We start from the raw sequence: 70,221 nt of genomic DNA, 5'->3' as shown, positions 1-70,221 counted from the left end.
CACCACTTCTGATGCTATCTGTCTGGTATTTCCCATTCCAGCCTCTCTACCTCCTGGTGAGAGCTGTGAGATGAATTCAAACATACACAGACTGCTGGGGAGATGGAATTGGGGTAAGAAGCAGGAGATGTACAGCATGGATCTTAGTAACGAGGTGTCAGACTGTGTTTTACTGTAAGCTGGCTCCTGAAGCCATTCTGCTGTGATAAATGCAAGGGCAGCTATTTGTGGCGGTGAGTAAACAGCGTGATGATACAGCTGGCTACCGACACTGGGTCATCTCCAGAGCTGAATCTAAAATAACAAGGGCTGAAGGCTCTCTGCAAAGTCCTCAGACCTTGAGCAAAACATCTTGTGCCATTCCAGTTTGTGAAAGAAACACTCACCTACCATGGGTTGTGCAAAACTTCTTAGGACATCAACTGTAAAATGCTGGTTTGGCTCCACTTGGCAACTTCCTCATGTCTTCATCCAGGGAAATCCCTGCAAGGTGGCCGTTGGCCCGGTTTCCTGCCCTTCTCAAGGCTGTGGTTCCAATGGTGGCAGGCTCATTTGCACAAACATCTGCTTTGAAGAGAGGCCAGGTGCTCTGAAACTAATGGCAGAACTGGGGCTTCAAGTCAGTTGTTTGCATGTAGCACTTGGGTTGGTTGTTCCCATCAGAAGCCAACCATTACTGCTCCTACCTTTGCTGAGCATTCATGAGCGCTACCCTTCACAGAGGCCATGTGAAAGCTGAGGTCAGTTCCCACTGTTGTTCAGAATGCAGGTATTCCCTTCACCCACAACAATGTGCCGTAAGAGCAGCTATCTCAGTCTGGCCATGTTTGCTATTAAATTCCCTCTGCTTGTGGGAAAGGGTGGTCACATCCAGACTGATGTGTCAGAAAGGTTATTCTGGCACGGTACTCGTTGGCCTGGGCTCCATCCCTGGCAATAGCTGGGCAGGACTTCCAGGGGTGGATTCACTGACAGTGCTCAAGGCCAGGCTGGATGGGGCTTGGAGCAACCTGGTCTAGTGGGAGTTGTCCCTGCCCATGGCAGGGGTTGGAACTGGATGAGCTTTAGGGTCCCTTCCAACCCAAACCACTCTGTGATTCTATGACTCAGGAGACAGTGTGAACCCATGGAACAGGCTGAGGTTGCCCTGCTTTGGAGGCCGGGTTTGACTGTACATGCATGAGCTCTGCCCTTATAGATAGTCTCAGGGCATAAACCTATTTGCTGGCCACAGCCATGAAGGCTGATTTGTCTGCAGAAGGATGCTCCTGACCATGCGAGAGCAGCTCCAGAGACAGGAGCTCACTGAGCAACTGTCCCCTTCTGAGTTTTCTATTGGGGTTCAGGAGAGGACAGGAGAAACCTCTTGCAAGAGGAGGGATTGAAGTAGCAGGAATGTTGGCCTTTCATACATGTCTAATTGCCTCAAGCCATGTCTTAGGTCTAACTGTGATCTCCTCATTTGCTACTGCAACAGAAATACATTTTGCAGATTTATTCCAAATTTATGACAGGCAGAAAAACCAAAGGTAAAACCAGGCTTCAAATTTGAAAATGGGGTCACCTGCTTCCTTTTGTCCTGCTCAGTGTGTCCTTCTTAGCTCCTATAATGAGACAGGATGCTGTTTCCAGGTCTGAAAGCAGGAGGTGGGAACCCAGTTTTCAGAGCAGAAGTGCTATGAAGCACCACACTGGAGAAGACTTACATGTTCCATATAGAAATGGTCACTGACCGCAGCTTTGGTCATGGTAGGGGACTCCAAGCTCCACCTGATTTCAGAATTCTTGTTCAAATTCCCAAAGGAAAATAACACTTCTACAGAAATGAATGACACCAACGCACACGGCAGCCACAGCCTCCCCAGTTCTTGCTTTATTGAAAGAACAATGATGAACAATGACCAGTACAATGGTTCCCTGAATCCAATGATGTAAAAAGCGATCATCCCCGAATCACTGGAGATCCTCTGCAAGTAGTCACACTACAACCTACACAAAGGAAAGAATATTTCAGGGATTTCAGGGTTACGTCAATGGAGAAAATCATGCGACATTAATATGAATTAACTGAAAATTTGGAAAGTCATCTTTGCTCCAGTTAAATCCTAAACTCACCATTTACAGCAAGAATGCCCCAAGCGACATACTCCCAGGTAAACGTTGCCCCGAGGGCATATCCCAGGGTAGCAGAAAGTCCCACGATATCCACATCGCATAAAAGGTCCTGTAGGTTTTGCAAAGCCTGTAAAAAGCAGGACACAGCCATTTCTGTTGAGGTTTCGCATTTTGCCAATTCCCATGAGCTGACACCATGACAAAACGGTGCCCAAAGTCATGGCAGTCCTAATGCAACCCTCGGAGGAGAAGGGTTGAAAACCAGGTAAATGCTATAATTCCTTCTTGAGATATAAGAACTGTGTCTCCAAGCCTAGGAATCCCTTAGGAGCTCAGATTTCAGTGACAGACACCAGACATCTGACAGAAAACAGTAAATGGACACTTAACGAGCTCTTAAAGTCTTACAGGTCACGGTTAAGGAGAGATGCATCAGGTCAGCTGAGAGGCTGCCACTTCTGTGGCAGAAAGATGAGGATTTCTATGTATCTGGATTTCCATAGATTTCTCCTATTTCCCTCCTTTTATATTTCACCCATATCTCAAAAACAGGTCCTGGTGTCTGGCAGTCTATATACATGACACCAGTACATGGATAAGTTCAACAATGCATGTAGAACAGAACAACCACTTCCATGACACTAAAGACAACATGACAGGCATTGCCCTCTTGGTCTGAGGCTGAGCAGCATGGCATTGCTCTGATCTACATGGCTAGATTTTCACCCTCTTTTAATTCCCCCATTAAAATATGATATACACATTCAAACTGCCTTTTGGGAATGGCCACGAGCCTGTGCTATTCCCAGAACATGCAAGTGCTAGTTGTCAGCAGTGAAAATTACCCAAGCGAGCAGCCTACTAATTAGGCAGCATGTTGCCTGTTTGGTTGATTCATAAAGATGCAGCCTGGCGTGCTGATGTGTTCTGGATGCACCTGATTGACTGCACATGAACAAATTCATTCCAGTTTCAGAGCTCATCTGTTCAACTCCAGTAAGTCCAGCACATCCAGTAAGTGGAGAGCTTGTTCCAGCAAAGAGACCCTGAATATTATACATGTACATGGGCATCCCTGGTGTGTTAGATTCACAGCATGTGAGTGGCGTGGTGCATATACACACAGCAGTACCCAGGAAATTCCAGGCAGGAATAAAGGAGTGCTGGGAAGGTTGAATAAAACTCTTTTGGTCCCAAACTCTCTGTGGGGCATTGAAGAGCACTCTCAGCACTCAGAAACACTTTCTAACAGATACATTTCTTGCTGTAGTATACTCAGAAGGTAGGTCCTTCTGAAACAGCCCAAATGTTCCCTGTGTGTGTCTGTAGGTGAAATAAGGACATAAAACAGGCCGATTTTAAAACTTTGCCCAGTGTCCTGCCTATGAGAACTGCCATAAGCAGAAGCCCGGGTAACAATAAGACCAGGCATTCACATATGACACTTCTCCCGTGTTCTGGTCTCTGATTCACCACAGTATCTTCCCATCCTTAATACCCCAGAGGGCACTTTCCATCCTCTTCCCACAGACATCAACCCCAAACCTCCACTTGGCTGTGCATGCAATGCCCTGCACTGTAATTGTCCCATTTTAGGGATGGTGTTTAAACACGGGCCCTTTTTCTGGACAATAAGGAGGGGTTTGGGTTCCAGACTCCTTAGCATCTCCCCAACATGCACAGCCTTACACCACCAGTTACTGTTGCACAGGTTTCTCTGCCAAGAGGAAGCCACAAGTAGCTTTTCAAACTTAACTCATGATCTTCTGCTTGCTCACCCCAAGTACAAGGGTCTGAAGCAAAGGCTGTTTGGAGAGCATGGGACCTACTCTTTTTATGTGTGGCTTAAGAATAGCTGACTATAAGTGTTTGTTGTAAGGTGACCCAGAGACCAAGTGTAAGAGTCTGCAAGCTTTAATGGGGAAAACACTGGTGCTGAATGGTAATTTTAGGGGTGTCCCAAGCGCTTTCAACTCAGACTGGATTTTCAGAGATGTAGCAAAGGCACTGAATTGAAGTCGGGTGAAACACTGGTTGAAGTGTTTGCCTGCTAATTTCATTCATCATCTGTAATCTGCCAACAAGTTTTGATGATAATGTGTGAAGATTCTCTGCAGAAGGCAGCTTGGCCACTTCCAGAGCTTCATAAGACACCAGTGTCTCCTTCTATATAGCCCCTCATCTTCATTTAAATCTTACCTGCAGCTCCGTAAAATACCACCAAGAGGAGAGCGAAGAGAAAGGAAAGGATTTTCATGGCACAGGGTGGACTGGGAACTTCTGTAACTACAGACAAAGGAGGCCAAGACATTAGTAAGAGGGTTGTCCCTGCAAAATCAGAGGGTTGAGAAGTGGCATACAGAAATGTTCTTCAAGATCAAACGTTGTCTAGAAGTGGTATTACATACTTTCTTTATAATAATGTCTATTGTTCCAAGGGTTCCCTGGAGCATACATAGGAATGGCACAGGAAAAAACTTCCTTATAGGAAAATACAATTTTAAATGCCCTTTTAATTAATGTATTAATTAACCAGGTATTTATCCCTGATTGCTTGACACTTGGCAATGCATTGCAACAAGTTTTATTTGCCTTATAGAAGTTAAAGCTGTTAACTGAGAAAGAAAAATTAAGACAATTTTTGCTATATTTATACAAAACAACGTGATGTGTGTCCTGAAGCTTTTCTACTAAAAAAGCAGGGAAAGTTCCTTCACAATTAAGTGCCATTCTTGCTCAGAGGCTGTTGGTTTTCCTTCACCTCAAGAATTACATGATTTCCAGGATAAATTTCCGAGTTTGTGCATTTCCTCTCAGCTCTTCTCCTGCAGCCACAGAAACCCTTCTCCATTACTGATCTTTGAATTCTCTAGAACTGACTCTTGATAGACCAGAGTCACTGCACAGTTAAGGCTATAACAGTGAAGCATAACTATACCTGAAAGATATAAAGTCTCCAGCCAGTTTAAGAAGGAGAGAACTTTTAAGAAAGGCTCAATAATGAGAAGATTTTGGTTGTTACCAGGTCAGAAGAAGCTCTAGGTAGAACAGTCCTTGGATCAGTGTTAGTCACACAGGTGCATTAAGATGAAGGAGCAGAACTTGGCTTTATGCTGTTTCTGGAGGATGGTGAAGAATGCTTGATCTTCAGAGCCTTCTGGTGGCCAATCAGACAATCCCCGCAGCTTTGGGAAGCATCGGGGAGGTCCAATGAAACCTTTCTGTTACTGTCCTGCTGTGAGGAACCGAGGTATCGCTTTCAAAACATTGCAGCATCGCCTCGGGATATGTGTGGTGCTGCACACAAACCGCCTTGGGCCACCTCCGTCTGTGCAATGTGCTTGGCCACAGCAGCTCCCTCAAGGTTTCTGTGCCATATAGAGCATATTGAGATGAGCTCTTAGGCAGAAGTTCTTCCTTGTGAGGCTGGTGGGGCCCTGGCACAGGTTGCTCTGAGAAGCTGTGGCTGCCCCATCCCTGGCAGTGTTCAAGGCCAGGTTGGACAGGGCTTGGAGCAACCTGGTCTGGTGGAAGGTGTCCCTGCCTGTGGCAGGGGGTTGGAACTGGATGAGCTTTAAGGTCCCTTCTAACCTAAACCATGCTGTGGTTCTATGAGATTATATTTAAAACCTTTCTAAAAAGGAAAAAAGGAAAAGGTGGGTTTTTTTTGTTTTGGGTTTTGGATTCATTTTTTTTTCTCTTTTTAACTTTTGCAACAACGCACTTTCAGTACTAATTCCCTGCACCATATATAAGAAATTTTAAGAAACATCTATTTATGGAAATGATTACTCAAACCACCCCAGTGACATGGCCTTTTAAATCTTCGCATTGGGCTTGTACGGCAGAGTCTCGGACACGGGCAGGAGTTTGCATTTATTCTTCTGTATCTTCTGCTGCTGTTCATCTACCTTCTGAAGGGGACACTGGAGCAAAAGGTGCTATCTATCTTCCCTATTTCAAGAACTAGGCAATAAGGGGTGTCATGTGCTTGGATGTTCCCAATTCCATATGCCCAGAAACGACCGCAAGCTTGCCTCAGTTAGTTTGAGGGGTCACACAATGCTGCTTCAGCAAATTGGTGTCACCAGGCTGAGGCACACAGGGACAAAAGATAGAAAAGGCAGGTTTTAGGTGCCTCATGGGACCCTGAAGTGTGTCTGACACAGTGCTGCAAATGCACCTCTTCCATGTTCTGCAATGCCCGTCGGCAGAGCTTGACCACCAGTTCAGAGGCAGATACAGACGTTGTGCAATCCTTCATTACAGGAGATGATAGATCCGTCCCTGCTGTCTTACAGCACAGCCTTCTGGACCTTTGTGATATTGCCAGAGTCAAGGAGAAAGCAGTCTGTGCTGTAACGGATCTGTGGCACATTTTCTAGTGTGCATCTCAGGTAGAAAAGAGAAGAAAGCCTCCTTCTGTCTGACGTGTCTGGTGCCCAGCAGGATTAGACCCTGGGACCTTTTGGAAATGAAGAGGGAGGCTGGAAGATCAGCTCTGTTTCCTCTTGTTGAGTCTCTCCACGCTCAGCCATGGATGGATTCTGATCTTCACGATGTCAGAAGTTGGTGCAATGATTTCAGCAGAGTTTCTTCTGATTTACACCTCTCAGCACAGTGAGGAGCAGAACACGGTCTTAAATTGCAGAAGACATTGCCCCGGTAACATTTGCCATTTTAGCTTGAATACATTTGCTCATGATTTCTCTCCAAATGCAGAGGTTTTTATAGACCTCTAGGCTGTGATTCTAACCTAGTTGTGGTTAAAGCTTTCTTCACTGTCTGCCCTGTGCTGCTGTAATTCCTACACCTCCAAGAGCATGAAGCAGCTTAGGTCTTGTGAGTAGGGAGTCTGTCAACACTCAGGTGTCGCAGCTGGCAAAACAGGGGCTTATTGGGGTAATAATTCTGCAAAGCAGAGTTAGCATGTTGCTGCTGGCCTGGCTCCAGACACTGAGAACCCTCCGTTGCCTGTCTCTGGATGCTGTTTTTCCTTCTTTGCAATCCCTTTCCATGCCTTCCTCTGCTTCTGTTTGCCTTCTCTTTCCATGCTTTCCTTGCTGTTCAGGGAGAGCTTGTGAGCCTGGGTACTATCTATGGGCCAGGTGTCCCATTTGCCCCAGCATCCATAATTGCAAAATCAGGGATGTTGCAGAGGAGGTCCTTGCCTGTCCCTTCAATTCCCATATAACAACCTGCTGTCCGTAACTTTGTCTAACCCTTTTTGGACCTGCTAGTGCCTACCTCTGCAGCCTCCTGTGCCAGCAACATCCAGAAATCTGAGCCCATGCTCAGCAACTGTATCTTTATTATAGCCTTCACTATTATGCCTTGGACAGAAGAGTGTACATCGTACCACCCCTAGGAGTCCTATTCCTTTCTTACCAAGGACTCCCCCCATGGCTTCCTGCTTTCCATGTTTTTACAGACATTCCTACTATCGGTTCAGCTGCCTGTTGCAAAGGGATCTTTCCTTTTTAGCCCTCTTTCCTACTTGAATCCAACCTGCCGCATTTTATGGGAGCTGGTTCTATGGGAGTTGCCGTTCCCCTCTTCCAGCTGCTTGTTCATCACTGGGCTCTTCCCTGCGAGAGCCTCCCTTGACTTGCTCTCCGTGCCTTGCAGGGATTTTTCTTAGGACTCTTTGTTTTCTTTTCCAGTCAAAGCAAATATTTCACCGAGATTCCCAGCGCAGCCTTTTTAACAGCTCTCAGACTGCCTCAGGCTTTTCGCTCCTCTGCGCTGCTGCTTTTTGGTTCACATGTTGAATGTATTTGGTCCCACAGCATGGTTAAGCCTAATAATACGGTGGTCACTTTTACAGGGCAGCTTTCACAGACAACTTCTGAATTAGGTCCTTTGCATCACTCAGGACCAAGGCCAGGAAGGCAGCTCTTCTTGTGGGTGCCAGGAATAGTAGTTCTAAGAATCACCCTTTTACTGCAACAAAAGATTTGATCTCTGCCATCTCCTAATGCCATTCACAACCACCCCTCAGCATTGCTCTGCTCCACAACCACCCCTCAGCATTGCTCTGCTCCACAACCACCCCTCAGCATTGCTCTGCTCCACAACCACCCCTCAGCATTGCTCTGCTACACAACCTCGAGCAGAGCTGCGAAAGATGTGACGCACTATCTGCTATTTGGGTCCATCAGGGTGGGACTATTGTTTAAATCGTCCTCTAAGTTGTGATACATTCGCAGCTATGGTGTGTATTAGAACACAGGTTGAAACAAGTGCACACAGGTTGAAACAAGTCAACACACAAGGGCCAGCAGGGTCTGTGTGATATCATCAGTAGGCAAGCCAAGACCCACTTTGCCTTTACTACCTCCTTGCCTATCCACAGGGGTAGTGCTAATCAGAGTGCATAGCTGTGCAGGTTGCTTTGAGGCTTCTCATGGTTCTATCCACTGGATGAGTGAAGCATGGGCTATCCAGCTCCCCGATCTTGCTGGGCATCACTAAGCCTCAGATTGTGAACCCCCATCAAATGAGGAAGGCATTTCCAGTATATATATACTGTCAGTATATAGAGTCAGTATAGCCCTGACTCTTACATTGTTCATCTTTCCTATGGACTGAATGTTCCTGGGTTCTGTGAAGGAAAGATTTTTCAATGCCTGCCCCATGATAGCCATGACATAGCTATTCACATTTCTGGAATGTGGTGGTCAGCAATCATGCTCTACATTAAAGGATCAACTGTCCTCCCAGCTGCTGGTCACAATTAAGAATGATTTTGCATGCTATTTTGCTAATGATGCCCGCATTTGTTATCAAAGGGGCTAAACAATCCAGGATGTCAGAGCACAACTCCCAAGACCTTTCTCTTTCTCCTGGCTGTGGGTAACCAGGAAGCAATGACCTTGCTGACACTGCCCCATTTGGCACCCCAGTTTCTTCTTGGGTGCAAAGTGATTTCCTAATTGCAATGATTATACAACCACCGAGGAGTCTCCCCTATTAATCCTGAAAGCCAGCCCTGTGACAGAGTCACTACAACTTCTTGGCACACCATCAAACAGCTTTTTGCTGTTATTATTCCTTATCCCTGAACTGAAAGTGTTAAAATTAGTCTTAGATGGAAGAACGTGGCTTAATTATAACAGCAGGTACCTTCTGTCTGCTTGGCTACCTTGGAGGGTGGTGCAAGCCTCAGTTCACAAGCACAAAGGACTTTCAAATCACTAGTTGGAAGGAGTGATTAATTTTCAAATACACCTTTGGGCTTGGGGAGCTTGATGATTATTAATGATATATTTCTTTGGCAATGGCAATGTGCCATGCAATGTCAGCTGCAGTGCATTTGCAGGGCTAGCTGTGCCTGCGGAAGCTGCTACACTAAGAGCAGCACAGATGCCTGATGAGATTCTTAATCCATCTTCCTGGGCCGAACAAATCTGAGCTCCCTGACTGCAGGGGAGAGAGAAGGATGTTGTGAGGGACTGCGTCAAAGGCTTTACAGAAGTCCAGGTAGACAATATCTGTAGCAATGTACTGGGAACCTATAGAGAAACTGAGCTTTCATATTTCAAACTATCTCTGCTCCAGGACTCAGCTGAATGGGTGAGAAATGTTGCTTCTGTCAAGCAGCAGAATCCAGGCTTTGCTCCAAGGTTTGCAAAGAACTTGCTAAACTTTCCACAAACCAACAGTAAATGTGTGGGAGCCGCCAAGCACACGTACATCCCTACAGCCTGGCTGATGGACAAAGCTTTGGGAGCGTCCTGCATGATTTTGTAAAAGCAATGACAAAACCTTACATGATATTTGGACCTAATTCAATGTTCAAGGCCAGGCTGGATGGGGCTTGGAGCAACCTGCTTTAGTGGAAGGTGTCCCTGCCTGTGGCAGGGGATTGGAACTGGATGAGCTTTAAGGTCCCTTCCAACCCAAACCATTTTGCTATTCCATGGTTCTAATTAAGAACCCCTTCACTACCTCCTGGAGCGACTTGCTGTGGGTTTGCTTTCTAAAAGACATGGACTCTGCAGTGCCAGAGATGTGGAAAGAAAAGCAGACAGGAGACGTCTCTGCACATGCAAGGCCAACTGCAACCACTCACGGTCGGGATCACATGTCACAAAGGTTTCATCTCTTGGCTGGAGGGGAAAATAACCAGTGGAATGAATTCACGGCTCTCTGCACATCCTGTCCGGTAGCGCCTGCTGCTCAGCCCTGCTGCAAGCGCCCATCACTCGGGCACGGAGGCACCGCGGGGTGCTTGTGCAAGCGCACCGCAAGGCACAAGAACCGCGGGGCCCGGGGGCTGGCCGCAAGCCGCCATCCATCGCCCGGCGGAAGGTGCAGCGCGGCCGGGCCGGGCGGGAGGGGAGGGACCGGTCCCGGCGGCTCCTTCCTCCTCCTCCAGCTCCTCCTCCTCCTCCCGCCGCGGAAGGGGCGCGCAGGATGCGCGGGGTCTTGCCGGGGCTCTGCTTGGCGCTGCTGGCGGCGGAGCGCGGCGCGCGTGAGTGAGCGCGCAGGATGCGCGGGGGGCGGGGGGGACTGCGCGGGGCTGCGCACACGCGGAGGGGTGTGCGCGGTTCTCCCGTGGGAACTCTCGGGCGGCATCACTATGGGCGCAGGGCGTCTGCATCCGTGCAGACCCTAGCCATTGTATGCTTTTAATTGGAAACAATTAGTGGTTTTATTCTTATTTTAATTAATTAATTAGTCTCATGAGCCCGTCTCCAAGCGCTTTTTATCAGAGCCCTCCCTTGGGATGGGCCCCTCGGCGAGTGATGCCTGTGCCGTAGCTGAGAAGCCACCCGGAGCCAGCCGCCGCAGATAAGCAGGGACAAGGGCTGCGAACCCCCTCGTCGGCTGGGAGATGAGTTTGGGTTGGGTTATGGGTAGCACTGTGCACTTGCGGGGCATGCGTGGCTGTGGCATCCCTCAGTGGTGCCGGTTGGATGTTACCCAGGGCTCTGTGCCATCATCCACTGCCTTGTCCGCAGGCAGCTGGGCTGGTTCCGTCTGACGGTCGCCTGCGTGGTGCCCAGCTACGCAGCTCAGCTCCTCAGCATCCTCTGGTTCAGGGCGGATGGCCACCCACCTGGCTGCTGCCTCCTGGTGCTCCACCTCCTGCAGCTGGGCCTCTGGAAGCGGTGAGCGATGCACCCCATCAAACCTCCCCCAACCCTGGTGCAGTCCCAAACTGTCCAAACCAGGGCATCTCATCACGGGGACTCTTGCAGGTACTGGGATGTTCTGTGGATGGTGGCAAAGACAGGCAGCAGTGCTGGTGCTGGGGAGGTGCTGACGCAGCATGGGGACGTGTGTGTGCTGCAGCTCCTGGAAGCCCTGCTGCAGACCCTGTCTCACCTCCTGCTGCAGGCATACGGTGTTGTGACAGTCGACCCAGCGGGCTTCATCCCTGGTGAGTGAGGAGTTCCCGGGAGGATGCTGTGAGTTGCAGATGGGAGTTGCATTTGGGTAAGGGATGTGTGCGTCCACCTGCCACATTGCAGGGCTCAATCCAGAGGAGCACCGTGAAGGGACTTGAAACCCCCAGTGGAAAGCAGCAGGGACAAATGTGACTGAAAGATTGCTGCAACTGAACCTGGCCAGTACAGTCAGTCCCCTGCACACGGGGTCTCCATGGCATGCATTGGCTGGGATTGAACCCAATGCATGTCCCTGTTGGTGGTCCAGCCCTAATCACAGCGCAGTGCTGAGTGTGTAGGGGTTTGGAGCTGCTCTGTAGAAAAGGTGGACTTTCAGGTGTGCAAAGGGAGAAGTTTGGGGTGTAGAGTCACAGTGTGCACAAAGACGGTGTCAGTCTCTGGTCCGATTGTGGTGACTGGAGGTGGACATGCTGTGCTGCTGCAGGGAGAGAGCGGTCAGAGGACTTAAGCAGGCAGATGCAAAGCACGCAAAGGAGACCAGATTCAGCAGGAACTGGTTGAAATCCCCCAATGGGCAGGACAGACGAGTGTCTGGCTTGTATCAGGGTGCTACCAGCAGCTCCATAACATTGAGGTACAGTCCTACAACACAGTTGGACATCCCTCAGGGCGCCTGACTGCCCCTGTCCCCATGCAGGTGTCAGCGTGGGGCTGTCCCTGCTCTCTCTCGCCTGGGCTTTGGTCTCCTACAGCCGCTTCACCTGCCTGCTCGAACTCGGTCACCTCTGCCTGCCAGCCACAGCCATCCTCTGCCTGCTGCTCTGGAGGATGGGGATGCTGGGGACCAGGATCCTGGCCCTGGTGCTCTTTGCCAGGCTCTATTCCTTTTGGGTTTTTGCTGTGGCCGGTAAGACCTGTGACCATCTTCCCCATGTCCCATCCCGCTGTCAGCCACAGAGGTGCTCCTGGTCCCTGACCACTTTGCAGCATCCCCCAGGAATGGCTTTTCCCTTTCCATCCCTTCCCCTCGCAGGTGTCCACTGGTTGCTCATGTCCTTCTGGCTGGTGGCCCAGCAGACAGACATCATGGCCCAGCCCTGCCGCTGGAGGCTGTTCCATTGCCTGGTGGGAGCCATGTATATCTTCTGCTATATGAATGTCTAGCCCGGCCCCTCCAAGCACAGGGTGGCTGTGTTTTATGCAGTAAGTATGCCGGCTGTTTGGTATTCTACATGGATGTAGCCACTGGGGAGAAGCAATAGCTTCAGACTTTCCTTTCTAATCTCCCACATCACTACTTGATAAAACCCCAGCATTTGCTGGTACATCCACCTTGGTGACCACACAAAGCACGGTGGATGTACCTTCTGCTCTGGCTTTGTTTTCTTAGCAGCCACACAGTGTCTTACTAACACCTGAATGGCTGTGCTGCTCTGGCAGAGTTACTTTTCATGGTAGAAAAGAAGGTTCAGACCTCACAGAAAGTTCAGTCCAGCAACCCTTACGCTTTAAGTGATAAGTTAGGTGCAAAATAAATCAGTAAAATCTAAAAACTGGGTGTTTTCTGTTGTTGGAAGCATGTCTAAAGCTGTCAAAAGGAATAAAATGACAGCTCTCTTCCCTCTGCGGATAATGCTGATGGAAAACACCCTCCTGCTGCTGCTGGCCACTTGGTTCCTGCAGGCAGAGCTGAGAAACAGCCTGTGTGTGACTGGGGCTGTCATGTCAAATAGGTAAGATCTGGTGGGGTTTAGAGCCTGATTTCATGTTTCAAGAGTAGCTTGAGTAAATGAGCATCATCAGTTATTTTAGCTGCATCAGAGTATTTATTTCTTCCAGCTTAAGTGTCTGAACATATTTGATAATAAATCTACTCTGAGTTTAGTTTTAAAAGCCCATCCCTGAAAAGGGAAGCTTGCAGAAAGGATTGAAATGTCACCAGATGGCCCAGGTACCACTTCCAAATACAGTATGTGCAATCTTGAAGCACATCACTGCTTTCTGTGTTCTTGGCGCTTGGTGATCAGTGCGGGCAGTGGTACAACACTCGGGATTGCTATAGGGAAAGGTTCTCATTGGAGCATATACTGATGACTTATGAAGGTGGCTTGTGACTGATGAGCCATCACTGGATATGTTTTGGAAACACTGCTGTAGAACCATGCAGAACAACAGCAGCTTTCTCCCACTCTCTTTCCTTTCAAAGAGCAGGGCCACTTGTGTAAATGGAAACGTTTCTTGTGCCCATGGGGAGGATCTTTTGGTACGATGGAGAAGGTGCTCCATACCCTGCCCATACTCTGCCTTACTCCATGCCCTGCCCATAAAGCAGGCAGCAGATGTGGCCAGCTGGCACATTCAATTCCCTAGAGCTTTAATGCACAACTCAGCTGAAGGAGGGGAGAGGTGGTGTGATGCTTGCAAACAACCCATCAGCACTCATGTTTTCCAGTGGGATGGGGGAAGAGGGGTGCTGTAAAATACACACAGGATGGGCTTTGTACATCTCCCCAGACTGGCTATGTGCACATCAATGCTGTCCAAGAAAGGGCAGCTTTGGGTTGGAAAAAGAGCAATTCCTTTGGCATTGAATGATTTTGGGATAGAAATAGGATAGTAATAAGAAAGTGTCTTAAAAACCTGATGGTGTCTCATTTAATGGCTAGAGGATAGGGATGCTGTGAGATGAGAGGATTCCTGCACCGCACATCTCCTCCCTGCCCTGTGCCCTGCCCACTGGTGCTCAGCGGCTGCCTTGCTGTGCACCCTTGGTCTGCAAATCAATCCAGATAAATTCAGTCTTGAGAGCGTGCTCAGCACTCCCTTTCCAGAAAGCTGCTCCCGTGGGACACTCGCATCCCTATAAAAGCATGAAAGATGTGTGCTTGGACATCTGATGCCCTGCAGTGTCTCTGGAAAGGGATCTGGAGGTGGTACCTCAATGAAACGTTGCTGAAACTCCTCCCTTGACACCCTTTTCTTTTCAGGTGCCGCAGCCCTGGTGTTGTGTTACAGCCTGCTCCATCCCAAGTCCACAGAGACAACCGGCAGCACTGCAGCTGCTGGTGATGACGAGGTTGCTGGAGACAGCTCCCAGGATGGGCACAGCTTGGGAATTTCTGGAGATGGAGAGTCCTTGGGAGGGACAGGGACCAGGGCAGATCCCAAAAATGGGAACGGCTCATCGCTCCTGCAAGTCAGAGGGTGTTTGGAGGGCACCTGGACAAACCATCACCACTGGCTCCTGGTAAAGCTGGCCTTGAAGACAGGAGACACATGCACAATCAATACAGCTTTCAGAGATGGTGGCTTCGGAGAGGTTTATCCTGGCACATGGATGATGGGGAAACCTGCCAGTGTTGAGCCTGAAGCAAACCTTTCCCTCCCCACAAGGGAAATTGGTCCTGGGGGTGTTGAATGTGGTCTGAGTGGGAAATCACAGCTGGTGGGGAATGGAGATGACAGCAAACCCAGCACCAGCACTGCGAGAGCAGCACAGCAGGATGGAGCACGGCAGGAGCCTGGTTTTCCCCCAGCCATATCTTTTCCCAACAGCTTCTCCCTACATCTGGCCAAGGGCTCTTCAGTGTATTACAGTGCAAGTGCAGGAGGCATCACCTCACCCAGTGAGGGGACAGTCCCAGCTACAAACATGGCCCTGATGCAAAGGGACAACAAAGCCCTGTCTTCTCAGGACAAGTGCGTGTCTAAAGCAGAAAAATTATGACTTTTACTCTCAGATTCCCTTCCTTAGGGGCAGAATAAGCCCTAAAGTAAGGCTCAGCAGTGCTTGATTTAATTTTTCCCCATCATGTTCACCTTGTGAGCTTTACCAACTCCATTTGCTGGAGCTGAATAGGATGGCAGACCCTCTTCTTGCTACAGACCACAGCCTCGGGACCATGAACTGTAGACAAAAGCCATGTCCTGCTTTGCTCTCCCACCACCACCCTGCTTCCTCAAGTGGCCTTTATCTTCAGCTTCTTCCTTGCCACAGATAATCCAGCTTTGTCTGGATGCTCCCTCCTAACTTTAGCCTCAAGCCAAATCTCAAAACACATCTACATGCTCCTGCTACTGTAGAATCCCCATTGCAGGCAGGGTTTATTTATATCAGGAACCAAAGTCTGATATATTCCTTATTTATATCAGGAATTAAAGACCTCAACTGGGGTCTCAGAAATAGTTCATGCTTCCAGCCAGGCTGGCTGGACAAGGGTTTGTGCCCAGGGCATGGCTTGACGTGTTGTATAGGTCTGGTCAGCTGCTTCACTACCAAGCTCATGTGTGCCAGCTAGTACACATCTGGCTGCATCTTCCAGCTGTTGTCCTGCTGTGGGCAGGACACTGGTGGTGCCCCAAGGCAGAAGAGGCAGCAGGAAGGACAGGCATGCAAGGAATTATTGAAATGAGCTTCCATGTAGCATTCACTGCCCAGGATTGACCCAGCCAGATGTGTCTTCAAGCTCATCTGGGCACCTGCAACCCAGTTGGTGCCAGTTTCAGAGTGAAGCTGCTTTCCAGCATGATAAAAGCTCCACGTCTCCACCTGGACCCCAGCACCGCCGTGCTGTGGCTGTGCTCTGCTGGTCCAGAGTCCTCCTCATTATGCACACCACACACAAAGCAGCAGAGCTGCCATGGCGTTATCGAGATTCTTATCTAGTTTGGTTTTTTACCTTGGATAATACATAATGATGCTTTAAAAACAAAGCAGCTTTTGCTGTGTCTGTGTCTCATGTTGGGAGTGCACACAAGCGTGGAGAGGTCCTTTGGACCTTGCTGTAGGGGACATCCAACCTTGGTGTCATGCTGCTTTGCACACGAACCGCTGCACAGCTTCCTGGCTGGATGTGACATCCCCTCTCCTTTGCAACTCCATTTTCCTGCTTTCTTAGATTTTCTACCCATTCTGGTTCTACCCACCACAATCAAGCTGTTTGATTAATTGAGCAAGGATTTTCCCTCTCTCCAGCTGAAAGTCTGCAAAGACAGGACACAGACAGGCATGGGCACTGCACTTCACATCCCTTCCTTTCTCTCTTCCCCACGCTTCTCTCCTGCAATCCCAAGTTGTCTGTCAGGATTTTCAGCAGGAGGATGAAGAAGGGACCTGGGATCTCCCACATGGGAAGGCGTTTCTCCCTATAGCTCATTGTTCCTTAGCCACCAGAGGGAGATGCTGCTCAAGCCCACAAAAGCAGACGCCTTGATCCCAGAGGCTGCGTGCCCATCCAGTGCTCAGAGGAGAGGGATGTGCAGGGCTGATGCTGCTGTGCGGTGGGAGCGAAATGGGGAGGGCTGGGATGCTGGAGGTGGCCGAGGTGCACAGCGAGGAGCGGGATGATGGCTGTGGGAGTTTCCTTTTACCGCCCCAGGCACCACCAGGCTATGGGGAAATTTGGAATCCTTAGCACTGGATGCAGCACGGGAACCTGCTGGTTTGGGAGGACTGGCTCCAGCTGTCACCACCACGGTGCTGAGTCCTGATATTCAGCAGTGTACCCATGGTGTGCACGTGTGCCCAAGTGGGTGACATGGTCACTGCCACACTCTTTGTCTTCACATCAACCTGTGGGCACAAAGGTCCCACACACACTGCTCTTTGTGGAGCAAGGTGTCCTGGGTCAGTCGGATCCCAGGGTGTGAAGCTGCACAAGAAAAGCTTGGCCGAGGGGTGACAAAGCACCTGCTCAGGGGAACAAGATGATGTTTCGTACCAGGTGTCCCTAATGCTTGAGCAGACCCTGATGGTCCCTCTGCTCCTTCCACAGCATTTCCCGTGAAGCTCTCTTTGGATGAGGTGTGTCCTCCTGAGATAGACCTTAAGATCTGCATAGCCTTTGCAGATGCAGCTCATCAGTAACATGGAGGCTTCAGCCACCCATATAAAGGGGATATCACAGAATGGTTTGGGTTGGCAGGGACCTTAAAGCTCATCTACTTCCAAGCCCCTGCCACAGGCAGGGACCCATTCCACTAGACCAGGTTGCTCCAAGCCCCGTCCAACCTGGCCTTGAACACTGCCAGGGATGGGGCAGCCACAGCTTCTCTGGGCAACCTGTGCCAGGGCCTCACAGATTAGATCTCATCTAAATTTCCCCTCTGTCAGGTTAAAGCCATTCCCCCTTGTCCTGTTCCTACAGGCCCTTGTCAAAAGCCCCTCTCCAGCTTTCTTGTCATCCCATTTAGGCACTGGAAGCTGCTCTAAGGTCTCCTTGAAGCCTTCTCTTCTCCAGGCTGAACAAGCCCAGCTCTCTCAGCCTGTTTCCAGAGCGGAGCTGCTCCAGCCCTTGAAGCATCATTGTGGCCTCCTCTGAACTCCCTCCAACAGCTCCATATCCTACTTAGGCTGGGGCCCCAGAGCTGGATGCAGGACTGCAGTGGGGATCTCACAGGAGTGGAGCAGAGGGGGAGAATCCCTTCCGTCAACCTGCCACCATGCTGCTGGTGATGCAGCCCAGGACACGGTTGGTTTCTGGGCTGCAATCTCTACCCCACTGATTGTCCTGCGCTCTTGCGTGCTCTGGAATAGAAACTTTCTGCTCATTTGCCTCCTATGAACCTCTTCCGTTCACTTTGTTTTCCAAGGGAATGCTCTCCAGCACTTCAGAGAGGTGGAGCACCATGCCCCAGCCCAGGGGAGCTCAGCACCGCTGACGAGAGGAGCTCTCATGGGCTGTGAAAGGGCAGCAAGGGAGCGGAGAGCAGGAATCAATGGTGAATTCTGACAATGCAGGGAGTGACCCACAGGCTGCGGAGCAGAACTGGCTGTGCTGCTCACTGGTGATCCACAAACAGGAACGAATAGGCAGGAACAGAGGCTACGTCCCTCTTAAACAATGCCCAGGCCAGCACCTGGGCTTGGGGACATGGCTGTCTAGCCCACTGGCACTGTCCCCTATGCTTGTTGTGTTTATTGGGTCACTCTTGTCCCTCTTCCAAGACTATATAAAACAAAGTGGGTTGGAAAGGTACTTTCATGGGATCTTGCCTTCCAGCAGCACCATTTTCTGCCTCCCTCTGCAGCTCAGTGCCCGAGCCCTCAGGTGCCAGGTTTTGGGTCGGTTTTGCCGACATTCCCTTCAGCTCCAAGATGATGTAACCCCTCTGAACTAACCTAGGAAAGACTTACCAGGAAAAACATCTTTTCACTTCCAAAAGTACTGAAATGCAATCCTTGGACCTGACAGCAAATAGAAGTGTTTGCCCTGGGGTTGTAATTTGGTCGTTTTTTCCAAACTGAAACTTTGGAAAGTTTTCGTCCTCATTAAGCAGTTTGGGTTTGATGCAAATCCCATTTTTGGTGTTTTTGTAATTCCTGGGCCTGGGCTACATCTCCATGCCCATCACTCTAAGGCAAAACAGTGACAGGGAAGAGAAGGGTAAACTTGGCTAATCACGACTTGCCTAAAACCAACCACTGCTTAATGAGAACCCAGCAACCGTGGTTCCTGTGCCAGACTTGACTGGAGGAAAACACTTGTGCCCTCAGCACCAGGTTTGAGATGGCTCAGCGTCCTCAAACACACTGGAGCAACATTCCTTACCTCCTGGGCATCCTTCCCAAAGGCCATGGGGTGGGATCCATGGGGATTCAGGGGTGCTGGAGGAGCCAGGCCAGATCCTGCAAGTGAAAGGGTCTGGTGCTTGTTTTGCTTGGAGGGAGATCTTTAAAAGAAAAACCCTGTTCGTGCCTTGCTGTTTTCCAGCCAAAGTCCCCTTAATGTCCATCAGGCTCTCTGAGGGGATTTGGGGGGGCTTTTTTAAGGGCCTGGCTTCAATAAATAGCAGTGAACATGCCATTGCTCTGCCCTGTGACATGCCTGGGGTCATCAATCTGTCCCTGCTGTGGGGTGCCTGGTGGTCACTGCAACTCAGCCCAGCTGGGATGTGGGTTTGGAAAGGGAGTGGGATGGGATGGCGAGGGTGCTCCATGCCTCTGTCCTCTCGCTGGTTAATGAGGAGGAGGATTTGGGGTGCTGTGGGCTTGGGGGTGTGCAGAGGGTGTCAGGGGGTGCTCGGGGAGGTGGGTGCTGGGCCATAGCTGGTGATGAGTGCAGTTGTGGCTGGGTGTGCATGCAGAGTCAGGTACAGGTGTGGGTAGCTGTCCAGACGCACAGTAGATGGGTGCAGATGTGTGGGGACGCCCAGATGTGTACATTAGGTGGATGCATATACAGATGGGCATCCAATGCATGGTAGATGGGTGTAGACACAGGTGGGCATCCAGATGTGTATGGTAGGTGGGTAGGGTTGTGGGTGCATGTCTGGATGTACATGGTAGGTGGGTGCAGATGTGAGTGAGCATCCAGACATGGGCCATAGGTGGGTGCAAACACGGATGGGCATCCAGACATGCACAGTAGGTGGGTGCAGGTGCGGGTACGCGTCCAGATGTGCACAATAGTTGGGTGCAGACGCGGCTGAGCGCCGACGGGAGTCGGGGGCCGGGCCGGGCCGGGTGCGGGGCGGGCGGCGGGGAGGGCTCAGGCGGGGCGGGCGGCGCCTGCGCGGGGCCGTCGCGGCGCTCCGCGAAGTTGCGCGGGGCCCGGGGAAGTTTTGCGGCGCTGCGCGGCGGCGGGGCGGCGGGCGGTGGATCCCGCTGCGCTCCGCACCCCGGCTGCGCGGCCATGGCCTTCCGCCGGCGGGCCAAGAGCCACCCGCTCTTCAGCCAGGAGTTCCTCATCCACAACCACGCCGACATCGGCTTCTGCCTGGTGCTCAGCGTCCTCATCGCCCTCATGTTCGAGGTGAGACGCCCCCCCCCCCCCCGCCCCGCCGCCGCCGCCTGCGCCTTCGCCCCACATCCCCCCCGGTTGACCCCTCGCGGGGCCAGCCCTGTGTGTCCCTGCACCCATGGGTGCCCACGCTGTGGATGGGGAGTCCCGGGTGCCCCCCGGGTGGCGCTGCACCTCCCGTGCATTCACGCTCAGGGGGTGTCCAGGACACCCACCCCGGCGAGGTGACCCCATCCCGCTTGCAGAAGGGGCGCAGGGGTGCAGGATCCCTCCGTATGGGGGTGGAGAGTGCCGCCCCATTCATTCCCCATCTCTCTCCCACCATCAGAGAGGTGCCCCCCCAAAATCCCCGTGGGGACCCAACCTGGAGCTGGCTTTTGGGTGGTGGTGCATCCTTCTGCCGCCCCAGCCCAGCCTGGGGTCGCTGGCTGCAGAAGGGGGTGGTGAACCGCCTTATCCCATCCTTATCCCATGAATCCACTGCTGCTGGGGATGGTCCCTGCCCTACATCTCTTCCCGTGCACTGAGGGGTACATCGGCTGCCCGGCCACATGCAGGCAGAAGCCAAGCCCTCATTGGTGTTTCCAGCTATTGGAAATGGAGAGAGCATTTTTTCCCCTTTTATTTCCATAACATTAGCCCTTTTCCAGGTGTTCTCTCTGCAGCCTGCTGACCCCATGCCCTGGGACAAGCACCGGGGGCTCCTGGGCCTCGGGCAGACTCCACTGGTTCCCTGGCCTTTCCCCATCCCGGCCATCCCGCTCCGCCATGGGCCGTGAGAAGGCATCCCTGCTTTTTCTATAGGAAATCTTCTCCCGGCCGGGGCGGCCGGAGCCCCCCGGGGAGGCCATTGCCCCGCTGCCGCCCCAGAGCCGTGCAGAGCCATGCTGGGAATGCTGCTCTCCCCGCGCTAGGCTGCTTCCCTCCCAGCTCGCTTTTTCCTCTCCTCTTTCGGGGAGGAGACAGGGGAGGGCTGGAGGCCACCGCCGAGCAGCTTCGGTCTGCTCGGGGCACCCTACGTGAAGGCACCTCGGGCAGCTGCGAGCCGCGGTCAGCAGCTCGGCCGGATCGGACCCCCCCCGCTTCCCCCCGCACAAACCCTCCCCTTCAGCGCAGTGCCACGTTTCAAAGCAAATCCGGACGGGAAAGGGGTGGCCGGGGGGCCTGGCGGAGGAGGAAAGGCTCCTTCTGTAGCAAATCGCAGGAGGAGGAAATCCATTTCCTTAATACCCTCCTGGTGGCAGCCCCCTTCTTTCTGATCCCACCTCCCCCTGTTCTTTCTCTGCGAATGCATTGAATGAGCGAGTCGCTTCCAGCGCACAAACCCCTTTTGATGTGCTTGTGCACACATACGTACGTGTATTTGAGGGTCAGAGCGGTTTCACAACTAACACGGAGGGCCAGCTGTATTCCAAACCCATATGCAAAGTTGGGCTGCAAGTTTCGTAGTTGTACTTTAAAAAGCCCAAAACTCGCTGAGGTTGCATCTCTATCAGGGTTTTTTCCTGCAGGTGGTGGTTTCACACCAGGAACCCAGTCCCAGAGAGCTGGTACCCGGGCTTGCTGCTGCAAAGGCTTTGGGTTGATGTGACGCTCTGAGGGTGGTGGTGAAACACAGTGCGTTGAACCCTGTCATGGAGGTGTCAGCAGGGAGGATTTTGTGGTCCTTCTGGGGTTTAAAATGTCATTTAATTAAATCTCCCCAGTTGCTGAGAGGCAGCAGTTTCCTGCCGGTGCCTCTGCTCTCCCAGCAGACCTCAGGGATATGGGGTGGCTTTCAGCATCTTCCTTCTGCACTGCCCGGCTGCATCGCTGCCCAGCAGCATCATCCCTCATCTTCCCCTTGGCATGGGGTTTGGGACAACTCCTTTGGTCCTTGCAGGTTATTCTGTTTGATTCCTTCTACTTTTCTCCTGGAGGAGAAATTGGGCTCTACCCTTCCCAGCCCTCCACACTATCGATGCCCATTTGCACCACCTCCTCAGTGAGTTTTGGTGGCAGCTCGGGTATTTCTGCCTTTCAGTGCCTTTTCAGTGCCTCTTCTGTGATGATGGGGAGGACATGTCACTGTCCCTTCTCCTCTTTCTCCTCTCTGTCCTGCTTCCCACCCTGCAGCCAGGCTCCCGCCTTCCCTGATGCCGGTGGCCACAGCAGGCGGAAACAGCCAAATCCTGCTCACAATAGGCCGTTTCCTGCAGGGGAGGTTTCTTTGGGGAGGCTTTCAGTCTTTTCTCAGACAGCCACTGGGAGCTGAGGGCTCGCTTGCTCCAGCACCCTGCTCACAGTGATGCTCAAGGGCTGCCATGGGTCTCCCCCTCTCCAAGCACAGCCTGAGGCACCCCTTGAGCATCCTCCTGGGCACCTCATCCCAAATGGATCAGTGGCTCCACCAGTGCAGTAATCGAATCATAGAATCACTCCTCTGCAGTGGGGAGTGGGTACCAGTTGTGATGGAGATGCCCTTTACATCTCGCTTATGTTTGGCTTCGCTGCTGGCTGTGCCACTAGTGCCATCCCAGCTCCAGGGAGGTGGTTTGGGGCCACTTGCAAGTGGCAAGAGGCTGCTTGCTGGTGTTACAGGTGTGTTGGACTTGATCATTCGAGTATTGTGCGCATTTTAGATGATCATAGCATTGCTCGTGGAGGGAAGCGCAGGGCTTGGAGGGGGTCCTTCCCAAAAAAGCGGTCCTGAGCTGGGCACTGTGGGGTTTTCTGTCTTCCCAGCCAGCCCGTAGCCTCCAGGGTATAAAAACATGCCTAGTGTACATCTGTATGGTGCCGGGGAGCGATTTTGCTGCCTGTGTGTGACTGCTCCATCCACGAACGAGCTGGAGGCCGGAAACTGGATATTAGGAAAAATGAGACTTAGACTGGATATTAGGAAAAATTTCTTCACAGAGAGAGTGCTCAGGCATTGGAACTGGCTGCCCAGGGCGGTGGTGGAATCACCATCCCTGGAAGTGTTCAATAACCATGTAGATGAGGCCCTCAGTGATACGGTTTAGTGGTGGACTTGTTGGTCCTGGGGACTGGACTTGATGATCTTTGAAAGTCTTTTCCAACCTACTTGATTCTATGAACAAAAATCTCCACTTTATTTTTTTGGTCAAACCCTATTTAAAGCGACTGCGTACAGAAACGTGGAACAGGTGCTTTTTGTCCTCGAGTAGAAGTCACTTTGCATATCTCTTTCCACCCTGCTTTGCAGAAAAATTAAGCCAAGGCCAGGCAGGGTTTAACCTGCAGCTGCCTGATGACCTGTGTGCTGTCTGGGATGGCTCCTGTGTGCGCTTTTGGGTTGATCAGCCTCCATGCAGGTTGCATTGGGGGGAGACCACATTGTTTTGGGGGGGTCCTGTATTAGATGGGGACTGCTGCTATAATCTCTCTAAGGTGGGGAAACCGAGGCGCAGTCGTATTCCCCTTTATGCCCAGAACTGGCTGGCACACAAGCAGGAGGCAGCTCCTGATGCTTGTGCACGAGGTGATGGTAATGCAGTTATAAACCATTGTATTTTAAGAGATGCCGTGCCCTTGCCGGGCTTTCCCCATGCGCAGAGCCGGGTGGTGAGTCACGGTCTCCCAAACCCTGGGTTGTGACACTGTCAAACGAAGGCGGCTGACGAATGAGCTGCTATTTCCAGGCTTCCTGCTAAATATACTTTCCCCTCCCTGGTCCCCTCCGTAGTGCTCTGCAAAAATTAAGGCCTTCCCGTTGTTAACAAGGGAAAACAAACCATGTTCCTGCCTCCCCTGGTCCTGGCCAGATGTGGGAACTGAGGCATGCCCGTGGCTTAAGGGCTGAATAGTTGGGGAGAGAGAAGGGAGGGGAAGGGATAAAAAAGCAGCATTTCAATCTGCTTTCCAAAGAGGAATAAACAGGAGGGAGCGTGAGGCAATGATAGTTGTGTCCTGCTGGGGGATGAGCTTGTCTGTGGGAGCAGAGGGGCTGTGCCGCCCTCCGGGAGAGCTTTTTGTTGGAGCTGGCTGTTTACTTTTAAAGGCTCTGGTCCAAAGTTTGGTCTTTAGTTTACATATAGGGCCTGTGTCAATCCATACTGTGGATCAGCAAGTTTTTCTTTCAATAAACACCCTGGCTGGTGGGGGAGAAAAGAACCTCTTAAGCTCTGAGGAAAGCCTTCGGATAGCACTTTATCTCTAATTAGTTTGAGTTGTTTTTCAAGCCCTGGAAATATTTTCCCTGCTCTGACTGCAGAAACTCCCCCAGCCTCCCCTGCCAGAGGTTTGGAGCCGCTTCCTTCCTCCGAAGCAGTTTTAACCCAAGCAGGACCATGGGGATGGCTGTGTACCAGGGGACTCCTGGTTGGGGTGAAGACAGCACGGGCTCTGCAGATCTTGCAGGGATGAGGTGTTCAGGAGGGAAACTGGGTTTCACAGAGCGACCTGGTACGTCCATGTGAAGGATGCTCAAAAGTTATCCCTCGCTCATGAGAATATGAAGGTTCGAGAGTTGCAGCGGGTACTTTTTGGGAGAGGTGCTAAGATGCCTGGATGCACATTTAGCTGCCTTTATCAAAAGCTGGTTGCTCACCTGCAAAAACAGAGGTGAGATTTAGGTGAGATCTTAGGAAGAAGTTCTTCCCTGTGAGGGTGATGAGGCCCTGGCACAGGTTGCCCAGAGAAGCTGTGGCTGCCCCATCCCTGGCAGTGTTCAAGGCCAGGTTGGACAGGGCTTGGAGCAACCTGGTCTAGTGGAAGGGGTCCCTGCTTTTCTCCTTTGTATGAGGCAGCAAACTCCAGGCTAGCAGGGGTGTGGGTATTTCTAATTGCTGCGTTATCAAGGAGTAGATGCACAGTGGTGGGTAGCAGACGTATAGTAAATACATAGTAGTGCTGGGATTGTTTGGCTTTATCCATCACCCTGCCATCAAGAGCTATGAGGTAGATGCGCTCATTTAATTCCAGCTGTGCTGCTCTGTGAGGAACAGCCTCAGCCCTGTCCTGGCTGCTCTGAGCATCACAGGAAATTATGGTCCTAATGGACATGTTGAGTTGTGCCTCTTTGCTATCTGGCTGCCCTTTAGTGCTCAGGGTAGTGTCATTAACCACTTGCTGCTGAAGATGCTGTTTCCTCTGTGTTGCTGTAGAGAACCCCCAGGACAGCCACGTCCCAAATTTAGCTGGTTCAGGCATACCCCTCATGCATGGCAGGATGAGGCTGGGATGAGGAGCATCTCCCTCACCCTCTTGGGCAGTGGTGGGTTGTATAAAGGTAGCCTTAATGCAGGGTAGGAAGCATATGAGGAATATACAGCCTTTCCTATATGGTCCCCACTCAGCTCATCTCATGCAGACAAATCCCTCTCCCATCCTATAAAAATCCCTACCTGAGATATGGTGATGCTCTGTAGGATCTGGACTTCTGGCTGCCTTTAGAAAAGGCTGGAGATAAGAAGGGAAAACCAAAGAAGCAGGTTCAGGAGGTGGCTTCACAGCATAACCGAAAAAATACAGTAATACCTGGAGAGGTGCAGTTCTTCCCCTGCCTGCAGCAGTTGTGCGGGAGCTCTGGCTCTGCTGCTGCCCTGCAAGGCAGGAGCATGCCTGTTGCTTTCTTTCCCATACCAACATCTTGTTTCAGAGCAAACAAACAGCAAGCATCTTGTGAGGATTATTCAGAGGCACATTTCTGTTCCCTGTACAAACTTCTGCTTTCTCTGGCTGCCTGCAAAATGCTCAGTGTGAGCATTAAAGCTTTGCCATCCGCGGTGCTCGTCGCTACTTCCTGAGCAACGGAAACTTGGTTACTGCCTTGCAGGAGAGCTGGAGGTGGCATTGCTGGAGGTTCAAGTTTTCCTGTTTTCCAGGAGATGTAAGCCTCCTAAGGTGATGTTTCTGTCTCTATACACTGCGTAGTGCTGGGCACACCGTGGGTGCTCCCGGTTGATGTGGAGGCGATGCTGTGGGGGCTGCACTACAGTGTGGAACTGATGTTCACTTGATGGGAACTCAGCTATGACCTTGTTCAAGTCACCCGTCCCTCCATGGCCACTGGGTGGGTGTGTTGTGGGCAATGGCAGAAAGACACGCGTCCCACCATGGACGTGCAGCATGTCCTTCACCTTCAAGGATGGAAGGATGTTCCACTCAAGGTGGCTCGTCCTACGTGTTTCCTCTCTACCTGCTGCTAGAAACTGTGACTCTTCGTGTGTCCAAACAGAGATGTCCTTGTGGTGGTGGTGGGAAGGCGGAGGTGGCCCAGCCAAGGGCATAATGGGGATGGTGGTGGCCTGAAGCGTGGTGAGTCTCAGAGGACAAAGCTGAGCTGGACGATAAGTACATCATTATGTGTAACTGCAGCAAGAAAAGTTTTGAGGTGGAAACGCTCACAAAATGAGCTGCAACCAGTCTTTTGAGCCCTTGGAAAGCCCAAGGGCTCACCTTTGAAAATGGTGCTGTGGCTGTTAAAATCCTGCTGGTGCCCACAGGGGAGTATGCACAGGATGAAGGGTGAAACCGCGCGTATTCAGATGTTTCCATGGTCAGTGGGAACGCTTCCCAACCAATGGCAGGAGAAAGGGACCCTGAGAGAAGGCCTTCCCTCCACATAAGTTCTGTGAGATGTACTAAGGTAGATGGGGAGGTTGGATACCTGGAGGTTCAAATTTAACCTCTGCGGTGGCTCTTAGTGCGTGGCTGTAGGTGTGTGCCTTGGCTTCCCCATCCATCAGATGGAGAAGAGAGGCAGTTTGTCTTTGGAAATCCGCCGTCAGGAGGTTTCATTTATCTTGGGCTGTAAAACATTTTACATGGTCTTTAGAAAACAACCCAATGCCTCTCTATAAGGAAAGGTGAAGGGACGCAGAGGTTGCTCCTGAAGCTGCTGGTGGCCTTCTGGCTCAGGACAAGCTAGGGCAGGTGTGGAGACGGGACAAGGGATTGCTTCATCCTTTAGCAGATGGAGGAAACCTTCCTACCAGGCCTTCTAGAAAAGAAGATAAGGAGGGTCATTGCAAACTGTGTTGGGGCTGGACACCGTGCAGGCATTGCTCCCCACAATGGAGATGGTCTGGGTCATTTCTCAGACCACAAGTCTGGTTTATGGCCCCTCCAGCAGGTTCGGAGGCTTCATCTGGATATGATGTCTTGTTTTCAGCTTTTTACCCCTCTGGATGTCAGCCAGGGGAACTCAGATAGATGTAAAACCTTCATTGTTTGCTGCTGTCATCACATCCATGATACAGCTGCCCATCCCTGCAGCATCATGGCCACAGCTGGCTTCATGTGTTTGTTTCCTGCCCCGTGCCAGCTTGTGACGAGGTGTGGATGTAAAGTCCAGCTCCTTGTTGTGCTGTACCTCTCTGGGATGAAGCAACTTCACTTTCCCAGCCAGTGATGTTTGCAAGAGCCAGAATTGTCTCCGTAAGCCAGCTTGAGGCCAGGTGATGCGCTTTTTCCATTACCACCCCAAGCTCTGCCCATGGTCTCCATCTCCGTCTGCAGAGTGCTTCTTACATCTCCTCCTCCACAAGCAAAGCGCAAGATGTGGGATATCTATGTGGAAAATAATAATAATAATCCCGAAACATCATGAAAACATCCACAGAGTTTGCTGTGCCCCAGCTGGGGCTGCAGGAAGGTGGGCAGCCTGTGCCAGCAGAGCAGACGCACCAGCTGGTTGTTCTATGCTCATGATGGGAGCGCTTGGCAAAGCCTCTGTGTTTCCCCCCCACAGCTATGTCCTGTAAGACATGAAGCAATATTTCTAGCAGGGTTTTTAATAGCCTGCAGCTCTGAAACAGTCTGAGTGAAATGCAGCTCATCTCCATCAACAGGCACAGGTCTTTTTTGGGCTGGTTGTGTATGAGGCTGGGTGCTTGTGAAGCGCTGGGGAGGTGGCTGTGGAGCCATTGGAGAAGTAGAAATCTCTGGTGATCTGCTGCTGGTGGTGGGTTGGATGGGATGAAGACATGTTTGGTCTTAGAATCATAGAATGGTTTGGGTTGGAAAGGACCTCAAGATCATCCAGTTCCAACCCCTGCCATGGACAGGGATGCCTCACATTAGACCGTGTCACCAGGCTCGTCCGGCTTAGCCTTGAACGCTGCTGGGGATGGTGCATTTACCACTTCTTTGGGCAACTGTTCTAGTGCCTCACCACCCTCACAGTAAAGAACTTCTTCCTTATATCTATCCTGAACTTCCCTGTTTAAATTTAAACCCGTTACCCCTTGTCCTATCATTACAGTTGCTGATGAAGAGATGTTGGATGTCTGCACCAGATTTTGCACTGGCTGTAGCTCAAAGGTGCTTTGGTCTTGGAGATGCTGCTTGGAGGCATCCTGCAAATGCACTGGGATGGGGTGTTCTGCCCGTTCCCACAGATCCTCCTGCTTCACTGCTGGGGAGGATCATTCCCTTGAATTAAAGCAATAACGAAGAGCGAGCAGCACAGCCCTGGTTTGCAGGGAGCTGTCTCATTTCAGGCTTTTTTTATCTCTCTGCGGGCCAGCCTGTGATGCAGATGGGATGTGCAGCTGGGATCTTATGTGTGGCCAGCACAAGGTTCAGTTTTCCCCTGCCGCATGGGAGCCTCATGGACACCTGCACAGTCTCTGAAGGGGTCCAGCCTCACTGGTCCCGTGGCTGCTATTATTAGAGGAGTCTCTACAAAGATGGAGGGCTAAATCCGTGTGGATTGCCATGAGCGTGCTTGCGTACTGCCATTTCTACGTGTGCCAGGCTCCCAGTGTGGCTGCCTGGAGTGGATGAGAATGAGCTTAATTAATACAAATGGCCTGCTGGTTTGGGCTCCTGGTGTCCTCCAAGCAGCAGGTTGCATGTGATGATGGTCCATCCTGGAGGGCATGCAGGGAGCTTCCTCTGTCAGGCTGGCTGGTGGCTTTTCCAGGTTTTCTTCTCTTTTATACATCCCTGTCTCCTTCCCAAATCCCAAGTCCCTGTTAGCAAGCCTCTTCTCTAGCACTCTTTGTGCTGAAAGGCACTTCTGTGAGTGAAGCCAGTGCCTGCACATCTCCCTGGACAATTTGCCTTTTCCAGCATGGTTGGAAAAGGAAGTAAATGCTGGCAGACGAATGGATTCACCAACTGATTTGCTTGTTTTCCTCTTCTGTGTGTCTTTGACAGGTGACAGCCAAGACTGCCTTCCTGTTTATCTTACCTCAGTACAATGTTAGTGTGCCTACAGCAGGTAAGAGATGCTTATACTGCAGATGCCCCAAGGGCAGGTCAAGCTGTGGTCTGCCCCAAACTCTTGTGGCCGGCTGGCCTGGGCTCACTCTCTTCTGATGCACATGGCTTGGGGCCTTGTTTGGTAGTAAAGGAGATCTTAAAATAAGGTATGTGGAGAAAAAGCAAAGTTTGTGTGGCTCGGAGCACACTGATTGTGTCTGCCAGCACTCGTGCTGCCAGGGTTGGGAAGGAGTACTTTACAGGGGGTTTAAGGGTTCCTCTCTACCCTGTTTTTGCCATGGTCAGGCAGCTCCATGCACGTCACAGCCTCAGGATCCTCCTCCAAGCCTGGTCAGGCAAGACCAAATTGCCTGATTGCATGCCCAGAGTAGCTTTGTGCCATGCTGAGGAACAGGAGGGATTTGGCTCTTAGGGGTGTGCAGATAATGCTGTTATTTGTTGGGGATTGCACAAGGTGAGGGTGTGGTGATGCGCATGTGCACAGCATCCCCTCTGCAGGCAGCTTATGGTCCTGATGCACATGGGGAGTAATTGAAGGATGCTCCAAGCTCACGCAGGTCTGAGGCCAGTGGACCATAGGATGTGCCACAGCTCCCAGCCAGCAGTCAGTGGGGGGCTCGGTCCCTGTTTATGCTTTGGCTGCTAGTAGCTACCTGCCTAGCCAAGAGCCCTTCTGGGGCTGGCAGCGATCAGGGCACTGGTGTGGGGCAGCAGGAGGTGGCTTGGGTAAAGCCCTGGGCTCAGGATGAGCCAAGCGCCCGGAGCTCACAGCCTGGCTGGGTGGCAGAAAGCTGCAGTTAATTAGGAGTGTTTGAGTAATCATCCAGGATTAGGAGCAGGGCTGTTGGGATTAGTGCAGGCAGACACGCGGAAGATAAAAGGTCTGCCCTTAAAGTCTGTGAACGTTATGGTTGAAGAAATCATCCAGCTTCCAGTTTAAATTGTGGTCTGTGCTGCCCTGCGGCACGGTCCAGACAACTTCCGCTGCTGTTCTATTAAGTGATTTATTCTTTCCTGATACCGTAAATCAAGAGGGGGCATATAACCACCTCACCAGAACCAGCATTGAGATATCAGTAAATATCAGGCATGAGCTGGCTGAGGCTGTAGGGAGAGAGACCTTGGTGCAGCAAGCTTGCACAGAGGAAGGTTACTGCACACCTGATCTTTTCTAAGGCTGCTTCACATCCTTCACAACAAGGATGCTGGTGCCTGTCAGCCCGCAGATCTTGCTGTTGTCTCCCCTGCTCAGTGCACATACAGCTCCTGCTAGAGCAGCTGCTGAAATGCCCTAGAAAGAGGAGGCAGAGGTGTTACACATCTTTCTTTAGACTTGCAGTTCTGTCTTTTATCTTGCACTGGGATTATGAGCTCTGTGATACAGGCAGCATGTTTACCCCTGGGTTTGCACAGCACCCAGCTGGGGGGCTCCTACGGACAGGGTGTTTTCAGATCCTTACACCAGGTATTTACATAAATCCTGTTCAAATCTCATTCATGTACCTCAAATCTTAGAAATCCAGATTGAAGCTTTGTTTGAGGGTAAACAGGCCAAGACAGACAAGTGGCTTCCCAGCACTGATGTTAAGAGAGAATGGACAGGATCAGGGTCAGGGAGAGCAGCAGCTCAGGTTGGGCTGAACTTCACATCGCGATGCTTTCTGCACCATGCCATGAGGACAGCAGCTTTCCCGACTCTGATTCTTCCCCATAGGCTGCAGGGCTGTGAATGGTTGCCTAAATGCAGGTGCCTGGGGTACTTTGGGTGTTGTTGGGTCTCCTCTTGGCCCAGAAGAGCAGGGCCTCTTGTGGGTCCTATTTCTGATCTGCCAGCCCTATGCCACTGTCTCGGGTCTCTTAATGGCATGTGGGCAGCTGAGTCCTGCTCCGTCAGCTTTCAGGAGTGAGTAAGAGAGACGGGGTGTTGGATGATAACTGAAAGGGTGTAAATCCTGTCCCGGGCCCTCATGCTCCCGGTGGGGTGTCCCTGATCTCATCACCTGCCTCAGCGCTGCCTCCATGTCTTCATCTCTCCAGGCTGATGAATTCCCATCTCCACAGCCCCTCAGCTCTGGCAGCAGAAGCATGAAATGTTCTGGGTGTCCCCTCCTTTGAGGTGTTTAGCTATTAGAGGGGAAACCATCCACTCTCCACCGATACACTAACCTTGGCTAGAGTCCTTTTTTCCATCCCTGCATCCACTGGCAGTCATGACCGCTCTATGCTTCCACCTTTCACGTGGCCCCACATAGACTTTATGTTGGCAATAGCATCCCCATACTAACCCTTAAGCCCTTGCCTGGAAATTGCGTGGGTCGTGGGGATTTGACCCACATTTTGGTCTCTTTGCAGATGGAGAACTCATCCAGTATCACTATGGGTTGAAGGATGCGATTACCATCCTCTTCTACTTCTTCATTGCCATCATCCTGCATGCAGTGGTGCAGGAGTACATCCTGGACGTGAGTGCCATTTGATGTCTCATGTCACCAAAATAGCTCAAGTACCATGGAGGAGGATGGGGTCCTTCTGCAGTTAAATGCTGTTTTGGGGGTGGTGTGAGGGTTGAGGTGATGAGTGAGACTTCATCTCTAGGGGCTGCTTGGCATGGGGATTAGGAGGAGGAGGACAGAGGGCTGTTGATCTGGTGGCTCATGTTCTCTTGTTCCTTTTCTCTGCCTCTTCCCAGAAAATCAACAGGCGTCTCCATCTCTCCAAGATTAAACACAGCAAGTTCAATGAATCAGGACAGATGGTTGCCTTCCACCTCACCTCTGTGATCTGGTGCTTGTACGTTGTGGTGACGGTAAGGCACGGGTCTGGCTGGGCTTTGGGTTCCCTGGGTGGGATGTGTGGGTTCTGGAGCACAAATGGCAGCAGAGAGTCCCCAGTCAGCCCCTCAGCCAAGATAGGGACATTTCAGTAAGCTTAGCTTTCAAGCCTCTTACTTTCCTCTTTATTTGTGTTCAGTGCCTTGGGGTTATGGATGCCTTTTGCAGGGTTGTGGGGCTAATGGGGAAATGTGGTCCCTGGCAGCGCTGGGGATGGATACTTGGCAGCAGGTCCCCCTTCCCACTGCTCAGGGTGTCCTGCCAGACCCCTTTAGAGGACAGCTGCTCCGTTCCAGGCCAGCATTTCTGGGGGTCTGCTGGCACTGCTTCTGCCCCACAGGGCTGTGGGAAGTCAATGCTGCTCGTGGGCTGCCTTCACCCAGTGCCAGACCCATCTGTCACCAGCTGTGGGGCTGTAGCCTCCTGTGCAAACCCGCATTGCCATGATGTGCTCCCCAAATGCTCTGTGTGTGCAGAGCAGGTCACCCTTTGCAGCACGTGGCACTTCCCCTGCCCTCAACTGAATAAAGGGCTTAGGGCAGACAGGGCAGGGATGATGGTGACAGGTAGGTGCTGGGCAGGATGGATTTTCCATGCCAGCATCGATTTGCAAAGGCCAGTGCAGCAACCCTGTGGCAGGAGCTGTGCAAGCATGGAACAAGAAGGGAGCCTCATCCTTTAATCTGTCCTGCAAGAATAAGGCAAGAGACTGTAGGCAAATGCTGGCAGGTGGAAAATAAAACTATGCAATGCATATTGATTTTTTCTGTAGGTGTTTTCTGTTCCCCTTTCTCTGCAGAAGTACTTTTTGCTTAAATGATACTCAGGTTGGAAATACCAGTGGGGAAGAAGCTCCCCCGGACCATGCATGCTGTTGCTTGGAGCCATGCTGCAAGCATAGGACCCTTACACCTCCAGAGCATCCCTTTTGTATTGCCCAAACTCCAAAACATCCCATCCTGAACTTGGTACCCATGAATGTTCAAGAAGGCTCCAGGGAGACCTGATAGCAGCCTTCCAGTACCTAAAGGGGGCTTACAAGAAATCTGGAGAGAGCCTTTATATAAGAGTCTGTAGGGACAGGACAAGGGGGAATGGCTTTGAACTGAAAGAACGTAGATTTAGGCCAAATATAAGGAAGTTCCCTGTGACGTTGGTGAGGCCCTGGCACAGGTTGCCCAGAGAAGCTGTGGCTGCCCCATCCCTGGCAGTGTTCAAGGCCAGGCTGGACGGGGCTTGGAGCAACCTGGTCTAGTGGAAGGTGTCCCTGCCCGTGGCAGGGGGTTGGAACTGGGTGAGTTTTAAGGTCCCTTCCAATCCAAACCATTCTGTGATTCTGTGAATGTCACTGAGGTTTGGAGAGCTCAGCCTTGGCCTTTACAGGGGACGTGTAGACTTTTTACTACAGGCTGAAATGACCTGTGTGTCATCCCTAGTTCCTAGTTTTTCTGTAGCAGGAGCCTTCCCTGCTGTAACCATGCGCCGCGTGCTTCTCCTGCTGAAGGCTTGCATCTTTCTCTTTTTCAGGAAGGATACATATCAAACCCCCGGAGCTTGTGGGAAAACTACCCGCATGTTTATCTTCCGTAAGCACTTGCAAGGGCATTTTGTTCTCAGGCTGACCACTTCCTTCCTCTATACGGTGTTCCCCATGGCTGGGAGCGGGGTGCTGACAGCACAGTGCCTTTTGCACACACCCTGCTGCAAGGATGCTGCAGTGGGATCCCGGGAGAGAGATGGGGGATATCTTGTTTGTGGCCCTGGGGAGGGTGTTCCTAGAATGTTTCCTCCATGAGGAAGGTGCTGTGGACTTGGTTATTTATCCCGGCTACTTCCTGGCTGCATCACCTTGGTCCAGTCTCTTTGCTGTTTGTTTTTCGTAGTAGAAATGAAGTGGGGGATAATCATCTCTTCTTGGGTTTCTGCAAAAGTGGGGTTTGCTGAGAGCGTGGAGAACACAGCACAAGCATCTGGATAAAGTCGAGGCATGGCTAGCTTGGCTCAGCATGTATTTTCAACCCAGAAATGATTCATAAATCCCATGGCTTCAAAGTGGTGGAGGGGTGGCCCAATGCCTCCCCTGTCACCTGGGTCCTTGGGATTCTGCCGTGTCCCAGACTGGCTCATGCAGCTCTTCCCTGCGTTTCAGGTTCCAGGTGAAGTTTTTCTACTTGTGCCAGCTGGCATATTGGCTGCATGCCCTGCCGGAACTCTATTTCCAAAAGGTCCGCAAGGTGAGAGCCAGGCGGGGATGCTTGAGATGGTTTGCCCACTGCCTTTGTAGAGAGTGAGCTTCGGGAGAGGACTGGTGAAGCAGAGCAGTGGTTAACTTGGCTTTCTGCCCCTGACAGGAGGAGATCCCCCGCCAGCTGCGGTGCATCACACTCTACCTGGTGCACATCGCGGGCGCATACCTCTTCAAGTGAGTTCACTGCTTCAGCATCCTGCCCCTTGCTGTGGATGGAGCTTACCAAGGTCCTTTTTTACCCAGGAAGCCACAGCAGGGTAGGGAGGCTTAAAGGGAGTGAATGTCCCTGCCCATGGCAGGGGGGTTGGAACTAGATGATCTTAAGGTCCTTTCCAACCCTAACTGTTCTATGATTCTATGATTCTAAGGCGAGTGTTTAAAAAGCAGATGGTATTGAAGTGGCCCTCCTCACTGTGGGCTGTTAGTCAGTTTTAAAGCCCCACAGAGCTGAATTTGAGAGAGTTCAGTGATGTTCTGTGAGTGCACAGGCAGTCTCTGTGTGTTGCAAATCAAATGTTAACCAGGGACCCAAAACACAGTTTGATGGGTGCATCTCCCCTGGGTGTGGGAAGCACCCTGGGGTGCTCTCCCAGCATGGCACAGGCAGCGACCTCTTACCCTTCCTCTGAGCATGTGCGCAGAGCAGCATTGCCAGGAGTTAAGGTTTTGTGTTGGATCCATCTCAGCTCTGCTGCTGATCTGGGCTCGTTTGATGTTTTGGAGACAAGGATTTCCCCTTTACACTCCTACCCCCACTGCTGCAGAAAGGTCTGGCTTTGGGCTGGCACAGCAGCTCAGGGATGGCAGGGGAGATGCTATAGCTTGATATGAAGGACTGAGGTTGACCAGCCCAGTGATGGTCTTTCTTTCTCTTCCCTCCTAGCTTAACCCGCCTGGGGCTGATCCTCTTGCTGTTGCAGTATTTAGCCGAATTGTTCCTCCACGTGTCCCGGCTGATCTACTTCACGGATGAGAGCAACGAGAAGGTGTAAGCAGGAGAGCTGGCCATGGCTTCCATCCTCTGGTGCCCAGGAGAGCCATCCGTGTGACAGGGACCTCACTGTCACTTCCAGCTCAGTGCTGGAGGCTGCTCCTGCCAACACCTCTGCTTGCCCTCCTGCAGGTTTAACTACTGGGCTGTTGTTTTTGTGGTCACCAAGCTCTTCACCCTCACCTTGTACATCCTGGTCATTGGCTTTGGGCTGCCACGGGTGGAGAACCAGGCACTCGACCCCGAGAGAGGGAATTTATTCAGCTTTCTCTTCAACAATATCCTTTTCAGGTAGGAATGTACCCGACTGTGTCTTCGTGATTGTTGTTATCCCAGGGTGTTTTTGCTGAGTTTGGGCATGCCAATAGGGATCTGATCTCGCTTCTGTTTAGGGAAGGTCCTAGCAAGCTGGTAGGGTGTGGAGGGAGCAAGGAGGGGTTAAAGGCTACAGAGCCACAATGGAGGGGAAAAGCCAGCAGATAAGTTGTTCATTGAGTGAAGTTATAAAGCACAAGCCTATGTTACAAAAAGGTTTGCAGGCTTTCCCTTCTGCGCCTGTAACTTTGCTTACATGGATGTGGTTAACGAAAAGATGTTTTCCCTTTGCTATCTGTTGATATGGAAGCAGAAGATAGGATGGCTTCCTCATGGCTTGCATTCTGTTGCTTGTCTGTTAAGACTGGGAGGCTTTCTCTCCCATGCAGCAGCTGTAGGTTTGGTTCAGAAGTTGCTAGGACAGGTGCCTGATCATTCCCAAGCTTTTTGAAACCACAGATTGCTGGTGCACCTGAGGATTTAGGGACTTTCTTAGCTCCTAATCACATCCACCTTTTACTTGTACAGAGCAAGTGGGGACGTCTTTGACCGTGCAGCGTTTTGGGCAGTACTGGTTGAGATGATCATATTTATCCATTCCTGCCCTAAAGTCTTTTAACAGTGAGCAGTGCCCTGAGCACCTGAGAACTTTATGGTGGGGAGGGAAAGAGAAGTGGCTGCCCTGAGCTCAGGGGATGGTACCTGCCTCTGGTGCTTGATGCAGCCATCCAGGGGAACCTCAGCCACTAGCCCTAGTGTGTGTGGTGCTGGTGGTGGCCTCGCTCCTCTCTTCTCAGCCTGCCTCTTCTCCGCCCCTACCAGAATGAGTGTGCTGCTGTTGGTGTGCCTCTTCCAGGCCTCGGTGATGTGGCGCTTCATCCACTTCCAGCTGCGGCGCTGGAGGGTGTACTGGAATGAGCAGAGCAGTCGGAAGCGAGCCACTGGCACCAATAGGCAAACCAGGCCATTCAGGAGGGACTGGGGTGAGTGCTGGGACTCATGTACCATGGACTGGCTTCATGGGAAGCATCAGTCCTGTGGTTCAGTGTCCCCTCATGCAGGCAATGCTGCAGCGGTGCCTCCTGCTCTGTGCAGAGTCCAGGGGGTCCCCAGCAGTGTTGTGCCATGGTGGGGCCTTTCCCCTTGTCTATGGGCCAGCCCCAAGAGGGTTGAAGTTTTGACCTGTGCAAGGGACAGAGTTTTTGCTCTTTATCCCCAGGTTACTATGAAAACGGAGTGGTGAAAGTGGAGAACGGCATCTCACCACGAACCAGGAAGGTGAAGTTTCCGTAGAAGCAAGGGCTTGTCTCCTGGGGAGGAGGGCGAGATACTGGGACTAAGCAGCAGCACCCTCCCCATCCTCACAAGCGTCGTCTAGAATGGCTTGGAAACCGGTCATCTTCCAAGGTGTCTCTCACCTTCCCTTCCTTTCTTGCTCTCTTGAACCATTTGCAATAAAACCAAAAAGGTCCTTTTCCCCTGCTCCATTCCCCTCATAGGAACCTTTTCCAGCCCTCTTGGTTTTCCCTTTCTCTATTTCATCGTAAATCAGCGTGCAATTGTATTTCTTTTCTATGTTAGTGTTTGGTTATTTTGTATTATTGTTACAGATGTGTTGTTGATGGTTCCAAACAATCCTTTTTTCTTCTACAGCATATTCCTCCCCTCTCTTCATGGTGCTTTCCTGAGTCCCTGGGACAGGGCCACAACAGCTTGAAGGCACCACATGTCTGTTATGGAAACAGGCTCCTGGGGGAATGTGCTGGGGCTCTGTGACCCTGAGGATCAGGGCCCCTCTCAGGTGAGGGTTGTGTCTCCTGGGGCATGTCTGGCCAGCACTTGGCAAGTGCCACAGGATGTTATGCTGCAAACAGAGACCAGGGTCTGAGGGAAGAACCTCAACCATGTCTTGTCTTATGGTGGACCTCTGGTTAAGTGGGGTTTTCTGACCCCTGGTTTTGAGCTTATTTTGGAGAGCTGGGCAGCAAAGAAGGGAAGGAATTTCCCTGTTCAAATAGGAGGCCCACCTCCCAGCCTTTGCTTGCCCCAGCTCTTCTGGTACAGCTGGGTCTCTTTTACCCTCTTTGCTGTAGGAGGTGAACTGCCCTGTTGTTCTGGACCTCCCAGCCCCAAGACCTGGGCTTGGGGCTCTGCGATTTGCAGAGTGCTTTTTCATGGGGCAGCAGCATCCTCAGGTCCATGTGAAATCTTGAGTCCTGCCCCACTCTTGAGTGCTGGTCTGGCTCCTGTCAGCCAAGGCCTTTTGCCAGCTTGTGTGTGCCTTGTGGAACTGGTGTTCTCATGGCTCATGACCATGTCCAGATGACAAACTGGCTTCTGCAAAGGGTTTTTGCATCAGTGGGGCTCTGCCTCTCATGCTGTCACCTTAGCCTTCCTCATCCCTACTGTACCAGTCCAGCCATGCCATCAGCAGCCACCAGCTTCACTCTTTGTTTCCAAAGGATACAGAGCTTGTATCCACCCAAAGGTGCTATCAAATGCAGGGTTTCTTCCAAAAAAACCTAGCCCCTTCATCCATTTCTGAGCTGTGAACGAGATGACAGGGAAGGGGAAAGAAGCTGGGGCTGCAAGGAGCAGCTTGCATATTAGGAAAAGCCTGACTTGTGATGCATAGCTGTTGGCAGATGGAGTTGTCTCAAATCTACCTCAGAGGCCATCTGTTGCTGCAGACCACTTTCCCCTCTTGCTCCTGCCTGCTGCGGCACCTATGCATGCTGGCAGATATCATGGGAACCCCAGATCCCACTGGCTCAGTCCCCTGCTGCCTCTTTGCTAGGAGGCAGCATCTCCTGACTGGGATTTTGGGGATCAATGCCATCTCACTGAGCTTCTTTGGGGTGCCATGCACCAATCCAGATATGGCAGGCATGCAGTAGATGGGCACCTCTCACCCCACAGCTCTCCTCTGGGGCAGTTTGTGTAGCTGGGCTTTGCTGTTGGTGCCTCTTGTGCAGCAAAGCCGGCTGTAGCTTTAGTTTTGCTTTGCCATGGCAGGAACAGGCAAGCAATGTGCTCCTTTGGCTGGGCAAGAAGAGGGCAGAGAGTTGCAGGGAGCAACTGAGGTCCACCTTTCTTGCGGGTGAGGGAGGTGTGTGATCCGTAGCGTGCTCCTTGCTTGGCCCTTCGGGCAGCTGAACTCTGGCTCTCTCTGAGTGCAATGCTAGCTTGAGGCTGGCACCGTTGTCCTTCACATCATTTGTGTTTTGAGGAACGTGTGACAGTTGATTTTCTGCCTCTCTTTTACTGAGTCAGATTTCTTTTTAAGCTCTTATGGTAGGTTTCTTTTGTTCCTTGCTCCCCCTCTTCTTGAGCCCCACCTAATGCTGGGCACTGGAGGGAGAAAATGTGCAGGGACATGAGGACAGTTGGTCAAATTCTAACACTTCCTCCATCCCTATGACCCGTAAGTGTCAAAAGAGAGGTATCGGCACGAGGGGGATCCCTCCTTTTTCAGGGGAGCTGAGGAATGAGATTTCAGAGCAGAGCCCATGGTGGTATCTTGCAATTGCTCCTCGTAGCCCTCGCTGGCTCAATAATACACATTTTGGTTCAGAGGCAGCGATAGTACGGACAGTGTAATGTGATCAGAGGGGGAAAAGAGCTTTATGTTAGGGAGGACATCAAAGAGATAAAATGTGAGAGGATTTTTCTTTCTGCTGCCTCTTCCCATCCCTAGCCATCCACTGCCACGTGCGCTCTGAGAGTGACTGCTGCTCAGCATCTCTCCAGAGCCTCAGCCAGTCCTTTCTGCAAAGCCAGTGCCTTGCCGCAGCTGAGGTATTGACTCTGTTAACAGGTAACACATACAGTCCCCCAAAAACTGGCTGCTGAATGATTCCTCCTCCTGCCTGCTTTGCTCCAGGCAGCTTTTACACTTGCACAGTCCTGTGTCTTCATACAGTAGCTAATTACGCTTTGTATTCCAAGTGCCTTATGTCGCCATGTAGTCTCTTGTATGCTTGATCTGTGTAGTAGATCAGTAGCTAAATGCCCTTCCTCTTTACAACGTATGTACAATGTATGCTACATTTACGTGGGTTTTGTTTTCTTTTTGATAGAGCTAGCAGTAAAAGGGACAGTTTGTTTTGGAAGCATTTCCATATGTTCTATTTTTATTATTTTTAAACCTACAGATGATGGGGCTTTTTTGCCCTCCCCTATATTTAGCCCTCGGAAATCCCCATCCTTCTCCTGTTATACCCAAATATGGCGGGTTCGGTTGGGGTTTTTTTGTGCTGACCCTTTGGTGTAAGGGAATATGCACTGTCATCCCAGCGGTTTGCAATCTTCCCTCCACTGGAGGGGCTGCCATGGGCTGCTTCTGTCTTTGTGTTCTAGTGCAAGCACCATCCCTAAGCTGCAAGCTTGCAGTAATTGCTTCTATGTCCATGTTGTTTTCTCAGCAGACCGAGCCTCCTCTTCAGCCCAAATAGATTTTTCTTTCCCAGAGCATTTTCATTGCAAGCCCTTGGTGGTCAGTCTTCCCTTGACCACTCTGCATATAAAGATGCCGTGAGCTCACTTTCCTTGAGTGGATGCTCTTCTCATGCCCCATCTTGTCAAGCCCAGTGTCTTTGCAAAAAAGATCCATCCCCAAAGAGGAGCCCTTGTCCACCACAGTGCAGAGAGTGCTAAGGGACTAAAACTGTAAATCTTTACTTCCAGTGTAAGGCTATTGCTCACACCCTTCCTGAGGGCTTGAGGCTGCTTTTGTAGTCTGTGTTGATATCGAACCTAGGAATGTCAGGGATTGAGTAGTCTTGTGATTTTTGGTGTGAAGCATAGGGATTTCCTGCTCTAGCCTAGAAGAGTTGTGAAATACCAGCAGTAGTTCTTTTTGTCTTAGATAGCTGGGGAATGGGCTTGGGAAGAGAAGGGGGCAGAAGAAGTACAGATGTAGCATTTCACATGTAATTTTTGAGTGACTCATGTTATGGGGCATTACAGTTGCATTAATTTTTGTTGTTTGTTTAGGATTCTTTCTTCTTACTTATCATGTTTGGGTTAGTACAAGGACATCAAGTTCCAGTTCCCCTGTAGGTCACCTTACCCTTAACTCACCATTTCAAAATGTGGTTTTGATAGGCTTTCTATTTGGAGGGAAGAACAACTACTCTAGGATGCCTCCCCCTTGCCTCTAAGTGACTCTCGAAGCCTGTAGCCAGCCTGCCTTTGCCGCAGGGCATGGAGTTTACAGCAGCCTCACCTCTTGCCTTAGATGAAGTCCTGGTAGATGGGCCCCACTTGTGTCGACAGTAGATGGAGATTATGGGCTTCGATTTACAGCCTTCTGGTAAACTTTGTGAGTGTGTGATAGATGGTTTGTTTGGTAGGTTTTATATTCAAACAGTGAAGTAAGATACTTCGCCCTGGGGCTGTGTGTGGGGTTTTGCTGGCAGCGGGTAAGACTGGCTGTTGTGAAAGTCAGGCCAAGGCATGTAGTTTTTCTTCAAATATGTTGAATCCAATGGACCAAACTTCAGCAAAGGAACTCGAGGAAAAATGCTGTTCTTACATATTTATGCTTTAGTGCAAATTTCCTGATTTTGGAGGGGGTTGGGGGGAAGTAACAGTCTCTGATATCCCGTTTGTTTCATTCTTCCTGCCACTTCAGTTTTTGTACGAATTTTGTTTGTTGTTTGATGTTGTTTGTTGTTAAATGACTTTTGTGATAAACTGAACAAAAGTATTTTTCTGAAATAAAGAAATAAAAGGCATAGATTCTTCCATTGCTGCTGTCTGCTGATGCTTTATCACTCTGCCAAGCCATATGTGCTGCAAAGCAGGCTGCAAGGGTTTGCTCCTGCTGTACCAGACTGGTCTATTGTCTTTGGTGCAGTGTCTTGTGTCCCTATATTCTCCACAGCTGGGCTTCATCATCTTGCATTCCCCATGTCTACAGCATGGGCAGCTGCTTCTGAGTTAGTTTTCTGTGGCTGCCTTCATCACTGGGAGTGGAGGATGAGGGCATTTGTAGGATATGATTTATCTGATGTGGTTTAGGTGCATACTTTATGGTGAGCTAAATTGTATACTTTCTGCAATTGCTCCCGGGCATACTACGTGATTTGGCTGAGTATTAAGTTACAGTTTCATAGCAGAAAGCAGTTTCTGACTTTCTTTTCTACAGTCCTAATTTCATCTGTAAGTTCTTGGCCACTGGAAAAGCTGATTTGGGTGGCCTTTAGAAATTAGCTTTTGTCAGCTGCTGTTTAGAAGGCACTTCATGCAACACCAAGCCATGCTTTGAAATCTGAGGTGGACCAGAGAGAGCTGTAGTGATTCTCAGCTGGAGTGAGTAGCAGCACAGAACAGGCCCAGAAGGGAAGAGTGGTGACCTTTCTGAACAAGGGGTGACAGGAGGGAGCTGTCATGTGAAGACTCTCAGCTGCCTGAGGGGAAGTGGGAATCCACTGTAAAAAAGCTGATTTAAATAAGCAATTTGTTTCAGAGCTTTGTTCTCTGCTGTGTGCATGATGGGTGCCTTTCACATGTGCTCAGTGACAATACTTGGCAGGTGTCATTTGGGGTGAGAATGTCCCTGACACATTTACCTTCATGGAAAGATGAGCAATCTAACTCCCAAGTGGAGCACAAGTGTCATAACTCTATTGCTATGCCAACTGCTTGTTTTCCCTTTTCATTGGACCTGTCTGGTATGATGGCAGGTTGCATACAATGGGTTCAGATAGTATCTGAATACTAAAATCATTCTCCCAACCTTTTGTTAAAAAATGCAAAGCTGACATCAGCAGATTTGTGTACAGACCCCTGCTATCTCCACAGCTGTGTGAGAGCTAAACTCACCACTTCAAATAAAACCAGAATCACACTTTGTGGGGTTTTTCTCCACCACACCCTCCAAATTTTAATCCTTAGCTATTCCAGCTATTGAGGTACTTCTATTTAAAGCAGATATATTAACACATTCAGACCAGCAAGTGCGAGTTTATCATGGGCCATAGCAGCGCTCTTACATTTTCTTGCAATGTAAATATCAATTTAAACTGGCAGTCTTCACTGCTTGCAGGTGAAAGGCTTCTTTTGACTCTGTAAGATAAATCTGGTGGTTATCACTCCAGGCTTTGGAGAGCTCCAGCAAGCCTTGCTGTACTGCATTACAAAGTTCAACCGGAGTACCTGGCTTTGGTTCTTCAAAGTTTTTTTCTCCTGCGAGTTTCATTTCAATGTCCAGTAGTTGTGAGGTTGAGTTTGGCGGTGACCAAAAGGGCAGGGAGAGATTAAGAAGGGAAAAAAGTTAACAAAGTGAGGGTAAAATTAGCTGGCTCTAGTGAGGATGGAAGGAGGAGAGTGAGTGAAGTAAAGGTGAAGACTAGAGCATCCTTTTTGAAGTACAATGTCTTAAGTCAGTAAGAATTTTATTGCTGGTCTTGTTCTTCAGCTTCTGGGCAGAGATCACAAAGGGAAGGCTCTAAGGAAATTACGGTAGTTTATCTGGTTTTCTCCACAAGAACACTGGTCAATCAGCTGGGGGAAAAAGAAAACAAACAACATAACACCACCATAAAGAGTTGGAAGAAACTGCAAATCGGGGGTTTTTTTAGGGGAAAGTGCCCAGAAGTACTCTTTGTGCAACAGAGCAGATCTTATTTTCCTCCGTAGAAGGGCCTTTATAGTCCTGAATCACAGGTAACCTTGAATCATAGAATCTTAGAATAGTTAGGGTTGGAAAGGACATCTAGTTCCAACTCCCCTGCCATGGGCAGGGACACCCCACACTAAACCATGTCACCCAAGGCCTCATGTTTATAAATGACACTAATCTATGCAAGAGAAGAGTTGATGTGTTTGAATTTAATCCCAATTGCTTTCTGAGTATCACCAGAGTGACAGTAGATCCACAAAAAAATAAAGGGTGGCCACAAACTGATGTAGACCACTGTGAATCTTTCAGAAACCCCATAGAAATCCCTGCCAAGAGTGGGATGGGGGCAGCATATCTGAACAGTTACTGTTCACTGGTGTCACTTTGGTGTGTGCACACGGCATAAAGTAGAGACACAGATAATTGAGCTCAGCAACAGACCTACTAATGAGCCAGTTCTGGTATCCATGCCTGACCCTGCATTGTGTTACAGCACTATAGCCTTTGTGTGCTTAAGGGGAAGAAAGAGGGCTTTTGTTTCTTTAATTGCATAACTAATCTCCTTCTGACACTCAGGGAGATGGAAAAGGTCTAATATCACAGTTTCTAGAAAGGATTCTTCTTCCCCTTGTCGCCTGGAGACAGATTTACTAGGGTTGCTCTCGTGTGACTGACAGCCATGCTCCTCTCCAGACAGTAAGCTATCTGCTCTATGTTTAATTTACACCACCACCATGCTTCTGAGGGCTCTGGGCACACTCTTACTAAGATTTCAAGAGAGAAGAAGGATGCTTTCTGTGTGTAGGTCCTAGATGGGGATCCAAACAATTGTCACAGGTCCTCCATCCACATGCATGTCACTTCATCTCCCACTCTCAGAGTGGAAGCAGAAAGGACTGTCACCACGTTGTAAATTCTTTAGGGCAGGGTGGTCTCTGATGAGCTCTAGCACAGCAAAGCCCTGGGTGCTCATCAAAGGCTTCCATTCAGTGCACATTCAGAGACATAAATGCCTGTGCACCTTTCTAACCACAGCTGTGATGCTCGTGCTTGGCTGGTTTAGAAAATTATTATTATTTGATTTTTTAGCAAGGGAAATTCTCTGGTTTCTAGATTTATTTAAACTCTGAGTCTGCCTTTATTGGCCAGTTATCTACTGCATATCCCATTAAGCTTAGAAAGCATCCTTGCCAGTTATATTCCTGGAAGAATCCTCCATCCCTGCTGCATAAATTTTTCTCTTGAGTTTCCCTCACATTTTCTGCTATGCAGACTGTGATCTCCATGTGTCTATTGAGCATAGTGCCCAGCAAGTCTATGTTTTAGTTGTGTTAACTGAGTGGCTATGTTTTGGAATTTTAGTTCTCAAATCTTCAGTTGCTATTACATCTAGAATGCATCTAATCTTTCCTAAGGCTCATTACCTAAGCACCTCAGTGTCACCCCTACTCAATCCCAGGTGTGCTTAAGTCGTGACAGACACCCAATAGCTCTGCTGTAGCCTATGCCAGATCTCTATCATGATACACAATCTCTTCTGCTCATCTCTGAAACCTGAGCCAAGAGGCATCACACAACAAACACCAGGCTTCTCATTTGGGGGGCAACCTGGATATCATTTCTTCCCTTTACTTTGAGGACAGCAATTATCTCCTCCTTTAAGACTCGTGCTGAACTAACAGCTCAGGCCTTTCTGAATTGGTACGCTCTTGCCCTTTTCTTGAAGCTGCTCCCCTTTGTAGGGTAGAGCAGCTGGTGCTCACCTGGCTAGGGCTGGTTTGCAGAAGAGCACTTTTGGAAGAGCTACAAGAGGGGAATTCAACATGCACAACACCCCTTCCTTCTGACCTGGTTAAGAAGAATGGTGTTGGTCGGCACACTCAAGCTGTCACAAAGGGATAAAAATTTTGCTTTGTCCAGTACGCCAGAGCCATCCTTGTCACACTGAAGAAAAGCTTCCCGAATGTTCTTGTTGTTCAAGTGCTTATGGGGCTTCAGCTCTTCCTGAACACGCTCAATTAATTCATCTGGTTCCTGCTTGCTGGTCCCAAGCTTGGGGATGTCACTGTAAAAGCAAGAAAGAACAGGACTTCATGCAAAAGCTACTTCTGGCAGCCTTACTGTGACACTTTTGTGTGCTGACTGCTCATCACAGCTGGCCAGGCTGTATTTCTGAATACACAGCAGGCTTCTGGGATGTTTGTTTTTTGATGCAAGCTCACCTCAGCTTGGACTTGCAGATGAAGCTCAGTCTTGATCTTGGAGCATTAAGTAAACTATTTTCCCTTTGCAGGACATTTTCCCCATGCACCTCTTGTCTGCATGTGCTCTGGGAACGCAAGCATTTTCTTGTGGTGCTTCATACGGTCCCAGGAACTGCATGCAACTCTAGTTTCAACCAGAGTCCCTGAACTACCATGATACTAACTGACCCCAAAGTGTGTTGCGAGGTAAAAGGGTTGTTACTGCGTCACCCCAAATGGTTCCAGTCAGCTAAAAAAGAGGCTCTCCTGGGGTGATAAGCACAGCCAGAGCAAATGAAAACGACTTCACCAACTCTCCACTGATCTTACAAGCATCTAGTGAGTCATGCAGATACTGTCAGCAGCAGTTAACTGTAGTTAACTACTGCCTTTTGGAAAAAGACGACTGTGTCCATTTAGCTAAATCTCTGCTGCTGAGCCAGAGCTGTCCCACAAGGCTTTTGGGTCAGCAGCAGCCACGAAATTATATCATACACACTTGACCCTTCCTGTATGTGTCCAGACACAGGCTCTTGGAGCTGAATAATCAGCTAAGCAGCCATTAGACAGTAGGCTGGAGCCCATACAGGCTGCTGGAAATGCCCTTAGCTGTCAACCCTAAGTCTTATTTAGCTCCACAACACCACTCTTTGAAGCTTACCTGTTGTCAGGCTCCTTTACCACCTGCTTTGGGTGAAAATGATCCCTCAGGGATTGCAGAGTTGCCTCAGGGAAACTCCCTGCATTGCTCTCCATATAATTAAGCACATATTCGTCAGCATCAGTGATAACAAACCTGTGGCCAAACACTGGGGAAGAGGAATTAAAAAAAGCAGTGTTACTTGCCTTTCAGCATGGGTAAGTCATTCCATCATCCAGGAGAGAACATGGATTCTGTCTTGCAGCTGGGCTCAGGGTTGAGCGAGCACTGCTATTTGTTTCAGTCCTTGAAGTGAGAATAGTTTCACCAACTCAAAGAGAGTTCTGCTGCAAGAAGAGCAGCTGCTGAGAGCAAAGGCCCTGTGCCTGGGCCTACAATGACTCCCCCAGTAACACCGGTGTGTTTCTAAATGTTTCAGTATTACATTTATATCCCTTACAGGATAGAATTACGGCCTTTGCTGCTGGTAGTCATCTGGCATAGCTTTAACCCTGTGAATCCTGGCAGGTCCCAGATTGTAAATGGAATACATACCATGGAGAATAAAGCTCTTTTCCTAATTATGTCAAAGGTCCAAACATTGGCAGTAACAAAGTTATACCGATGTACACCAGCTGGTGACCTGGAAACTCAAATGTGATGAGACCCAGAAGGAACAGATCTTCCAAGTGAAGGAAGGTATATGCACTCTCCATGCAATTAGTGACATATCAGAGCAGGCACTGAAAAACAATGCTCAGAGAATATCAAACCAGGCTGCATCTTACCTTCAATTGTAGAACCAATTGTGAGATCAGAGGGCCCATAGTACGTGGCATTTTCTGTAGTTGAGCCTGGTTTGGCAACTCTGGTCTTTCTTAAGTATTTGCCTCCAATGATGCCAGAATTACGGACCGGAGGTTCATAGATGCTGATCATGTCATTGGAGAGGAAATAGGAGAGGATGAAACGACGCTTTCTGTCCTCGGGGTTTGGTGATTCCTAGAGGAAAGATAGTGGCTTTGAAAAGGACTTTGGAGCCAGGTTTTTATTTCCTGGGGTGCTTAGGAGTACCTGGTAACCCACTCATAAGCACCCAGAGTTCACTGCTTTTTTACATAGCTGAATAAACAAAGTGCTTGCTGTATGCCAAAAGCTACAGATATGCTGACAGAGTGTAACAAAGCCCTAGGAAGCATTAAATATCTGAATTTCAAAGGTTACTTGCTCTAGTCAGGCTCTCAGAAGCAGAATCTGGGCTGCAGTGACCAAGTACATTCAGTGTTTCCACAAACTGAGTAATTCAAGAGAAAGGAATATCCTATATGGAATGATTCATCACAGACAGACTGGCTGTAAAATTCAGTATTAAAGTTGTATTTTTCATTGTAATGAGTGCCTGAGAGAGGCTGGTGCTGCTTTCAGCTCCTAGTCACAGGAAGACACTCCCCTGACACACCAGTAGGTTTACTTGCTTAGTTTAAAATTAAGTGGATCTGAACTCATCAGCTGTGACCTTTAGGATCTGCTGCACAATAGGGAAAAGAAATCAGCCCTTATTCACCCTGAGTGTTTGGAGAGGGCAGGCACCAGGCAGCACAGGAAATGCCATTGCTGCTGCTGGATGTGCCAGAGGCTCCTTGCATAAACCCACTGTAAAGATGGCACAAATGCCAGGGCCTGAATGCCATTGTTGTGGGTGGAAAGCACCATCCCCATGGACTCTCTGGCTTCTATGCTGGCACCTGACTGCTCTGCTAGCACAGCCCTTTGCTGGCTAGTGCGCCCAGGACTAGCCTGGAGAAGGGCAGGTGCTGGGAGCTAGCAGTGGAGAGACAGCAAGCTCATGCTTGTGACAGTGGTTGAAGGCAGGCAGGGGCACAGTGCCCAGTTGCCATGCTGTTTCAGTTAGGACCATCTGTCACGTGCTAATGCCAGTAGGAGTTTTTCCATAAATGGCTGTGGTTTTATAGTGTGTCTGGTTTGTATTTTCCGGCCTGTTTTTTTCTACCTTTATGTGCTACTAATTGTCATAGCATGTACACAATAACCCAACAGCATCCCCTGAGGGGCACTCGTGTTCGCTTTGGAAACTCTCTTTTCCCACCAGCACAGAGGAGAATTTGCAAACAGCCTTGTCTGAGCAGGCTGTTCCTCCCATCCTTCTGACTCTACAACATAAGCTGGCACTATACCATCAAGGAAAGCACTTACCAGGGCCACCTGGTATCGCAGAACTTTGTTGTCATTCTCTAGCATCTGAATTACATCTTTCCGGGGAGGTTTTGGAAACAGAGAAAAGCAGTTCTGAAGAGTGTCTTCAAGGATGCCAAAACCATTATAGGGAGGAATTATCTGCATCCAGAGGACATATCAAGCATAAACAGTTGAAATTAAGAGAACTTACCAAAAAACATCTGTTCGGAAAGAAATCTTTCACCCAATAGCAATAGATGTGACATCTTGACTAGCAGAGATGCTACTAGCCTGGCCATGTGTTGGACCCCTTATTTATAGAAAATATTCAAGATAATTAAGAAAACCTGAAATTCAGAAAGCCAGGTAATTTGTTTGAATAAAGAGACTATGGCTGTACTAGTAACTAAACTTTCCTGTGTGCAGGAATTCAATTATCTGTATAGTCACACTGTTAGCCTAATTCCCATCATGTTTGTAGTTTGTAGGCCGGCTAGCACTCAACGCCATTCCTAGGCACAGTCTGGGAGGTAACAAGGACTCTAACCATCCCCAGTAGGCAGTCTGGACTTGGCAACTCCGTTTTGGATGGTGAGGGAGAGTTTAGCAGTATGATGCAGCCAGACTGTGCCACTTGGCTTCCCAGACAAAACGAAACCCTGATAGTGTTTAATGTTCTAGTATACAGACATAACCAGAGTTCTTTTATCACTATTAGCAAGTGCTTTGTCCTTTACAGTACTAGAAATCAATGGTTTCAGAGGACTTTCATTTTTATATTAGTGATGACCATTCTTGCCTTGTCTTTTTGAAGTTGAACTTGCCTTTAAGCTGTACTTGTTTACTACAGGTTCTTATTAAGCTGAACTTATGCTTTACCATAGAAGCTTATACCAACTGCTTCCTTCTATTCCTTCCTTTGAGAAACTGCTTGCAGTACCTGTTGAACTTCCTCAGGTGGTTCCTTCTTTATTTCCACTGGCTGGAAGTCAGTGATGCCAAATTTGTCACGATAAAAGTTTCGTGTGAACTCATCGCAATCATAGATGAAGAAATTGCGTCCAAGGAGGGTGGTAGATTTACCAACAGCAAAATCTTTAGCTGTGTACCACTCAAGTACCTCCTGATCAGAGATCTCCATCACACAGGTTGGGAAAGTCTCTAAGAACAAGAGAGCAATAGGAAAAATAAGGTAAGCAGCAGATATTAACATTTCCTAGTGAAAAGGGATACAAATAAATATGTATAAATAGCTCCAGGGAGCTGTTGGTACTGCTGTCCTGCCACTGCTTCCCAGAAGATAAAGAATTTAGTTATCATTTTAAGAACTTTCCTTTGACCAAAACTGATGACACTTGGAATGTTTTCAGCAAAAAATCTGTCTAGACTCTATATACCTCTGACACAGCCACCACACATACATCTACCCAGCAAGGCCCTTTAGCACAGAGAGATGTGCTGGTCAATCTAAACTTACTTTGCTTATCCACAAAGGTTTTGGGTAAGCGCTGCCGTCTTATCAGTACTGGGAATGGGTCTCTACCATCATTTTGCTTGTGTACTTCCCGAACCTCCACTGTGTCATCTGCCAAGTAGTAATGGATGATGTAAGGCCGATTCTCACCAAAGATGCTGTTAGTGTCATCCCACATGGCGTAGAAGCGAAGGACCTGGGGTGGAGGAAAAAGAGGAAAAGAAGACAAACAAAGACTAGAATTACTAATGCTTTGTCCAAATGAAGTGGTTAAAATTGGATATTAGGAAAAAATACTTTACTATGAGGGTGGTGAGGAGCTGGCACAGGCTGCCCAGAGAAGCTGTGGATGCCCCATCTTTGCAAGTGTTCAAGGCCAGGTTGGATGGGGCTTGGAGCAACCTGGTCTAGTGGAAGGTGTCCCTGCCCATGGTATGGGGGTTGGAACTAGGTGATCTTTAAGGTCCATTCTAACCCAAACCATTCTGTGATTCTATGAAATGGGTTAGGTGATTGGAGGCATCTCGCCAAGCTTCTCTATCAGGTCCAGAAGAACTAAGCCCTTGTACTATGGAGACTGGGATGACTTGGCACTGAGGCAGCAGTGGGAAGGGTAGCAGAGGCCTGGAGAGTTGGACAGGCCTGGCTTACCTTGACAACAGTAAGAGAGAAAGAGTTTATGCTAAGAGATTTAGTTCAGGAAGAAACGGAAAATTGGGGAGGGTGGAGAGGGGAAAGTGATTAAAAAGCAGCAGAAAATAATTGCCCAGGAATGAATGGGGAAGTAGTTTCATGGGTAGTGATTTTTACAATGAAACTTAATACAGTAAGACAGAATTTTGTTTTGACTTTTAACCTCTTACAGGTTTCATGGCCAATTCTTTACTGCTGTTACACCAAAGAAGGCAGAGAGGAATATATTCAGCAGTCCTGAGGAGGCTGCATTCAGTGCAGGCCTCATATTATTTCTGGTGAGCAGAAATATCATCTGTTAATGCCACAGAAATCAAACTCCTCACACTGCAGTGCTCAAGAGTTCCCCAAGGTACAGCTCCTAAACAGGCAGCCCAATAGCAGACAGAGTTGGCCCAGCACAGACCTGAGTCACTAAAGCTAAACTGGCAGTAAAATGGCAGGCATGGCCCAGCTTGCATCCACACAGCGAAGCTGTCTGCTCCTCTCAAAACAGGGTGACAGTATCCAAAATGGCACCTGGATATGATCCTGGCCTGTGTTAACTCCTAGCTGATGGCCAGGAACTGTTTGACTGATAGCTGGCCAGGGACAACATGCAGAACTCAGGTCACGCCTTGCCCCTGTTTTATTTTCTAGTACAGAAATAGTCTATAGGATTTCTTACATTGTTGCTGGATGAAAAGATAAAGATCCAGAGGAGCATGGAGGAGTGTTAGTCAATTGTGTGCACAGGGCAAATTCAGTCAGAGCAAATGGCATTTGTATCTGAAATTTTCCACACTGGCACCTGGCATTGATGTTTTGGAGGAAGAGAGGAGTGGATGCAGCATGGTCATTGGTCATAGAAATACCTCTGGCTGCTAACTTCCTGAGACAGGTAGCTTATCTCATCCCAACAGAAAGCAAGAGAAAAATGGAGGATTTAGAGCATGAGCTCTGCAATCTGAAGAGAAGCTGTTTACAAGGCACAAAGCTCAGCAAAAACATAAAAGATTTTGTTTCTCACTAAAGCCAAAAGAGGAGCAGATCTGGAATCTGTTCAGGGGAGTGAAATTTTTTTAGAATGAGTAAGGTTGCAGACATTCACAGACTCAGGTTTCAATAACATGTGCAGTCTGTAATGTGGGTAATCACTATCAGCTCTCTTACCTGCTTGTCATAAGTCAGAAACTGTTTCAGTTGGTCAAAATCTGATGGTGTGATGTATTTGCGCACAGGCATCTGACGCAGTTCCGTGTAAAGATCAAAAGCCATTTTCTCTGGAGGGTTCACTTCAATTCCTTGGCTCTCCAGGAACTCCTAGGAAGGTCAACTGAGGTATTAATGGTGCCAAGAGTTCTGAAGGTAAGAAATAACTACAGATTACAGATGGGCTGAGATGAATGTTGTCAGAATACTGCAAGTTCATTCCTCACAGACCACCAGCCTGCAGGAGCATTAGTTCTACTGCAATAGTAAATACAATAAAAGATGACCAAGATTTTTCAGTTTAAGCTGCTTCTTAGCTTTGCTTGTCTTTTAATTAATCAGAGCAGTCCTGTCCTCAACATCCTCAGATTTTACTTGAGCAGTTTTCCTTGACTTTAGGGCTTTAAATGGAGGATAACTGTTGGTTGGTAAATGAAAAAGATTAAATTAGTGCATAACTGCAGATGTAGTTAGTCAGAATTTGCAAGAGATCTAGGGCTCTCCAGTGTGTGGACAGTGGAATCTAGTGTTACCCACACTAGACCCACCAAGGCCCCTCAGGCCATAAGGATATTTGCCAGAGTGGCAGCGTCATTCCGTCTTTCAGAAGGAGTACTTTTCCCACAGAGAGAGGGCAATCTGCTTGTTTATAAAGGGACCCTTTGCTTACATTGGATGCGTCAACAAACTCTAGGGTATTACTTGTGTACTCACATCAGTCACCCAAAGCAACCTCTGAAGTCAATGGACTTCTTTCCTTTCTGGCCTTGGGAAATGGCCCAGGAAAACATTCAGCCCAGGAAGCCCTATGTAAACATCTCCAACAGGCACGTGAGATCACCCTGAAGAGTCACAAGGCAGATTCACACTTTCAGACTATTTTCTGGTCTAGAGGATGCCAGTTTGTGATAAATGGACTAGTGGCCTTGAGATACAGACCCACATAGCTGATTTCATGTTTTCCATCAACCAACCAACATTAACACAAGGACCAGCTCTTCATCTGCTGTGAATTGACCTTAGCAGTCATCCAGTTCCAGCAGAGGTGGCCCCACATGTTCTTAACAGCCACATATATACCAATATATTATGCCTGGGAACATTCCTGGGCACTGAGGCAAACTGACAAGGAATAACCTGAATCAATAATCTCTGAGCCTCCAGGATAGGTTGGCTGCATGTAATTCACCTATTAGGAATGGTCCCCAGAGCATTCTCACTCCTGGACTGCTTCTGGGAATTGCTTGGAAGAATAAAATCATAGAATAGTAGTTGACCAGGACTGAGATTATACTGGGGACAATCTAACAGGATACCAGTATACTGCATTTGTTACTACTTGCTACTGGATTGCTATTATCTCATTTACTGGTATAAAAATAGCCAGAAATAGAAAAGCAGGCAATGAGTATGCTCTCTTAGAAAGGTCAGTTCAAACCACAATTATAAACCCACAGATCATAACCTCTTTTCTGGCTTGACTGTAGATGGGTGCAGAGTTAATTACTGCATTCCCTCCCCCTGTTTTTAACAGAAGATGTAAGAGAAAAGATTTAGGATCAGTAGTTTCTCTCTCACGTATGCACAATGTTTCATCTGGAATCTAAGCAGTTAAAAACACTGAGATGAACTTAGAATTCGTGTTGTAAAGAGAAGTCTTGAGAACAAAAGATGGACTCGCAGCAGTCCTAAGGCAAAAGTACTGAGCAATTAACTCAGCAAATATCATACCTTGAACTCCCCATTGATCTGAAGAGAGAAGTCTTCATGAAAAGCAAAATGAAAGATTGTGAGCAACCATATTATGAAAGCTACAGATGCAGACTACTGGACTATAACAGGTCTGTCCACCTGTAACTCCTGTGATTCTTTCTGTCATTGCTCTCTGTACAAGCAACACACCTGTGTGAATCGGTCACAGTCGACTATGCGGTACGTCCTGCCATACATGGTGATGTTGATGCCCCGATTCAGATCTTTCCAATGGTAATGTTCACCATGGTCATTCTTGGGCACCTGGTGGCGTCTAATATGTTTGCCTTGAGGAATACCAGAGTTCTGCACAACAGGTTCTATGACGTACATGCTGTCATCTTCCAAATAGTAATAGATACACACTTGGCGGATACGGTAATGCTCTTCTGCAGAGAGAGGAACATCTTCCTGGAAATAGGCATCGAACTTCAAAATCTGCCAAAGAGACAATATAAAAAAAAGGGAGAGAGAAAGAAAAATCTTTAACACCACAATTAGGTTATTAAGACCAAAAATTTGTCATTTGCTTTAGCAGTGTGAAGTTACTGGATTGTAATCTATAAAATCATCCAACCCAACTGCAGCTTAATTTGTGACTGATGGAAGAGGCATCATGAGTGCTTTTATCAAGATCTGCCTTTTACAAGGTGTAAAAAATACATCCTTTTCTCTCCTCCTCCTTGATCACCTTGCTGTTTCACCCACTGCCAGGTGTGTGGTTACTGCCAGTAATGGAGTTTACTGGCACGCATGACTTTACTATTGTCAGCTGTGCAGACCCAGATTTAAGGAAGTTATCAGGAGATTTTAGTAAAGAGTTCAACAACATCTGTGGATTTTTAAAAGCTGCATGGGTTGACTGAAGTAACATCTATTCAGCACTGACAGCAAAGGCTACTATGTGCTGGAGAAACAAGGAGAAAAATAAGTCAGTCAGTCATGGTTCCTGTGCATGGCAGAAGTATGAGGAATATTTCCCCCAAGAACATTTAATGTGCCTAAGAGAATTTAGGTGGGCAATCAGGCCTTGCTTACCCAGAGGCCTGGGTAATAAAGTGCTGATAAAGCCAGCAAGTTCCTACCAGCCAGCAAAAGTACTTCAAAAGGAATCACAACTCCCCTGAGCAGCATGAGGCCCCTGCTGCTACTGTAGCTTGAATGAAGGGGCAGCGAAGTATCTGGCAGATTAAACAGCAACATCTACATTACTTTGAAGGAACAGCCTCAGTAATTAACAGAGCACATCTGTTCCCCAGATTGTCTCACAGATGGGCTGAGGGTTGGCTGCAGACTGCCTTTCCAGGCCTGCCTGCACGCGCTCAAGTCTGCTAAGCCTTGCATGCTCTGCAGTGACTTCTCTCTGTGGCTGAGGGTACACTCGCCAGCTTGCAGTCTATGCAACTGATGCATTTAAAATCCAAGGGTCAGCTCAGGACTGTTCTGAGCAGACACATTGCCACCTCCTAATCTGATATCATCATCAAAGTGTAATGCAGGAAGTACTAACAGAGTAGGACAGGCTGCAACACGCTGTGGTGACAAACACAAGCATAAATACATAGACCACAGTTAAACAATCTAACAGGGTCCCCATTGCAGACTATCTTTTACAGTTTAAGCTCAATTATAATCTCAATATAGTTTTGGAAACACAGAAGGCCAGGCTGTGGCTTACAGGGCAGTGGTTATAAACTGAAGCTTTTCAGAGTTACTCAAACTTCTTTTCCAGTGCCTGCTGGAAGTGCTCTAGCGTAACTTGTGGGGAATGTCTTACATGGTTTACGTATTATAATCCTCCTCCCGAGCAAAGAAAGCCTCTTTCAGTCTGGGGTTCAGCTGTCTCTGACTAAGGACTATGGCATCTGAAAACTGCTGTACACTGTCCCATGAACCCTGGAGCTGACTGTTTATGTCTCTGAACTTGGCCAGCAATATTCCTGGAATAAGCTTCTTTATACCTTTTTGTCAAAAGCCACGTGTGCTGGAATGAAGCCTGAAGGTGGAGCCCGCTTGAGTTGTCCATAGGTCAGCGTGGGTCTTTTGCTAGCTAATTCGTCTAATTCAGCCTGAGAAAGCTGATTCACATAAAGCCGCTCCCCACCAGACCCGACTGTTGGCAGCCGAGAAAAGGCATATCCATTTTTGTAGCCCAGTGTCTGGGACCGATGAAAACATGTTTTCTGTGGAAGGAAATCCAGCTGTTAAAATACTGCATGCGCTTAGTTGAGACAGCTACTGAAAGCACTTAAAAACCAGTAAAAATGTGTAATATCCAGAATTCCCCCTTCCTCTTTCCCCCACCCCCCAATTTTATTATAACCAACTTTAGAAGTCTTTTACAATTAGATTTTAGATCAAGAAGGCTGAAAAAAACAATAAGTGGCTGGAGGAACAAAGCATCAGGTGAACTCAAATCCTAGCACTGCCACAGACTCCCCAAGATCTTAAATCACTTAATTGTCCTTTTGCCATCATCCTCAGTGTCTAGAATGGGGTGACAGCACTTTATTTGCCCTAGTATTTACCTCACAAACTCTTTGTTCCCTGCTCTGTGTTACAGAAGTACAGAGCACCATGGGACTTCCCTGTGTTATTGCCTCATGGTGCTCCCTTGACTATTACACATTGTGCTCTCTGTGTGTTTTCTACTGCTATTTATTTTTTTCACCCTCTCTTGGGGATGATACAGGATTTTCTTCACCGGGCTAAATCAAGGTGTGTCACGCTCACAGAACTGCAGTTATGAAATGTACCAAAGCACATGAGCTGTTTCGCCACCCCTTTCCGCAGTCCATGCAAGGGTCACACATTAAATAATCACAACCATAGTGTAAGATCTTATAGCAGATTAATGAGAAGCCTGATTAAGATGAGGAGAATTCTGTGTGGGCACTGTATAATGCTGGCTATAGGATTCACCTGTTATTTTTTGGTTTGTTGGTGTAATCTGGGTTTTGAGCTTCTTTCACCTATCTTTGCTAACTGCCTCATACCAGCTATTGAGCCATTCTTCAGGCTGAATAATTATCCAGATAGCCCAGGAAGGTCTCGGCTTTGATTAAGGACACACAAGAAGAAAATGTCAGAGCTGTGAATAGGACCTGGTCTCTGTCAGGCCAGTTCTGTTCTTCACTACTGAAAATTAGGATCACACTTGAGTGACCCCAAGTGACTTGACTCGCTGTACAGTCCACCACACCTGGCATCTCACCTGCAATCTGGAAAGCATTTGAAATCATGCATGCCTAGCTGGTCCCGCTGGGCTTTCAACACTTAATGCTCCAGAGAAAGCAGCAGTAATTGCAAGTCCTTCATAAAAGAATCCCTGACTTTACCTTGACTTTTGCCAAGTAAAACAGTTGTACGCATTTCTAGCGCTGAAGGAATAAGCTTCAGCTCCTTTTCCAGACACAGACTGGAACTCAAACTCAGGCATTTGAACCACTTCTTTTCCACCCCCTTTCTCACACCCCCATGGTTAAGCCTCTAATCTTATTTATACCTCCAAGGTCCCACTTGAATTTAACATAATTGCCTGCTTTCTCTTTAAACTGGTACTACAGATCTTGCAATGCTGTAGAGAGAGCAGTTGGGAAAACAGATTCAGGTGAAATCAGAAGACCTGTTAGCAGAATGTCTTATAAACATTAGCCCAGAACTGCCATTTCCTTCTGTTAAATACATATGAAAGGAAAGCTGTGGGAAAAAAAAATCAAGGAAAACTAGGAAGTTAGTCTTTAAATTGGGCAGTATCAGTGTTTGTCAGAAGTGCACAGGCTTTCAAGGGCCCACAGTTGCTTAAAGAAAACACCTCATAAATTCATAAGACTCTGGAGTCAATAAGCACTCCGAAGAAAGCATGGATGCCAGATAACATCTCACAGTATCAGGTGACTAATGCAAATTTAAAAGGGAAAACCCAGAATGTAAACTCCTAATCTCAGCTGCTGCCAGTCCATGTCTGAAGAAATTCCACTGACTTAAATTGTCTTTTTTGCCAAGTATATAACACTTCATACAAACACCATTCTCCCTCCCAGTGTTTCCTTCTCTGTCACATGAGCACTAAGCAATAACAATATTATCTTATTTGAACACAGAGGTTTTCTTCAGCACTTCTCAGCATTCACTTGGAAAACACGCATTGTGGTGCCCATTTTATAGACTGCGAAACTGAGGCAAAGTGAGTTGATAGCACGCACTGGGGCTCATCCTGAGGAACGCTGTAAAGACGTTTCTGGAGTTCAGATCTCTTTAAGGCATTATCAATAGTTCAATACTTCAAGTTACTCTAAAATAACGATCTGCTCTGCCAACTCTCCCATGGGTGTTTCTTACATACACAGAGTGCTACTGAAGTCAATAGAAGCATTCGCATGACTAAAGTGAGCAAGATTTTACTGATAGAGAAAATATTATTTTGCTAGGGGCATAAATTTGCATATTTCCAAGATGTTATGAATTATATTGAGGAAATAATATTATTGAGCTGAGAATAATTCTGAGATAACCTTTACTACTGCTTTGATTGAGTATTCGTTATGAGTAAATGACTCCATTTACTGGTGAGGAACTCAGTCATCACTAACTTAGGAAGTAGTTTGTTGCTGGAAGCCATCACTAAGACTGGTACAGTGACAATTTATGCTTAGGTAGCCCTAATCCACGCATAAGCAGAATAAAGAGAGGGTCCTATTTAGGCAAACAGAGAAAACTGGGTTCCCACAAAAGCATCCAGAATGATCTAGACTGGGTTTACCGAAGCCCATTATGACACAGTCCTTGTCAAGAGCACATCTGTCTTCAGTAAACTCTCGTTTTCACTTGAATCTGTTTTCCTAACTGCTCTCTCCCCAGCATTGCAAGATCTGTAGTCTATAGTACAAATAGAATCACAGAATGGTTTGGGTTGGAAAGGACCTTAAAGCTCACCCAGTTCCAACCCCTGCCATGGGCAGGACACCTTCCACTAGACCAGGTTGCTTCAAGACCCATCCAACCTGGCCTTGAACACTGCCAGGGATAGGGCAGCTGCAGCTTCTCTGCGCAACCCGTGCCAGCACCTCAGCACCCTCATAGGGGAGAACATTTTCCTTACATCTAATCTAAATATACCCTCTGTCAGTTTCAAGCCATTACCCTAATATCAGCATTGGTCTAAGAAACATAGGACAACATCTTCCAAAGGGAGATGTCAGCTGAAACAGAGCTGGAAAGAACTCAGGGAGTATCAGCTCCCATCTGTGGTACTGCTTCCTCAAGAGGGTACTGGAAGAATTTGAGGTTATCAAATCAGTGTGTGGGCCACTGGAAATGAGGAAAAAGAGAGATTGCTTCACCATTTAGGTATCAATTCAAGTGCAGGGGATGAGGATGAGACTACTTCTTCCAAGGAATCTGGAAGCAGCTGAGAGGGTCTCACTTCCTTGGGATGCTCCTGGAGGCTGTGGTGTATCAGTTCTGTGGAGGAATACCAGTTCTAAGAAGACGATTAGGATCTCAGGTTCCAGACCATTAGTTCTCCATGGGCTATCAAGGATTCAGTTCTCCAGTCAATACCAGAAGAGCATTTGTGGAAGTATCAGAGATATGGAGGAGGGGTATCAGAAGTGTTTTAATTGCCCGGCAGATTGGTGACTTCAGGGTGTATCTGTCCTTCTGAAGACAGTGGATGGGTCCGGGACATAACTGTACTGGGATGGTTTTGGGGGATTAATTCCTACTGGAGAACTGCTTGAGGTTTGGACAGTGTTGCTTCTCCTGGGTATATCAAGAAAGGTGTATATCAAGAGGGACTCTCAGATGAGTTTATAGATCCTCGTTTGGGGCGGTATCAGAATGAATAGCAGGTTCAGAACATATCCCCTTGGGAAAAATGAGATGGTTCACAGAAACAGCAGCTTTCATAGGGAAATCAGATTTCAAGACTGTAAAGTGAGTTGGGGGCTGCACTTTCCCTTGGGGTATGACAAGAACTGGCAGGGGAACTATTGGATGGATTCGGGGGTACTGGATTCCCAAGGGGTGGGTTTGCAGGTAATAGTTTTGCAGTTATAGAGAAAACTTTTCAAATGAGTCTCAAATGAGGGTCTCAAATAAGGTTGGTGGAATCTACCTCTCCAAAGCTATCAGGACATTTTCACGGGTTATCAGATGGGTGCAAGATGCCATGGATTCTTAGGGACAAGATTAAGAGTGCCAAGTCTCCTGAACAGTGGTCCCTGAGACTTAAGAGAATAGTAGGTCTGCTGTGCCTGGGGTCAGAGCATTCCAGGTGGATTCAGAGAGTTCAGGTCCTCCAGAAGAGAGTTCATCAGACAATTGTTGGCTTTGGGAAAAACAGGTCCCCTGAGAGAGAGATCAGAAGGCATCAGGTCTGCTGGGAAGCTTCAAATTAATGTACATGGCACCAGGTTCCTTGGAGGTCACTTCACAGGGTACCAGGTACCCTGAAGGGTGTGTGGTGAGTTTGAGGGGTACCAGGTTCCCAGGACATGGGTTCATAGGACACCACGTCCCCTCAGAGATATTAGATGTATTCAGGAAGTACCAGACCTCTTGGGGGAATTAGAAGATGGTCTAAGGGAATAGGAGGTTCCCTCATGATAGGTTCAGGGGGTAACATGAGGACTATTAGGCGAGTTTAGGGGTACCACATCTGTTGAGGAGTTACAAGTCTGAGGGATTACAAGACTCCCAGTGCATGTCTTCAGGGGGTACCAGTACCCCGGGGGCAGCCGGACAGGGCTCAGGTCACTGACGAGCCCCTGAAGCAGGCTGGGGGTGGGTATGGAGGTCCCGTTCTTAGGGGTGCACCTGCTATGCCAGGCCAGACTGGGCTGGGGGTTGTCCCCGGGCATTGGGGCTCCCGGGAGGCAGGGTGCACCGTGCGCCGCGCTCACCATGGGGTCCCTGAAAGAACAGCCGGGCAGGAAGGGCAGACCGGGACCCGGCTGCGAGCTCATGGCGGCACCGGCGCTCCTTCCCCGGCTCCGGCGACGCTGCCTCCACGGCAACTGCGGGCCCGCCTAATACGCATGCGCGAGGAGGGAGACGCGTATGCGCAGAGTGACCAGCCCGCCTTCCGCGCCTGCGCCCTGAGCGACTGGGAGGCGTTGCCGTGGCAATGGGAGGGTGGTGGAGCGGGCCGAGGACACAAAGCCGGGAAGGGCTCGTTCGTCCCCGCAGCGTGGAAGCGTTAATCCTGCTCTCTTACGGACCAGGGTGCTGCCATGGCTCCCCTCGCGGCCAGGCGGGGCCTTTCAGCATCTCGCAGTGTAACCGCGGTGTTGTTTCTGCCAGGCCCTCGTCCCCTCGGCACCGCTGGTTCATGGCAGTGCTGTTAAAATCACCTCCAAAACGGGTGGAGGCATTCAGTTTGGGAGTTGTCTCTACCCTGTGCAGAGGGAGAAGACCAGCTGTGGAGGGCCAGATCCATACCTGGAGTGCTCAAAACATTGTAACAGGAGAAGAGATTGTGCTGGTTTATTGTGAATGTAATATATACGTTAGCTGACAAATACTGGCTTTTATAATACATAGCATTGATGCAGTTCCTCTTTTAAACACAATTTTTATCTCTTTCTGAAGGAAGCAGCAAGAAGAAGCAGTGGCGAGGTGGGAGGGGGAAATCAAGGGGAAGTTGGTTGTGCAAAAATCACTCCCAAATACAAGAGATAGAGAGCTAAGTCAATCACCACAGAGGAATTAATGTTTGGTATGTGTCTCCTTTGGTCTCTTTATCAGCAGCACACAAGACAGGCCGGGCTACAATTCAAGGGCAGCAGGATCTGAGTTTTGTAAGCAGAAGCCAAGCAAAGAGAAGTGCAGCCAGACCGTCTGTTCAAGCATGGTGTGGGAGAGAGAAGAAAGCCAGCCGGTGGGAGATAAAGAGTGAGTCTAGCAGGCTTAGAAAGGAAAATAATAGATTGAAGGCCAAGCAGGGCTGAAAGATCTGAAAGACAGCGGGCTGCTGATGTGGCTGCTGACTCAGATGCAGGTGCTGGGACTGAAGCATGCTCTGGTTTCTCTTGCTGTGATAGCCAAGCACCGTTCTGCAGGTTTCCTGAACTTTAGCAAGGACCAGGGCCTTCCTCAGAGAAGGAAACTTGCACCCATGGGCAACAGGGCATCCTCTAGGAGAGTGATGCTTCTTAACAAGGCGGCGTGGCAGAGCACCCCTGTGCATAGCTTGCAGGGGGGCAGAAGTGCTGCTCTCGCACTCTTTGCATGAATGGGGAAATAAGACTGGGGGATTTATCCAGGGTCACAAAGTAGGATCTTAGGCTCTAAGTGTGAGCAGGGACAGGCTCAGAAGGCTGTGGTCCAAGTACATTCTTCCTGGGTGTTTTAAGGGAGATGGGAATGAAGAAAGGAAGATTAAGAAAAGCCATAGCAGTAGCTGGTAGTTTGATAAGAATAGTGACCATAAAGCAGGAGAAAGGAATACTGGGGAATAAGGTGTTGAAGTGCAATTCAGAAAATCTGGATTCAGCTGCATCGTTTGCATCAACTTCTGTACAGGCAAGTCCACCTTGCCAAGGTTAAGACAAGCTTCTTTAGCCTCCTACATCCCTACTGTATACTCGCAAAAGGGAAAAGGAAGTCTTTATCCGGCTGTGCTTTCGTGGCACCGGAGGCCTCTTTGTGGCTACAGATGAAGATATCTCGCCCTCTGGTGGGTAAAAACACAGCAGTATAGAAGCCTTGCTCTGGATCTTTTATTAAGGAATAATAAGGAAAATTATTAATGTGGTGGTAATAGAAGTAAAAAAAGTGGGGTTTTTTAGAGCACTGACATTCACACTGAGGGTGTTTCCTGGAGGGAGTGGTATGTACCTGGTCACACATGATCCTCCTGGTAAAGAGGGTTTAAACTAGTGATGACAAGGGAGAGAGAGTTACCAGCAGCCCTGTTACGGAGTGATGGACAAGGCTGATGAGCAGAGGACCTGGCGTGATGTGATAGAAAGGGATCACAAAGTCAACAAAACAGGGCTTGAGAGGTGGGCCGTTGTGAACCCCATGTTCAACAAGGCCAAATGCAAGGTCCTGCACCTGGGTCAGGGGCAGTCCCAAGCACAAATACAGGCTGGGTAGAGAATGGATTTAGAGCAGCCCTGAGGAGAAGGACTTGGGCTTTTGGTCGATGAGAAGCTCAGCATGAGCTGGCAGTGTGTGCCTGAGCCCAGAAACCAACCGAGTCCTGGGCTACATCACCAGCAGCGTGACCAGCAGGTTGTCAGAGATGATTCTCCCCCTCTGCTTCTCTCTGATGGATGATCTTTAAATACCCTTCCAACCCAAACCATTCTATGATTCTATGAAGGCTCAGGTGGGATCTTATCAAAGTATATAAATACCTGAAGGAACGGTGCAAACAGAAAGGGTCCAGGCTCTTTTCAGTGGTGTGCAGTGCCAGGGCCAGAAGCTATGGGCACACACTGAAACACAGCAGGTTCCTCTGAATATCAGGAAACACTTTTTTACTGTGAGGGTGACCAAGCACTGGCACAAGGTGCTCAAAGAGGTGATGGAGTCTCCATCCTTGGAGATATTCAGCAGCCATCTGGATGTGGTCCTGGGCAACTGGCTCTGGATGTCCCTGCTTGAGCAGGGGAGAATGGACCAGATGACCTCCAGAGATCCCTTCCAAACTCAACCATGCTGTGATTAAGCACAGCTACCAGCAAGAAAAAGAGAAGCTCTAGCCTTATTTCACATAGGCTCACTTATTGATATCCTTTTGTCCATCAATGATTGTCTCTTTGGCTTAATTTTAAGCGTGTGCTGAAATGTTTTGCTTGAACAAGCACTGAATTCACAGCTTGGCCACTAAAGCTGCCAGGCCACCAAATTACTGGCTACTCACCTCCAACAGACAACAAGGAAAGCTGGACACCCAAGTACTTATGTAGATGATGAACTTAAATCCCTCAAATCAGTGTCAGGGCAGCCATTCTGACCTCCCTTGTGAAAAGCGAATGAGATCACATAGTTACTGTGAAACCTGGAAAGTGCTTTGATATGCACAGATAAAACCACACCCTATTGTTCATTATTAATTATTATCCACTCTAATATATCCACTATAATTACCATCTACTTTTCTTCCTAATGACTCATGACCTGTTGTAGTTGTGCATTTGGGAATTTCACACCACACGAATGCTTTTGCTTTTATAGATGGTTCTTTTTTTTTTTTCCCACTAAGATTTTTAAATAACAATCAGTACAGTACAAAGCTTAAAATGTTGTCAGTGTTTTACACAATACAAAGTTAGCAGATGGGAGTTAGGAAGGGGATGGTTAATACGTAACACTTGTACCCTTCCCTGTTTCCCAGAGAAAAAATACAAACCCTTTTGTACTTCTCTTTAGTAACAGTGTTTAAAAATAATGTCAGTAAAAGATGTAATTTGCAAGGCACATGAGGAACCCGTCCTTGCCTTCTTACACAAATTGTTAGGCATAAATATAAGGTTAAGGCACGTCTCTCCATCCTCCCCTTCTGCTCTGGAGAGCACCAAGCAAATCCTGTCAGTGGATATTGGCTGCTAATAGCAACCATGGACCAGGAGACAGCAACAAGGCTGCATCTGCACCTCAGGTTCCTTCAGGATGAATCTCAAAAAGGAATAGCATAAGGCACATTGGGATGAATTGTCAGGAGTTGTCCTCTACAGATCCAGGTTGCAGGATCTGCAAAAATACTGTCTCAGGACCAGAGGTTCCTGGGGGAGAGGATTAGGACCTTGGTCCCTTCAGGATCAGAATGTGCTCAACTTTTGGTGGTCAGTTCATCACCAAACCCTGCCACTGGTTCACCCCTCTCAGCCGTGCCTCCTTAGAGGAATGCCAGGATGGAAGGAGGTGTGCTTCAAGCAGTAAGCTCCAGGAGAAGGCCTCGAGAGGCTCCTGGACAAGCTGAGCATTTATCACAGCAGCATTTCTACTCTCTCCAGACCCAGCCTCAGTCTCCCCTAGATCAATGGCAGGGTTTTCAGGAGCTCATCAAGCAGCCTGTTTCAGTCCTGGCCCAGCTGAGGTGCAGTAGACTCCATGGCATGTGGAGTCTGCTCAGAGAGGCAGCCAGATGCATAAGGCACAAGGATGAAGTCCAGGGATGTGGGAAAGAAGTAAGCTGGTCAGAGGAAGAGGAGGATGGAAATAGGGATGAAGGAAGCTCCAGTGTTGGTGAGCCCCTTCTGACACAAGGGTGCATCCTCACAGCAGCAATCATCTGTATTGTGTTTCCCTGCTAAATCAACCCATCATAGTAACCAGGAGGTCAGCTCCAGGTCTGAGTGCAGGGCCACATGGGGACGTCAGTGGCTTCACCTGAGGGGTAACATGAGAATATGTAAGACCACCACCACCACTGTCACACAGTTGCTCCACAAGTTTCACTTCTGCTGGACCAGGGAGGAGAAAGCGTATGCCCAGAAACACCTCAGAAGAGCCATGTGGGCACCTCCTTTCCCTGACCCTGAACTAGATGTCATTACTGTTCTCACCCTTCTTTGACAAAGGTAGGACACATAATCTATTTTCAAACTCTCAGAGAAGGAAATGCCTGGGTGATCCCTGCCTTTAGTACCAGTAGCAGGTAGCAGCAGAGCAGGGTTTGCTATCAGCAGCAGCTCCTTTCAGTTTTAGAACAGAAAGGAGCTCTGAACCCCTGTAGTTTACTACCCTTCCTGCACAGGAGCCCACTTACACCATCCAGCCAGGTTCACACTCAGTGGCTTATTCTGCTTTACCTAGCACAAAAGCAATGCAAATTAGCCTGTGAGAAAAAACACTGCTCCCACTCAAGTCATTCCCCAGACTGGGAGGAGACCTACAACCAAAGCCATGGAGACTATGGAGAGAGCAGTCCATCAGTGTGGCTAAGCTAGTTGAGCAACTAGCTGCTGTGCAAGAAGCAGCTGCTTCTGGCCTCCACTCCGGCCCTTCCCTGCGGGCAGCAGTGTCGTCCAAGTTCGCTGGCTGAAAGTTAAAACCAGCACAACATTACTGGCATTTTTTCACTAGGATTGGTTTTCCGCTGGTCCGTCTCCCAGCACTAGCTCACTTTGTGTTGAGATGAGCTTCTGTGCATGGGAAGGGCTATGGTGAGGTGTAAGTGGGGACCATCCCCACTTGCCATTCTCCTGAGGCAAATCTGCTGTTAGCAAAATACAACAAAGGAAATGAAGTCATTAATTTCTAAGCTGGACTGGATGTAAACCACGAGGCCTAGAGTAATGGGAAAGGGTGGACTAGATGACCTCCTCAAGGCTTTCCTATGATTTCTTCTCCTGTACTCAAAACTTATTTCCCTTCCCCTTCATAATTAATTTGTCAACAGGGCCATGAGTTTCAAATTTGTCCACAAAAGACAGCACACAGCAAAGCACCTATTAAGAAATCTGTTTTCAAAGACACTGTTGTCTGGCCCACCTTGTTCCTTCAGCAGCATAGCACTGTTTCCTTCAGCCTAATCTTGACCCAGCTAGGAGGCTTTGCAAATATAAAATACAAAGGCAAAACCTTTCTGCATAATAAATCACACACACATACACAAACACACACACACACATATCTCAATAGTTAAAAACAGATCAAGTGCAGAAATCAGTGCTTGTCACAACAAATCATATCCCCAACACTACACTGCCTGCTCAGAACCAGCAATCACAATTCATTTGCCTGCCCTTGGGATTCAGTGAGACAAATATGTGGCTGGAATAGATCCCATAGATTCCTTAGATGCAGGAAAGATTTATACATCCTGGGAATTTGCCAGATATCAAGGCATTTGAGGCTGCAGGTCTTGCATAGTGGGAGGAGCCGTGCCAGGGCCTACTATGGAAAGCAAGCAGTGGGTCAAACAGTAGGTGTCTAGACTGCATAGGACCATATCTCTGCATTGGCTCTGAGCATCCTGTCCTGCAAATGCTACCAACTTCAGTGCAACAGTGTGGCTCCATATCTGATGTTCTCCTCAAACAAGCACAGAAGGGACTCATCTGGTGGAGGACACAGTAAAATTAACCCTTGCTACACCCTGGACAGGAGTAACCCATGAACATTAAGTGTCCCTGACTACTATCTTTGCTACTCCACACAGGAGTCACCACATCTCAAGGACAAACCCCCCGCAAAGTTCCATAGAACCCTAATGTTGATACCCTGCTCCTGCCTTCTGCTGTTCTATCTTCACTTAGTGCTTCATTGTCAGCTTTCCCACAGGCCCACCAAGGACTGCTTGGTGTCCTGAAAGCACCATTAAGAGGTGAATAAAGACTACTTCACTTTCATATCCTTTTGACCATGACCGCAGCAGGGCTGTTGGAGGTTCAGGGGCCAGATACTTTCCTGTAATGGACAGCTCACACCCAACTTACTCTACATTGCATGGACATGGAGGTCAGTCAGACTCCCTAGACAGATGATAGAGTCTATGCAGAAATGCACAAACCTGTCACACAAGCAGCCAAAATGATGTACCCAGCATCAAAAGCATCTCCTCTGCTGGGGCCAGCCCCCTGAGCACTGATGGCTCAACCTCTGCCACTGCTACTGAGGAAGGCTCAAACTTATCTCCAGCCTGACCCAGGCCCAGCTCCTCCAAGGCACCTAAGCACTTAAAAGAGAAGTAGGGAGCTTATGAAGACCTGTCTTGCAGGCTACCAACCAGTCATCAGCATTGGCATCACCTTAAGTCAAATTCAAACTGACGAGAAAGACATCATCTCCTGTTAGTAATCCTTGGGATTGCCTGACTCCTTGGTTTGGATGAGCAGCTCCACTGAAGATAGTCCAGTCATACAGAAAGAAAAGATGGAGCTGACCTAACATCTACACCAGTCACTGGCAGACATAGTGCTTGAGTTCCAGTTAATTCTAGAGGACTCCAGGTCAGGCATAAGTCTCCAAATGTGCTTTGCCAAAGCCTCCTCAGCAACTTGGTGTTGAGATATCTGACAAGGGAACCATAGAGAGAACCTGGCTTAGCCCAGCTGGAGCAGGAAGAGGATTATACCAGCCACGGTGTCACACATGCCTTTGCAACTGAACCATAGAAATGCAGACCTCTTCTGAAACCTTGCTACTGCCCTTGATAGTAACAGGTCCCCAACATATAGCAGAGATAGCAAAACCCAGCGAGGTTATCATATCTGGCTGTGGTCCTCATGGTGCATTCTCTGCTGTGTTGTGAGCCCTGGCAGACCCTTCTACAGTCTCACAGCCTTCAAGCTATCCTCCCTGACATTCAGCAACATATTGCCCACAGGTTTACCAGAATGAACAAGAAACCTCTGCCTATTTCAGCATCCTTGGTTAAGTGTTCTGGCTTTAAACACATCCATGTCCCCCTGCATGGCAAAAAGCAGTCCCTGCTGTGAAAATGCATGCAGCATGAAGTCTCCAGCCCTCCACCCAAGTCCAGTGTCCCAGTTAGTCACAGTGTGTTAGGCAAATAAGACAGTTATGTCCCTAATATGTTATGCCCCTTGACTTCACCCCCCGGTGATGTCATGCCCATCATGTTCATGACTCTCAGGATTCCTTTCTAGCCAGGACGGCCTTGATCCTGCATCGCAGGATGTAAGCTGTGATGGCACTACAAGCCACCAGGCCAAAAAAAGAAATGCAGGAGAGATAAACAGAGAAAGGCCCATGTTTCTTCAGGAAAATCTCCTGCCTGTTCTTGTAATCCAAAAGAATGGCCTCCAGCTGTGATAGGGTGCAGATGGCCAGGAAGGTGTGAAAGATCTGGTGGGCATGGCCAATGATATCGCAGGAGCCAGGGAAGTACTTCTCAGGGACCGGGCAGGAGAAGAAATAAGCACTGATAAGGAAAAACAGTATCTGGTACGTGTGATACCAAGCAGCATCTTCCTCACAGCCCCCCAGGTGACATACAAACACCCGGTGAGCAACAGGACTGATATCCAGGATGAACGCCAGCCCGGCTGGGATCACCTGGCACATCTTCCTCATGATGGGATACGGCCGTCGGTACCGGTACTTCGCATAGCAGCAGCCGGCACAAGACAGCCAGCCACAGAAAGCGGCTGCTGGCAGGAAGAACAGCCAGAACTTGTCATACCAGGCTTGGTCGGAGCTGTAGTAGAAATGAGCCAGGGCACTACCATACTGGTAGATGCTGACTCCAACATAGTCCATGAAGTAGAAGGTGTAGTGGTACAGCTCTGATTTGGACTGCAGTAGGTGGGCCAAGAGGCTGCAGGTCAGGTAAGTGACAGAGGAGAGGACAAAGATGAGCAAAGGCAAGGACCACGCATTTACAGGCAACTGCTCAGCCTCCACAAACGTCTTGAACCTCAGCAGCACAGCCAGCGCTGCCAGAAGATGAGTCCACACATTGACCACCTCATTGTGCTTCTGGAAGAGGCTAAGGAAGTAGTACCGCCAGTCCTGGCCGGTGGGACGGTACCCGGTGTGGATGTACGGCTCACGGAAGAGCTGCGGCACCTCGCACTCTTTGACCGTACAAGGCATCTTGGGGAAGCCATCCTCCAGCAGCCTGGGGAGACGGCTGAGGTGCTGCCCGCTGAGGGACAGCGTGCTGATCCGCTCCAGGATGGCTGTCATCTCGCGGCGTGCAGCAGCCCTAAGCCTGGATCTGGGGAACGTTGTCTTCGTGCCCTGTAGGGAGGGGACAGAGAAGAAATGTTAACGGAGATGGGTTGGGAAGAAGAGTGTGCTGCTCCTCCTGAGTGGGATGGGCCATGGTGCTATCGAGATGCTGCTCCTGCTCTAAGGGAAAGGGGCTTTTCTAAACTCAGTGTGGAGAAGAATGGCACAGCCCTCTCCCTGCAGTTCAGCCAATGGGCACAGCCATTTCAGAAGCCTGCCCTTTCTTGGGCACTCAGCTTGAAGCATCTTCAGGAGTAGCCAGGAGCTGCCAGTGAGGAGATGCAAGAAGCAATTAGATGTCAAGAAAGCACCTGATGATTTGCAGAAGGGACTTTTCACCCCTTTCCCTAGAACAGATTACTCAAGGACAAAACTGGGGTGTAATTACTCATCTATGGGATAACCTGGCTTTCTGCACCTGACTGAAGACAGTCCCAACTAAATCATGGAGGTTGCAAGTAAGCTCAGCTTCTCTGCCATACAGCTTGCACATGGGTTGCACACTGCTAAGGGGGTTCGGCAGAAGGAGAAGGGGAGAAGTCCACAGTCCCAAACCTACAGGTGTAAGAAGCAGCTGGACTGGGAGGTGGTGGAGAAATGAGAGGCTCCACATCAGAGCTGGCTGCAGTTTGGGTACACCATCGAAGCTTTGGGAGCATCCACAGAGCCATGCAGAGAGGCTGTGATGAGATGTGCCTGGATGCTCAGAGCAGCCAAACCCCAGTGCTGGGCACTCCTCCACTCTGCTCCTTGGCAACCTCCGGAGTTGCTAAGCTCTGACTGAAAGGTTCAGATTCAGGGCACAGCAGGATCCTAATGTCTGGAGACTACCTCACAGCACTGAATTAATTCCCAATACCCTCGGTTTCTCTTCCACCCTAGATATTTCTCTTCCCTGATGGTGTTTATGCCACACAAAACAGAGAACTTATCACACAGATGTCCCATGCTTAAGACAAAATCAATGCTGATGGAGCCCC

The 70,221-nt window shown here is 49.0% G+C and overlaps 4 protein-coding genes across 4 annotated transcripts; 2 read left to right on the top strand and 2 right to left on the bottom strand.

Moving 5' to 3' along the window:
* Window positions 1-10,533: 10,533 nt before the first annotated feature.
* On the top strand, window positions 10,534-15,198 carry XKR5 (XK related 5; the record flags this gene model as incomplete). The annotated part of the gene is given in 8 exon segments (XM_080615951.1): window positions 10,534-10,591; window positions 11,048-11,231; window positions 11,322-11,503; window positions 12,169-12,378; window positions 12,505-12,632; window positions 12,636-12,678; window positions 13,084-13,204; window positions 14,451-15,198. Coding segments are annotated over 8 exon segments (1,674 nt in total).
* A 4,832-nt stretch (window positions 15,199-20,030) lies between these two features.
* On the top strand, window positions 20,031-41,396 carry TRAM2 (translocation associated membrane protein 2). Its single transcript, XM_080616272.1, has 11 exons — window positions 20,031-20,224; window positions 29,321-29,384; window positions 31,739-31,848; window positions 32,076-32,192; window positions 33,745-33,803; window positions 34,367-34,451; window positions 34,569-34,639; window positions 35,349-35,453; window positions 35,589-35,747; window positions 36,594-36,754; window positions 36,991-41,396. Exons 1-11 carry the CDS (start codon window positions 20,105-20,107, stop codon window positions 37,062-37,064), a joined length of 1,125 nt encoding a protein of 374 aa, XP_080472398.1. The 5' UTR covers window positions 20,031-20,104; the 3' UTR covers window positions 37,065-41,396.
* Window positions 41,397-43,208: 1,812 nt separating this feature from the next.
* Window positions 43,209-60,555, bottom strand: EFHC1 (EF-hand domain containing 1; the record flags this gene model as incomplete). The annotated part of the gene is made up of 11 exons (XM_080615950.1): window positions 43,209-43,280; window positions 45,247-45,463; window positions 46,303-46,450; window positions 47,070-47,283; window positions 48,496-48,636; window positions 49,418-49,638; window positions 49,955-50,147; window positions 51,797-51,946; window positions 53,738-54,025; window positions 55,549-55,770; window positions 60,493-60,555. 11 exons carry the CDS (start codon window positions 60,553-60,555, stop codon window positions 43,209-43,211), a joined length of 1,929 nt encoding a protein of 642 aa, XP_080472076.1.
* Window positions 60,556-68,137: 7,582 nt separating this feature from the next.
* PAQR8 (progestin and adipoQ receptor family member 8) lies at window positions 68,138-69,196 on the bottom strand (the record flags this gene model as incomplete). Its single annotated transcript, XM_080616930.1, has 1 exon — window positions 68,138-69,196. The coding sequence occupies one exon, from the start codon at window positions 69,194-69,196 to the stop codon at window positions 68,138-68,140; it is 1,059 nt and encodes a 352-aa protein (XP_080473056.1).
* Window positions 69,197-70,221: the final 1,025 nt, after the last annotated feature.

This window comes from Psittacula echo (assembly GCF_963264785.1).
Source record: "Psittacula echo genome assembly, chromosome: 4".
Lineage (NCBI taxonomy): Eukaryota > Metazoa > Chordata > Aves > Psittaciformes > Psittacidae > Psittacula > Psittacula echo.
This window is presented reverse-complemented; position numbering and strand designations above follow the sequence as displayed.

Excerpts from the sequence above, each read along its gene's own strand:
- TRAM2 (XM_080616272.1), top strand. The coding sequence starts at position 20,105 with ATGGCCTTCCGCCGGCGGGCCAAGAGCCACCCGCTCTTCAGCCAGGAG. Across the intron at positions 20,225-29,320 it reads TCATCGCCCTCATGTTCGAG|GTGACAGCCAAGACTGCCTT; the intron begins GTGAGACGCCCC and ends TGTCTTTGACAG. Across the intron at positions 36,755-36,990 it reads GCCATTCAGGAGGGACTGGG|GTTACTATGAAAACGGAGTG; the intron begins GTGAGTGCTGGG and ends CTTTATCCCCAG.